Source organism: Hibiscus syriacus, unplaced genomic scaffold (assembly GCF_006381635.1).
Source record: "Hibiscus syriacus cultivar Baekdansim isolate YM2019G1 unplaced genomic scaffold, ASM638163v2 tig00112285_pilon, whole genome shotgun sequence".
Classification (NCBI taxonomy): Eukaryota; Viridiplantae; Streptophyta; class Magnoliopsida; order Malvales; family Malvaceae; genus Hibiscus; species Hibiscus syriacus.
In genome coordinates this window covers 1702083-1774171 of record NW_024063293.1, presented here as the reverse complement: position 1 = coordinate 1774171, position 72089 = coordinate 1702083, and the positions used below count along the sequence as shown (strand labels likewise).

General features: G+C 34.4%; 2 pseudogenes; one reads left to right on the top strand and one right to left on the bottom strand.

Moving 5' to 3' along the window:
* The first annotated feature begins 14096 nt into the window (after positions 1 to 14096).
* On the top strand, positions 14097 to 36424 carry LOC120177285 (annotated as a pseudogene).
* A 2758-nt stretch (positions 36425 to 39182) lies between these two features.
* Positions 39183 to 54800, bottom strand: LOC120177353 (annotated as a pseudogene).
* Between the last annotated feature and the right edge of the window lie 17289 nt (positions 54801 to 72089).

The following is a 72089-nucleotide window of genomic DNA, read 5'->3' as shown; positions in this document are numbered from 1 at the left end:
AAGGTTCTTTTGTCATTCTTAGTAGCTTCAACCGAGTAAGCTCGATATTTGACATACTGAAGAATGTCATAATACGGTGGGAAACCATCTTCTTCATCTTTCTAAATGTTACAATAATGAGCTAATACCTCTTTTATGCTCATTCAGATGGGCATTATTCTAGTTTGATTATTAACTTTGAACATTGAAGCTAATGTAGCCAATACATCTACCATTTGGTTTTCCTCACGTGGGAGATAAGTGAAAGTAATGTTTTCAAATTCTTTTATCTGATCTATGACCAAATTCTTGTATTCTATCAGCTTGGAATCTCTAGTCATACATTCTTTACGAAGTTGATAAATGACTAATGTTGAGTCCCTGAATACTTCTAAGATATTAATTTTACGCTCAATTACAACATAAATTTCCAAGATACATGCTTCATACTCAACCATGTTGTTTGTACATTCAAAAGAAAGTCGGTTAGTAAAAGGATAATGATCCCCTTAAGGTGAAACCAGCAATGCCCCAATTCCATGTCCCACGACATTTGAAGCACCGTCGAAGTTCATTCTCTATATTTTATCTTTTGGGGCTTCCTCTTCTTCTAAGGTGGATATACACATTAAATCTTTATTGGGGAATTTAAATTTCACTAGTTCGTAATCTTCCAGTGCTCTACTTACTAAGAAATCTGCAAGGACACTACCTTTCACTACCTTTTGGCTCACATAAGCTATATCGAATTCAGACAACAGAATTTGCCACCTAGCCATCCTTCCAGTTAAAGATGAAGATTCAATCATGTATTTCAACATATCCAACTTTGATATTAATCACGTAGTGTGGTACAATAAATATTGCGTTAGTCTTTTTATGGTTCATACCAAGGCACGACACAACTTCTCGATCAAGGAATATCGAGTCTCGCAGTCAGTGAACTTCTTACTGAGATAATAGATGGCTTGTTCTTTCTTACCAGTTTCATCATGTTGTGCTAATACACATCCCATCGAATTTTCAAAGATTGTTAAGTACATAATCAATGGTTTTTCTTTGGAATCGGGGTACTTGAACTAGTGCATTGGATAAGTAGTGTTTGAATTTATCAAAACCTTTTTGAAAATTATCATCCCAAATTCATGGGTTTTGTCTTCTCAACAAGCAGAAGATTGGGTCACACTTCTCTGTTAACTAAGAGATAAACCTAGTAATATAATGCAGTCTCCCTAGGAATCCTCATTTTTCTTTAGGAGTTTTTGGCAATGGCAATTCTTGGATTGGTTTAGCTTTGTGTGTATCTATCACTATCCCCTTTTCACTGACTACAAACCCTAGCAATTTCCCTAAAGTAGCTCCAAACGTGCACTTGGACTGGTTAAGCTTCAATTGGTACTTCTTTAACCTTCGAAATAATTTCCTCATAACTCCAACATATTTTTCTTTGGTTTGTGATTTGGCAATCATATCATCTACTTATACCTCTATTTCTTTGTGCATCATATCATGGAACAAAGTAACCATGGTTCACTGATATGTTGCCCATGCATTCTTTAATCCGAATGGCATCACCTTACAGCAAAATGTGCCCCACATTGTCATAAATATTGTCTTCTCCATATCTTCAAGGTCCATCTTGATTTGATTGTACCCTGAAAAACCATCCATGAAAGAGAAAAGAGCATGTATAGTTGTATTGTCGATCAAGGTATCAATATGAGAAAGTGGGAAATTGTCTTTGGGACTTGTACGATTGAGATCTTAGTAATCGGCACACGTTCAAACTTTTTCATTTTTCTTTAGAACTGGTAAAATATTAGCTACCCACTTGGGTTACTTAGACACCTACAGAAAACCGACATCAAATTGTTTCTTTACTTCTTACTTTTTTTTCAATAACATGTTTGGCCTCATTCCTCAAAGTTTCTATTGTATTGTCTTACATTCTGGTTTTATTGGTAGTTTATGTAAAACAATGTTAGAATACAAACCCAATATATCCTGAGACTACCAAGCGAACACATCATTGAACTCTTGTAGCAGGTTTATGAGATTATGCCTTATTTCTGATGAGAGCGAGGTGCCAATCTTGACCTCTTTTTTATCTGCTTATGTCCCCAAGTTCATTGTCTCTACCATCTCCTAATGAGGTAAAATCTACTTTTTTCTTGTTCAATTAATCTGACAAGTTTAGGGTTTAATTTACATCATTCATCATCTTTATAACCCTCATATTCTTCTAGACACATATCATTTTAAAATCAACCTTTGGTTCAAAGATATTATTCGAGCAATTGATAATTAGAGACCAGTAAATGGAAAAGAATTCTATTTTATTTTTATCAAAATAATAACCATAATATGGTAATAAAGTAATAATAAATAAAATAAAATATTTTCCATGGACAAAATGAAGAAAATGCATCATTTCATTAAAGTAACAACGAATAACAATTTGTCTTTTCAAAAAGAACCCTACTATATTTGGGTCAAAAAGAGACAAGATTATTATTATGCATTACTCTGAAATGTGTTTTTAGAATATACGAGTTCTTCAACAGTGTAGTTTTTTAAGGAGTATCCAGGAGGACAGAACGAATTGCAGCCAACAAGCACTCTTCAGTCGAGTCGTTTATGATAGCGTTAATGCTCAAGCTTTCCATCATAACCTCAACTTTAACAACCTCTTTATCAACCCATGGGTCCTCTAACGTATCAACCACAAATCACCCAGATGATAAGGTCTTGCTGATGGGCGGTATAGCTATAGGCCCCCAGGTAATATCCTGACCACTTATCATCGCCTTTCTTCTTTCCTGGAGCTTTTGGGAACCCTTAACCTTGTCTTGATAAGTGGGCATGTACCCAATTCCAAAGCAGTTCTTTTAGGCTTCAAGGTCAAACCTTCAGTAACTCCTTGCAACCTCTTACCCAAGCCTTTCCCAACTTCAGCTCCTCGAGCTATGGTCTCCTCCAACTGTATTTTCATACTTTTCAAAATTTGGGGGTGGGTATTCTCTTCCCTTCGAGATGAATGTGGCATTGACGAACTTCAAATACTGGAATAATGATTCAAGTGTATTCTCATCCAGCTCCACATATAGTGCATAAGTGGTTATAGAAACTATGACTTCTTCTTCAGCTTTGACAGTCACCAAAGTTCCCTCAGAAATGAATCAGACTTTTTGTTGTAACAAAGAGGTAACTACCACAAATTCCACTTCAAACATGGTCCAACTAGGAGAGAAATTGTTATTTTACCCATAATGCTTTTCTCGGTGCCATCGAATGCAAAAACAATGTTGCCACATACTTTCATGTGTGAGGTCTCCACGGAAAGTCTATTCAATGTTGCCCATGGCATAACATTCAAAGTTGATTCATTGTCTATCAATAATCTTGACATAATAACCCCGTTGTAGTGGGTGGTTATGTGCAATGACTTGCCTCTACCTTTCCCTTCTTCAGGTATTTCATTATCGTAGAAGTAGATGAAGTTATGTGCATTGATTTGATTCATCAACTATCAACATTATCCACTGGTATATACTTTGGCATGAAGGTCTCATTAAGTACTTTCAGCAACATGTTTCAATGCACCTCAGAATACAGAAGAAGATATATCATCAAAATTCGTGCAGAGGTTTTTCGAAGCTGCTCCACAATGTTGTATTCACTGTGCGTTAAAATGTTTAGAAATTTCTAAGCCTCCTCGATGTGAACAGGTTCATTCATCCTATCCTCATATTCATTAATCACTGTAGCTCTAGCCTTTTCGGTTTTATTAGGATCATAACATTTGTCATTTCTAGTAAAGCTCCGAAATTCATTAAATTCCTCATTCTTTTCTTCAGGAGTGTTAATTTGACATGTATAATTCCATGGGACCTTCTTGTTGCTTGCATAAGAAAATGGTGTTGGTGCTTGTATTACCACCTTTGGCATTGTCTTTCCCTTGTTCACCTCATAGCTCAGCTTGGATATTACTAGAATCAGGTTTCTCAACCTACCACCAACTTGCTTTTGACGCATAGCCTCTTCAAGTTGGGAGATATGGCCTCCTTGCTCAAGGTTTGTAGCTCGAGTTTGACTCATCTCTTCCTCATGCCTCAAGGCCATCTCTCACATCTCTCTGTTAAGTTCCTCGACTCATTGATTCTTTGTTGAGTATCTTTGCATCCAGGATCAACCTTTAGCTTGTTTTCTATCAAGGATACATTTCTTGCACTACCTTTCAGCTTAGACTTCATCCTTCTTCGGCTCTCTTTTCTTTCAACTCTTGGATCCTTCATTCCCTGGCCTTGAAGTCCTCAAGTATAGTGCTTATTTCAACATATAGTCCTTGAACTCGATTATTATCTATTTACGATTCTCTCATACTATCTTCATTTTATTTCTTCCATTTCTCAGCTTCACGTCTCCTAACTTTTCTTTCATTGATCAATTCCCTTTTGTCAGCCTCCAGACCCTCTATATTTTTCCTTGCAGCCTCTAGTCATTCTAGCTGACATTTGTTTTCAATTTTTAGATATTTTACTCAACATTTTTCGTCTACCACTTCCTTAGCCCACTATTAGGATGTCTTGTTTGATCTCCTACCCTTCTTTTTCGTAGCAAATCTTGATAGTGTTTCTTCCAAGTTGCTAATTTAGATTTGACTTTTTCCTTCCTTTCCCACATCATCTGTAATTGCTTAGCATGGAATTCGACCTCAAAGGAAATCATAAAATTCTCCCTTCCCAATTCTTCTATTCTCTTGGCAACTTTGGTTTTTTCTTCTTCAAATTATTTTCTTTGAATTTCTAAATTCGAAGGGATTACCATGAAATACTCTTCCATAGAGGACGATCATATACCATTAGATAAAGGGATTTTATCATTTGCTCTTTTGCTTCTCTAGACTTTATAGTCTGGGGTTATAAAGACATCAGCTTCTTTCATTTTCATTCTAAACGTCGTTTCCCACGAATTTATTGCCTCATAGAGCCTCTTCTTGTAGTTGACTGACTTGTAATCAAGCTCAGCATCAGTAAGTCCGAATGTCGCTGGGATAAATTGTCGATACCCATATTGTCGCAAAACTAACAATGGAGCGTACCCTACTCCTCTCCATGATACAAAGAGTATGATCCAATCAGAATCGCCACACTTAAATAGACTTTGGGTATTCAATAGCCATGGGGTTCACCACACGATTTCCTGGTCTCGAATGTTTCTAAGGTAGCTAATCCACTGGTTATTGTGTGAGGTTACGGGCCACTCTCTTCTTCTTCCAGAAGTGACTTCGAATCCATACGGTAAGCAGATGACTACAGCCATGAAGCGACCACTTTCAATCCTTCTGCAATCGTTCAAAGACCTAAACGTCTCAACCAAGATTGCAGGTACGTGGTTTAATTCTCCTTCCAACTTTTCAAATAAATCAATAATAGTCAGCTCGACAACTAATGCATTTATGGAAAATCACTAAGTTGTAGATCCCTAAAGCAAGTAAGGGTGTTCATATTTCGGTTAAAACCAAATTAACCAATCAAACCAAAATTTCAATTGGTTAATTTTGGGTTCAATCGATTAATAGTTAATGTTTTTTTCAAACTTCGGTTTCGATTAATTTGATAGAAATTGGTTAATTAACCGAAATATTTAAATATTTAATATATTATATATATTATTTAGCTTTATGGGCGTTTAAACTTCTGTTTTAACCGAATTAACCAAATAAACAAAAAATATTAAATATTTAATATATAGTATATATTATTTATAAATTTTGGTTAATTCAACTAACCAACAAATTAACCAAATTTATTTCAATTCGGTTAATTTTTTTTGAAAAAAAAAAATTGGTTTGGTTAACGGTTAAAAGAAAAAACCGATTAATGAAATTTAGGTAATTCAATTCAGTTGGTTAATCAAATTACCCGTTTAAACACCCCTAACAGTAAGAACATATCTCCTTATTATTTAATCTATTTTCTTCTCGGCTATCTTTTACAGATAAGACCATGGTACTTCTTCACTCTCCCCTTCTTTTTTAGGCGATCAATCACCCACTTTTCACTTGTACCAGAAATCTTCGCAAGCTTAGCTTTGAGGGACGATCCTTTTTTTTGAGTTATAATAAAACTTGTTCACTTTAACTCTTTGTAAATTCAATAAGAAGTGGTACTCTTCTAAGGTCGGGGTCATGTCCTCACAATTGAAAGTGAAGCAGCTATACGCAGAGTTCCAGAATTTTATCATGCTTCGAATTAGGATCTTATCCACTTAGATGCACAACAAGTGAGGTATGTTACCAAAGTCTTGATGAAATGCTTGCTTCTCACTATGGCTCCAACTCTCCCAAATATTTTTCAAACCTCGGATATCATTCATCTTGATAATGGCGGGTACACAATTAGACAGCTTTGACACATACTGCGCTGGTAGATTATCTCATTGACTCTTTTCTTTTCCTCAAACCAGTCACGCACTCTACAGGATTCACTTTTTTGTTTATGAAACTTTTCTTCATCTTAAAAATTTTCAACAGGATGTACAATTGTGGATCAATCACCCTTTTTTTAATGCTATGAACATGCAACGTGAAACAAAACAAAACAAAACAAGCAAATCAGTTAGTTCATGATATTAATAAAAGGCATAAAAAATAAATAAATACATTAATTAATCCTACCCTCATGTGATCTACCCAAACATAATTTATTAAAATAGGTCCTAACGATACATGTTTTCTACCCCCATGCATTTATTTGGGTAAATAAAACCTAAACACATAGTATCTAGTTCACATGTTTTTATTAGAATAAACAAAAAAAATTAATTTATTCTACAAGTCTAAAGTAAAGAGAAAATGTTAGAGTATGTTCCTTCTTCGTGCGTAGTTATTTCGATACCTACTGACGGACAGAGGTTCGACATGGCTCTACCTAGGGTGATCATTCTATGGTTCACTATATGCATGGTTTCGACTCTAAGTGAAAGGGTACTCGAATTGTCATTGATGTTGGTGCCCCTTGGGCTGTCAAACCCTTGATCCTCACCCATTACAGGCTCCAAACAGACCGAGTTCAATTTGAGGGGATCGACTTCCCTATATCCATATGAGGAAATAAATTCCCACGAGGTATAAGACGTGTATCCCACAGATGAATCACTATAACTCATACAGGGAATAAATTCACCATGAAAACATAGTGTTCATCCCTACTTAATTGGGACGGAGTTCAAGTATAGAGCTTATGTCATGAAATACATGTGGTGTGTGAGGAGAAGCATACAAACCTTTGACCCGACGAAATGATAAACACACATATTTTGAATAATATTCGATGGATCTGGAAATAAAGAAATAAAACATTAGTAAAATAATTGATAAATAATCCAAAATAAATTAATCAATATTGAACAAAAAAAGACCATAAGCTAATTAAGGGTTCGAACTTATAATTTTCACAACCACGATAATGTATAAGTGATTAACGACCCGACTCTCTAAAATAAGTCCCCAGCGGAGTTGCCAAATTGTCATAACTATATTTTTTAAATAATTAATTTAAAAATAATTATGATTTTATTTTGGAAATTTTGGATTTTTATTTAATTTGAAATTTGGAGTTGCTATCAACCTTTGGGTTAGGTAGGCCGAGCACCTAAAAATGTCTTTTAAAACAAATTTTTTTAACAAAAAATCATTTTAATGACAAAAATTGGTTTGCGTTTACCAAAGATTCAATTTAAAGAGTTCGGGATTCGATTATGCGTGGGGAAGGGTAAGCGCCCACATAGCTTCCAAAATTTGTACTTAGTCGCTTATACTTTTTCATGGAAGTGTACTGAGAAATAAGTAAGAAAAGAATACTGAAAAAATTCTTTATTTACTAGAGAATATATTGCTTTACAATGCAGAAAACATGCTATATATAACACTGTAATCACCATGCAACTCAAGCAGTTTCTTAACAGTCTAACAACCTAACAACTTCACACTAGCCTAACCACCTAGAGCAATCAGCTTTTGACACGTGTACAAGTGTAACTGTCACTCAATGCTGCTATATTCAACATTCCCTCTATTTTTTCTCTTTGTTTTCAACAAGTTGAAAATTCACCCAAATTCGCGAAAAACCTTAAAAACACCTCGGGCCAAGGGTTTGGTAAAACCATCTATGATTTGATGAAATGTCGTCACATATCGTACTGTAGTTGTTTAGCAGCAACTTTCTCGCGAACGAAATATACATCTAGATCAACGTGCTTGGACTGAGCATGATAGACTGGATTGACACTCATTGCAATAACACCAGAATTGACACACCAGATGGTAGGAGGTGTGGCCTGAGCTTCACCCAAATTTGCAAGCAAGGCACTGATCCATGTTACTTTTGTAGCAACATCGACAAGACTTTTATACTCAGCCTCCATGGTTGAGCGTGAAACAGACTTTTGTTTCCTAGATGAATAGGACACTAAACAATTTTCGATTAAAAAAAATGACCAGACATCAACAATCTATCACCTATATTACCACCCCAATCCGAATTAGTGAACGTAGCAATTTGAAGGTCGGAACCAACAGAAGTAAAGGTCAAACCATAATTCAACGTGCATGCCAAGTATATAAGAATTCTCTTAACTACCAGAAGATGAGACTCACGAGGGGCTTGCATGTATTAAGCACCTTGCTTACACTGAGAGCTACATCAGGTCGAGTATGACACATATATAGCAGTGAGTCGACAATGCTACGAAACTCATGTACATCGACTAAGGGATTGCTTGCATCCTTAGATAGCTTAGTAGACACAACCATAAGAGAAGTAGTTGGTGTCACCTGTTCCAGTATCATTTTTTCTGGCAAATCCAATACAAACTTCTTATGACTCAACACAAGAGAGTCAGTACATCGCTTAGCCTCGATGCTAAAAAAATATGACAGGTCACCAAGATTCTTAAGAGAGAACTGTTTGTTTAGTTCACAAATAATATACTCAATATGACTCGAAGACTCTCCTGTCAAGATGATATCATCAACATACGCGACAATAAATGTGTGAACTTCACCCTGGGTAGTAACAAAAAGATAACAATCTACTTTGGATTCTCAAAACCTTAATGCTAGCAAACTATCGTGAAACCTAGTATGCCAATTGTGTGGTGCTTGTCTCAAGCCATAAAGAGCTTTCTGAAGTTTACAAACTAGCGGAGTACCATCAGGGGCAGCTTCTTCAAACCCAGGTGGCTACTGCATAAAGACATCTTCACACAACCCTTCATTGAGAAAGGTGTTATTCACATCAACTTGGTGAAGTACCCACTTCTTTGAGACAACCAAGGACAACACAACATTGACTGTGGAAAACCGAACCACATGACTATAATTTTCTTGGAAATATTGACCAGGCACCTAAGAATAGCCCTTAGTAACCAGGCGTGTTTTATACCTTTACACAGTGCCATCTACATCTTCTTAAGTTTGAAAAGCCACTTACATCTTACAACATTCTTCTCTTCTGGAAGTTTAACTAAGGTCCAGGTGTGATTCTTCTGGAGAGCATCAAGCTCATCACAGATAGATGTTGTCCATTTATAAGACCGAAAAGCCTCAAATAGTGTCAGGTACCAACTCATCCATACTACTAAGAAATACTTTAGGCTTGAAAATGCCAGTCTTACTGCGAGTACACATAGGTTGAATATTTGCCACAACAGATGACTGTGAAGTGGAGTGAGGACCAGTCAGCTGTTCAAGCACACGAAGCTCATCTCATGACCTCATATCAGACGCAGACGTAGAAATAGTACCTACAGGTACATATGTCTGGGAAGAAACAAAAGATGTGTCCTTAACAGATGGAAAAACTGAACCAGAAGGAATAACATGAGGACTAGCATTAGCAAGAGATGATGCATACGTGAGGAAGCCCTAGGTACACATAAACTCTGTAGATGCATGACCATATCTAATGCAGAAGACTTCTGACCAAATGTAGAACCTAAGAACTGTGAGGATGAAGTTGCAAAAGGAAAAAAATGTTTCATCAAACTTCACATGACGAGAGATATAGACACGACCATCAAGAGCAAGGCACTAGAACCCTTTGTGCTAAGGAATGTAGCCTAAGAATGTACACTATTGATATTGAAACATAAGCTTCGTCTTGTGAAACATCCTCAAATGAGGAAAACACCGAAAACCAAACACTTTCATGGAAGTATAATCAGACTACTTATTGAATAATTTTTCAAATGGGGAGATACCCTGTAGTACCCCTGTAGGAAGTCTATTGATAAGATACACAACAATGATCACTTAATAAGACCATAACTTCAAGGGAAGTGAAGCCTGCACCAACAGAACGAGAGTTAATTCATTCAAGTGACGATGTTTACATTTCACAACCCCATTTTGTTTAGACATATACGGACACGTTACACGATAAAACCCTAATCACTTTGAATGGCTTTAAAGGGTAAGGCAAATTGAGTGGAAACCATGCTCTTAAACATCTGAAAAGCAGTCACAACTTGAGACTTGTCCTGTAGTAAATACAACCAAGTATGGCGAGTGCAAGCATAAACAAAGGAAATATAATACCTAAACCCATTAAAAGAAGTAGGTGCGGGACCTCACAAATCAGAGAAAACAAGTTGGAAAGGTCCAGTGTACAAAGTTTGAGAGGAATCAAATGGCAATTTATCACTTTTCTCAACACAGCAAGCAACACAAGTTTTATGAGAATCACTTGAAACATGTACGCTCAAAAGATTACAAAAAGTCTTTAAGGTATTAAACGAATGATGACCCAAGCGCCTATGCCACAACTTAAATGAATCAGAAGCATCAACTAGACTAACACTAGTAGGATCACAGAAGTTCGAGTTATCAGCCGGTGCATAGAAATAAAGGCCACCACGTTGCTTTCCTCGAAGAAGAACGCGACCAGTGACTTCATCACGAACACAGTAGTCAGCAGCTTAAAACTCAAAAAAGAAATGGTTTTCCCTAACAAGCTTCGACACCGAGAGGAGATTCTTAGTTATCTTAGGCACATGCAAAATATCATTCAACAACAATATTTGTGAGTGAGAAGGCAAGAGAGCATTACCAACATTGTGTGCATCAAGAGGAATACCATTACCAATTAAAAGGTTACCTGGTCCCCTATAATCATAAGGATGAGCAATCTTGTTAACATCAGGAACACATGATGTGTGACGCCATAATCAACCATCCAATGCTCACAGGAGGTAGACACCATGTCAGCTTGAGGAAAAACAGTGGACCTTCCTTCACTAGCATTTGCACAACAGTCATACTGAACAGTTTCAACCAAATTAGCATTTCCAGGACCAATTTTATAATGTGGAGTGTCACTACCATCACCAAGAAAATCACTATCAAACTGATACCAACACTGTTGAACAAGATGACCAATCTTGCCACAGAGCTGACATTGCCCTCGTGGACGACCTCTACAACGACCACCAAATTGACCACATGAGGAACCATGATACAACTTGCTAGTAAGATCCTGAGCAAATCTGGAACCAGAGGTATGACGATTCGTTTCCTGTGCAACATGAGCACTCATTGGAAGATTATCTGCTGAAGTATCAAAGCCATCCAATTGAGTTTTAGCATCAATAAGCATGTTACTAACATTATCAAGAGTAAGAATTTTACGTATGGTGGTTATAACGACCATAAACGGCTGGTATTATCTAAGTAAACCTTTTAATACACTCATAATCTTTTCAACAAGAGCAACCGGACTGCCACAAGAATCAAGCGCATCACACACCTCCTTAAAGCGAGTGAGATAGATACACATGGTATCATTTCCCTTTTTAAGAGATTAAAGATTGTACAACAGATTTATCACTGCCATGGTTGAACGATTGTCAAAGAATTAAACCACTTTACTCCAAACCACAGCCGCCGTTTCAGCACCAACAAATTGAGGCAACAACTGAGGATTGATGGTAGACAACAACTGAGGACTACTGGTAGACAACAACTATGAAGATAGCGCACTATCTTGTGCCACAAAATCCTCAAAAGCCTTATTAAAAACAACCTCACCATTTTGATCAACGATGGTTTCCGGGGGCGCTGGCATCGAACCATTCAACAACTGCTCCAGGCGATGACTGCGAACAGTGAGCAGCACCTACTGCTTCCAAAGCAATAAATTCATCTCATCCAAAACAACATTCACCTTCTTGTTAAGGTATCAATATTGTTTGTTAGGTATCGATACCCAAGGGTAGGGTGTCGATACCATCATAAGTTACAAATTCCAATAGTCAGTTTTAATATCGATACTCAGGGGGTATCGATATTATACAAAGCAGAAGAATTGATACCCTAAATAAGAGTATCAATACTGAATTTAAATTCTCAAACATTGAACCTAATTTTGGTATCGATATTCATGATAGTATCGGTACCCTAGTAGAGAAGTATCGATGCTCCATATAGGAGTATACTACAAGGCTTCATCAGATTCTAGTAAGAAGATTTGATATCGATACTAAGGGTGGGTACCGATATTGAAAAGTCAATATCAATATTAAAGGGCTTAGTATCGGTACCATGCACAATATTAGGCAAGAAGTCCAACCTTGAGAAGAGAATCCGGGAAGGGGTCTAGCACCATCAATACTTCTCTAATAAACTTACAAGTGAGAACAACCATTAAACTCAACAAAAACATGCTTATGTAGTAAGATGCATAAAACTAGCCTTGTATAATGCTTGGTAAATAATAAGGACACTTGAGCTACTTTAGCAGTTACGATGATCATCTTGTTTGATTTGAATATTCAAATATATCTCAACATGTTCCAAGACACTTTAGTGTTGGCTGGGTGCAGATGCCCCAAGTACGCTCGATGAGTAAGCTAGCCATGTGTACATTTTTGATGTATTTTTTGATTTCACCCCAAATACCCAAGGGTATCTTAGGTAGGCTAGAAGGGTGTGTCCCGAGATACAAAACCCTCCAACCACACCATGATTATGTATGTTAGTGTTCTTCTATGTTTATGCCTTTACCTGCTAGTCTGCTCATGTAGTTAATGCACATAATATAGTACAATTATTGGGATGACTCTGAGCTTGTGAGCTCAGTATTCAAAATAAATTTGTGCATGTTCTTATAAGAACTCTTAAGGATTTTTATCGTCGGTTCAAGATTCAAGATTTGTCGATACACCAGAGTATGTCTTGAGTGTTTTTAGAGGGCATAGACTATTCATAGACCTTCATGTATTCGAGTCGTTACTCTATTTTTTGAAATACTTGATATATATGATTTTGGGATGTATTGGGAGCTCTCCACTCTTACAAACTTAAATGTTTATGTTTCCATGTATGCTATTTTCATTGATGATTTCAATTTCATTTTAAAAGAAAAATTTTGGGTTAAACATTTCGATGATCCCATGTAATACTCTATTCCTTCGATTTTGGGGCGAATCAAATTAGGGTGTTACTGTTATCTTTAAATTTAGAACTCTAATATTAGACCAGTCATTGATATTTCATATTTTTAATACATACTTTATTCAAATTTTATCATTTTAAATATATCTTTATATACTACTAATTCATCATATTTTTAATAATTTATATTAATATTCATTTAATTAATATATAAATATAATTTAAAATAATTATATTTTAAATCATAAATCCAAAACTCTAAAAATCTTGAATTCTAAAATTTTAAATTCTAAAATCGTCATCGGTGTACCATTTTAAAAAAAATCAAAAATATATTGATGAGACATATTTTTTATTTACTAAAAAATAATATTTTAATATTAGCAATTTATATCCCGTAAGATAAAAAAAACGAAAAATCAATATTTATAGAATATGATTATTTAGATGATGAATCTTTAAAATATATTACTGTTAAATATTTAATAAAAAAGAGTTGATGATAATAATTTTTACGTGGACGATTAAAAGATTAAAAAAAATTTAAAAATACAATTATTTTTTCTCAACTCCATCTTCTTCGTAAAAAAAGTAACAACTTAATAACAATCGAGTTGCCGGAAAACCTAAAATTTATTTCTATTAACCCCCTCCATTCGTCGGTATGCCACCGCCGTTGTCTTTTTCTACGCGTTTGCTCCTTGTGGAGGTGGTGGTTGAGGCAGGAAGGTCTAGTAGATTTCGAATTTTCAGAAAAAGAAAATAATGTCGGCATTATTTTATTAATTTTTCCCCTTATGAAGACCATAGTAGAAGATCCACACATTCCATAGACCAACGGAATTCCTACGTACCTATTCCTTTATTTCCTTAGCTTTACTCCTTTCTCTGTTATTATCTTTCTATTTTCATCTGATTTTATTAGTTTCGCGTAAAAATTTGGATTACATTCTGATTGTCTGCTTGGTTTTCGGATTGTTTAAAGCTTTGGGTTTTCATTAGTTTGTCAATTAAGTTTGTTTTCATTATCTTATTCTCTGATTCTGTCAAAGGGCTTGGGTGAGTGTCATTTCTGTATTGAGCTAGAGAATGGAAGGGAAATGGGTGGAAATGACCTGGCTTTGGAGAAGGAGTCAAAAACTATAGCCATTGAAGACGCTGTTAAAGTTCTGTTGCAGTGTTTGGGTAAAGATATCAATCGAGAAGGTATTAAGAAAACTCCTCTTTGTGTTGCCAAAGCACTTCGAGAAGGGACAATAGGTGCGTTTCACGTGCTTTGTTTTCCGCCATTATATAGTTTTACACTATACTAATTGCCCATGATTAGTTTATATCATGCAGGTTGTATGAAGTTTTTGAGGTTGATATATAAGTTTCTTTTGCCAGTGATACATTTGTACGAGAATGTGTACACATGCATGCGTATTTATAAATGTTTTGTGTTAGATCAAGGATTTTCCATTAAATTTTCCAGGTTACAGACAAAAAGTGAAGGATATCGTTGGGGGAGCTTTATTCCCCGAAGTTGGTTTGCATGATGGAGTTGGTCATGCAGGGGGAGCAGGTGGGCTCGTGATTGTTCGAGACCTCGATTTCTTCTCGTACTGTGAGTCGTGCTTGCTCCCGTTTCAAGTCAAGTGTCATGTAGGTTACGTGCCATCGGGCGAGCGTGTCGTCGGATTAAGCAAACTGTCGAGAGTAGACGATATATTTGCAAAACGACTGCAAGATCCACAGCGTCTAGCAGATGAAATATGTTCAGCTCTGCACCTTGGAATCAATCCAGCTGGGGTTGCTGTTATACTCCAGTGTTTGCACATTCATTTCCCAAATCTGGACTCAATCTCCCATAACTCAAACCATCAAGGATGGATAAAACATAGTGTAGACATCCGTTTTTGTCTATGTCTTTTTTTTATTTTAATTATTATTATTATAATTATTATTACTATTATTTATTATTATTAATAATATACAAGTTATATTTTTTACAGGCCTAAACTTAAAGCCCAATCAAATTAAATCAACCTAGAACTCAGATTGCTACCCAACCCACTAGCAGACCTGTGAACTCGAACCAACCCGACTTGAAGGGGGATCCGACCCGAGCCCATGTGATAACCCTAAGGGGATGTTTGGTTCAAGGAATGTGAGATTCTCATGGGAATAGAATCCACATTCCCATGTTTAGTTGGTCGGGAATCTCATTCCGATAATATTTTATTACCAATAGTAGATTTTTTGGGGTATATTACTAGGAATGTCATTACCTCCCTTTCCTTAGGTATTGTTGGATTACCAGCGTTTTAGACTAAAATGCCTTTAATTTGTTTTTTCAATAATATCATTCTTCTGTCATTGAATAATAAAAATTCTACGAAGGTTAAATTACAAATTTATCCATAAACTATTTTAAATTTAATAAAAAAGTTTACAATTAAAATTTTATATGAAGTTCAGGGGTTAAATAAAATTTTACCCTTTCATTAAATCTTTTTATATTTTCAATTTTGTAAAAAAAATATAAATTTTTTGAATTTAAATTTTTTAAAGAAAATATATAAATATTTTTCAACTTGTTAAAAAACAAATATATAATAAGGACAATTTGATCAAATATACATTCTAATAATCTTTTATTCCTTTACACATGGTAATCTTATATTCCTACTAAACCAACCAAACACAAAATACAACATTATCAGTAATCATATTCCCTGGTAATCTTACATTCCCACTGGTAATCTTACAATCCGTGAACCAAACGCACCCTAAATCCATTAGGGTTTCCTCTCACCAGAAACAGCAGCCGTCGCCGCCAATAACATTTCCAGCCTCCAGTCGCGCGTGCACTGCACCACCACACTCTTCAACTTCTGAGCCGCTCAAGCTGAACCTTTCCTCGCCACCGATCAGACCCACCTGCATAAACAGTGACAACAAGACTATCAAGCTCAGAAAAGTTAGAAAATCCAAAATAAATCTTATCTTAATTCTAGGATATTATGACCCTATATGAAAATCAATCTAATCTATCATCCATCAACTATCACAAGCAGAGGCAAGATAAAAGAAAAGGATTGGAGAAGATATCAAAGCAACCAATCAGTGAGAAGAAAGGGAACTCAGGAGAGAACCAAAAATCAAAAGAAAAAACTGAAAGAATGGAAAAAAATAAAAACATAGAGGAAAACCAAAACCATTCGAACCACTTCAAAACAAAAGAGAAAGTGAGAAGAGATGAGAAGAGCATACCTCAGTCCACGATCGTCGGAGGTAAAAAGGTAGTCGTTTTATTTTTTATTTTTTTCGAAGGGTATTCGGTTAGATCTAGTGGGTTAGGGTGAGTTTTAGGCTATGGGGAGGTCGGATCGAGGTAGAGGAGGTTGAGAAGCTTTCTGGTTCTTTTCTTTCTCTGGCCACCGTGGGCTCTGCCGCGAGCCGCTGTGGCCACCGTCGGTGTAGGGCGGCTGTTCCTTCCCCGACGAGGGAAGGTTGAGAGAGTTCTCAACTCTTTCTCTTTCTCCTTTTTTCTGGGTTAAAACCAAATGGGGGGAATGAGATTTTTACTTTGAGTTGCATTTAATTACCCACATGGAACGACACCGTTTTGGCCTCTCCCCTCTCCGTGTTTTTCATGTTTGGGGATAATAGCGTTTTAGGTCACCTGCATCTTGTTATTTCATATTTCTGCTAGTTAATGAAGTTTTATTTTATTTTATCACTAATGTTGCAATAATTGTATTTTAGTCATGTTTTTACTTATTTTGCTATTTCTATTAATGTTTGACTTTGGTCACAATGTTCATAATTATTTCATTTTAGTCATTTATTTAGTGAGTTGTGGATGTTTGAATTTGGGCACAAAATTTTTAAATATTTTATCTTAGTCATTGTTTAACAGTTGGTTTAATTATTGTTTGATCCTTTATGTTTCTGGTTTATTTTATTTTAGTCATATATATTATTTATGGGTTATTTACATTCCTGGTGCTTATATTATTTAACATTTGCGATTTGGGCTCTGGTTTATTTTATAATTAATATTTAGCCCCTTTAGTTTCTGTTAATACCATTTTAGTCCCTTAAGTTTTTGTTCTTGTTATTTTAGTCCTTTAAATGTCTGCTTTTGTTATTTTAGTCCTTTAAATGTCTGTATTTGCTATTTAGACCCTTAAGTTTCTATTTTTACTATTTTAGCCCTTTAAGTTTCTATTTTTGCCATTTTATTCCTCTAAATTTATGTTTGTGCCATTTTAGTCCTTTAAGTTTTGGTTTTTTCTATTTTAGTCCTTTAAGTTTTCATTTTTACTATTTTGGTCCTCAAGTTTCTGTTAATCTATTTTAGTCCTTTAAATATTTTTATTGTTATGTTTTAATCCCTTATGAATGTATATATTTAACGTATTGTATATTTTTAGGTATAACATTAAATAAATATTATTATTTTATGTTGTAAATATTTTTATTTTACATCGTATTTGTTTCTATTATATTTCCTTAAATATAAATATTATTCGAATAGTTTCGAGAACAATATTTGTAGAATGGGCTTGGAAAGCACCACTTGACCAAAGTGATGTAATTCAATATGACATTCAAACCAAATACGAACTTGAAATAAATTAATTGTATTTTGCTAATTATTAATTCATTTCATTTTAAGTTGAGCATTGCAATGAATGTCTCTAAATAATAATTTATTTTATTTCATGCAAATTGTCGATCTTCATTCTACATTTTATGTTCGATTCACATTTTTACTTAATCAATTTATTTTGTTGTATGTAAACATCGATTTTTTTATATATTCGATTCACATGTTTATCGAAGAGGGAATATTCTTTGCGGATAATAAATAGTCGAGATAATTTTCCCGATGGAGGACTGCTAATCTAGAGATTTCTTTTGAAGTTAAAGAATTTTCTCTAATTAATTAATTCAAAGCAAATTAATTAATGTTCTATAAATGGATCATAGGTTAACTTTATATTCGATTCATCATTTCCACCATTTACGACGATGTGTAAGCGACACAGTACCAATTTTAGGCGTTGTGGGGGTACTTACCCTTCCCCACGCGTAACCGGCTCCCGAACCCGTTTTAATATAATCTTTGTAAACGCAGACCAGTTGTTTTTTTGTCTAAAACATGATTTTTCTTAAAATTATTTTTAAAAGACGTTTTTAGGTATTCGACCTACCTAACCCAAAGGTCGATGTCGACTCTATTCAATTTAATTCTAATCAATTTAAAATCACCCAATTTTCTAAAATAAAAGTCATAATCATTTTTAAAATAATATTTAATTGTTTTACAAAAAAATGGTTATGACAGGTTGGTGACTCTGCTGGGGACTTTTTTTAGAGAGTCAGGCTGTAAGTCGCTTACATATTGTCATTTGGTATAGATTATGAGTTTGAGTCTTTAGTTAACTTATGATATGTTTATTGAAGTTTTTAGTTTCTTGATTTTTAATTGTCATACTAACTTTTTTAATTTTGCTTTCAGCTATGTACGAGTTTTTGTCGAGTTTTTTTCTTTTCTGTTTTTTAGTCAAAGTTAGGTACGTTCCTCCTCACACGCATCACTTGCATTGGAATAACACAAGCTTTAGACACGAGCTTCGATCCAAATTACTCGGGGTGATTGTTTTACTCTCGTAAGAATTTATTCTTCATATGATACATACCTTATACCTTCGTAGGGATTTGTTCCTCGTGTGGGTATAAGGCAGTGAATCCCCTCGAATTGAACTCCTTCCGTTCGAAACCTGTAATGGGTGAGAATCGAGGGTCTGGCAGCCCAAGGGTCACCGACTTCGAGGATAATTCGGGTACCCTTTTCCTATTAGAGCTGAAACCATGCATATAGTGAACTGTATAACGGTCACCCTAGGTATAGTCGTATCGAACCTCTGTCTATTAGTAGGTACCCAAAAATAACTATACACAAAGAATGAGCGTTTCTGAATCTTTTCTTTTTTCTTTAAATTTTGTCGAATAAAAGCATGCGAACTTGATACCATGTGATTAGGATCATTGTCTTGAAATTAACCATTGTGGGTATAAAGCATGTCCGGGTAGGATTTTCTATTTAATAAAAGCATGTGGGAGTAGATATCATGATTGGATAGGTGTTATGTTTATCTATAGATAACATTTTTTACTCTATTGATTATCTTTCTTGTACTAATTCGTTTTTCCCTTTTTTTTTGTGTTACTAACTCATTTTTCTCTTTTGTTTGTGTTATTTTTCATCATTCTTTGCATTGTCATGACATAATGCGAAAATGTTGATCCGAAAGGGGATATTCAAGAGAAAAGTTTTACAAGAAGAGGTAAAAGTTTTCAATCAAGCAGTCTCATATATAAACATGCACCGAAAGCTAAAAAAAGTTCAGAGTACAAGAATGAGACTTGCTCAAAGTTCGTGTAGCATTTGAGACTAAAATGATGATCCGATGAGTAATCAAGCACTAGAGTCTTATCTATGAGCATTCCATCGCTAACCGAAAAAGAGTGAAGTACTGACTTCAGCACCGTCGAGGCATTAACGGAGCCAGATTATAGAGTGCATGGGGGGGCATCGTTTTCGAGGACAAAGATCCGAGACAAAGCAGTGATCTATTTCAGACTCAACATCTAAGCAAAAGCATGTCTGTAAAGTGGATTGTCTTGTAATGTGAATAATTTTATCTCTGGTAAAAAATTGTTCTATGATATTCATCTTTGGGATCAATATTTTTGCATCTACATTTGTATCTTTGCATTTTGCATATGCAATTTATTTTTAAGCATTTTCACATGCATCATTCATAAAAACATGGGATCAATTTGTAGAGAAGTCAATGGAAGTGATTCTGATCACGTGACCACAATGAGAATAGAAGCAAGAAGTTGAAATCAACACGATGGAAGCTTGTTCGGCTGGTTGTAGGGTTGAGCCTTCCAGGATAATCTGAGAAAAAAGTCCCCGATCCATGAGGTTTTTGATTTTGAAGCAGTGTGCAGTTACCACATAGGAAGCTCCAGACATGCCACTGAGAACTGTAAGACACTGAGCGCAAGATCCAGAACCTGATGGATTCAGGGACATGGATAATCGAAGAAGGATGGGGTCACTACATCTACCATTTGATCCGAGAGCATTGTTTTGTTTGAATTCGTTTTTGTTATGTCTTAAATATTTGATTAAATATGTTTAATCTTTTGATGACTGAATTTATGCTACCTTCTAAGGTTGAATAATTGAATAATTTTTAATCTTTAGTTCTTTGAATATCGAATGAATTACAGATTCTTTTAGTTCTTCAAGAATTATAGATTTTTAACATATGACAAGATTAGACATTTCTTATCCTGTCTAAAACCCAAAATAAAATCTCTCGATTCTTTACCTGAAATAATTCATGGTCATTATCAAAGAACCAAATTTTGACATTCCCTCTCTTTAAGACCTTGAAACATTCTTTTTGACCTTGAAACATTGCATTTATCTTTTTGATACGCAAAAAGTCATACACATACCTTTCTTTGAGCCAATAAAATCACCATCGTCTTCTTAAACACAAAACCAATATTTTTTTACCAATAAAACCTGACAGCATTGAGTACAAGATGCTCACTTGAATATGAACCTCCTACAATAAGACACGACTTGGGGCATATCACATCAATTTTCTGAAAATGAGTTTGAACATAGAGACATGCTGAGAGTAAGAAGCAGAAAAAGGAAATTAATTAAAAATAATTCTATCATGCATTAATTACATTGTTTTCAAGTGAATAAAATTAATCCTGAAAAATCTATCCCCCTGGGGATATCTCTTCTGTAAAGTCTTCATAGTATGAAATGATGAATGACATTCTTTCATTATCCCTTCACAACAGGAGAAAATATATCTCTTGTGTCCCCAATTGAGCCTAAATTATGTTTTCTTCTGATTAAACTCTAACCAAGGATCACCCTCCACACTGGGGGCAAGGTGAAGGAAATCTACTCGCATGAGTGAAGACCATCAATTCAGATGAGATACCGAAAGGTGAATCAAATACCAAGTGTGAAGATTAAATCAAAACAAAGAGAAAATAAGCAAAGGAAAAAATAAAGAGCAAAGAGAAACAAAGCAAAGAAAAAAATAAAGAACAAATAAGAAAAAATCAAAGAAAAAGAACAAAAGAAAGAAAAAAAAGATAAGAATCACATACAAGGATTCCCTAAACCATGAGATTGATCAAGCACAATCATTCCAGAATCACTTTAATCTAAGATCATAGAACATCAAGAGAAAGACACATACGAGCATATTCAAATCGAGCAAGACAAGATTGAAGGCATCAGAATGAATTGATCCTTGGTTTAATTACCCGTAAACACTTGTATGTGCCTATTTATCTCTTTCTTTCTTAATCGTGAACCATGGCCTACATTACGTGCCTTAAAAGTCCCTTCTAATCAGACATGGATTTCTAAACAGAAGAGGCTATCTTCATATTTCATCCCGCCCATTAGGATTAATCTTTTATTTACAAAAAGGTTTTCTAAAATCTTTAATGCATGATAGAGAAAAAAATAACAAAGGGGGTGACAACTGTCGTTTCGGTGTCAAAATAAATTCCTTTTTCTCAATTAATAAATAAGGAAATACGTAGTATAGAGAAATAAGGATCGAATCCTCAGGGACTTAGAAAATCATAAATTTATGTTTGAATTGTTTTTAACCAGGCGAAAAATAGTAAAATGGGGTATGAGATTTAAATAGTAAAAACGAGTAAATAAATTAAAGCAATTAAAGTAAAATTAGGATGATGAAGATTGTGAATAAATATGGTAAAAATCACCTCAAGCTTCGCTTTGATTCAATTTCCTTATGATCATCGAATAAGATTTTCTCTTCGGGATTCATGTCGGTTACTTTGTCTACAAGGACTATCCCCGTGACTCTATCTTGTATACCGAACACCCAAGGCAATCTTTGATTCTGGCTTCGATAATTGATTCTAACGACATCAATTTTCGTAGATCAATTACCGTTTAAGTTCGTAGCATCCGACTCGGATTGTTGCTTCTATAACCGTCAATTCCGATCTCAATTCCCTCTTGGCGAAATTATCTCGCCAAGTGTGTTTCCAAGAAGTCGAATTACTTTCTATAAGTCGAATCTTCCTCCCACACATTTAATCGCAACAACCACTTGACCAAAGTCAATCTTTGATTTTGAAAACTGTTTTGATTTTGAAAAATAAGCGCAGAGATTGAGAGAGATATTCTGAAGATATTTAGGGACTGTTTCAATTCTCCCGTTGGAATTGAATCATCGCGACAACTCTCGGCGTTTGAAAAGTTTAGCTAAGCATGACAAAAGTTATACTTAGCATTTTGAAAACAAAGCTTGAAAAATAAAAGAAAAAAAAGAAAAACTTGAAAAGTAAAAAGAGAAAACTTTTATAAAACTAGAGAGAAAAGAAGAATGTAATTTGAGTGATGAGTTTAGGCTTACCCCAAGTGGGTATTTATAACCTCTCAAAGCCTAAAGGATAAGCAAAGAAAATAATAAAATAATACAAAAGATAATTATTTTTAAATTTAAATTCAAACTTAAACTAGTCTCCTAATGCAACTCTACTCTTCAATCTTCCAGAAGGCGTACGGATGAAGTCTTCTAGAAACCGCTGCTAACTAGACCTTCTAGAAACTGCCACGTCAGACCGCGTCGTGCCCAGATTCGTGCCCATGTCTCCAGCCGTGACCAAATAATAAAAAAAATGCAGAATTCGCCCGTTTTGTCATAAATTCTGGAAAGTAAGGACCTGCACGAAAATAGTCATAACACAACCAAATCAAAAGCAATAACTCCACAAAACTGAAGAAATAACGAGCACAGATTAACTATTCTGAACACTCATCAAATTCCCCCTTACTTATCTCATGATTGTCCTCAAGTATGATTAACCAAATCAGTCAAAAACTTCATTAAACGTTCTTTTGTCAAGTTTCACATTCAAGGAAGCAAGGTAGAGACCACAATAGCTATTTAAGTCAAGAAATCAATCAATTGAACATCACCAATTGGAGTAAGTCAATTGCAATTATAATATCCATTCATTCATTAATCTCAATGCTCATAACTCAACACCTTACCGGGATTCACTCAAATCACTCAATGTGTTTGGGGTAAAGAAACTCTCAATGTCAGAATTGACACGGTATTACCATAAGCTTGCAAGTAAATCAGATCTCCACTACTAATAAGAACAAAATGCATAAATCAAAGGGTCTTTTATTGGTTGTAATGGGGCTTAGGCAAAGGTGGGGAAAAGGCTAAAAATATGGCTAAAAATTCAAGGCAAGGAACTAACAAATAATAATCTCAACTCCATCAAAACAGTAAGCACAACAAGATAAAAAGACGACATATCAAACAACAAATTTCTTGTCGAAATATATTTTTTCCTTTTTCACACTTTTGTTGTTTTGTTTTCCATTTTTTTCTTTCATGTCTTTTTTTCTCTCTCTTTTCTTTCGAACAACCCTTTTTTTTGAACTGCTATTTTTTTTCTCTTTCTAACATTTTTTTCCGATGGAGAATACAATGGTAAAATTATTCACTTGCCCTAAAAAAGGTAGAAAATAGGGATAAAATAAAAAAGACTCGGGTTTATGAATATGGTGAAAACAAAGAAATGAGAATAGACTCAAAAGTGGTTAGCTCAAGGGAAAATACATAGGTAGGCTTTTTAGTGGGGAAACGGAATGGTTAATCCTAAGGTGCCCAAATCATCGTTAAGCATTATGGTCATGTGTAATCTCGACAGTATTTAACATGCAGGTTCTAAAATACCATTGCCAAATTCGACACACTCAATCAAACAAAATGAGAGAGAAAATGATATGCTCGTTAAGGCTTAAATCTCACCAAATTGTTTCATGCATTGAGCTAATCACATTTCAACAAACGAAGTCATGGAATATCACAAAAACACCAATTTATCACAATTCATGCTATTCGCTATCAAGAACATCCTAACTTAAATAATCATGTGTTCCCAAACAAGCATAACATTCCAAAAATTTTCAACAAGACAAAGACAATCAATGAAATTTTTGACAAATCCAACCAACATATACTAGTATCGAAACATAAAGATAATCAAAGGGAAATTCAATCCTACATTCTACTCCCCCTCACTTAAAGCGTTTTGCCTCAAAACGAATATTAAAGTGCAAGAGAAAAAAATTAGAGTACTCCCCGGATTTCATGTCGGTTTTACGTGTGCACCGTCGTGGAGTAGAGAGAAGCGGGTGGCGTGGAAACTCGTTAGCAAAGGCGTAGGGGTTCAGTGATGCCGTCGACGGTAAGGAGAAGAAGGGGCGACGATTTTGCGTTTGTTTGGGGATGGCTATCGAGTTGATGGGTTTAAGTTTGGTTCTGTCATGGGGTGTCTGAAATGGAAGTAAATGGGGTTTTTATTTTTTATGTGGATAAAGGGGAGTTTTAAAATTAAAAGGTGATAGAGATAGGGATAGTGAGGTATATGGTAAAAGGAAATTGAAAGAAAAGAGAGAATTGGGAAATGGTGGGCGGCAGAAAGATAACAAAAAGGGGAAAGGATTTTTCATATGGGTTTTGCTAACATGCGTTGACCTTCAAAAGGTTATGCTAATGTGCGTCGTTTAATGAAACGGTGCACACGGGTCTTTCCTTGTTTCACTGTTCTGCGTTTTTTTACCACTGCTCCTGGGGTTCCGAAATTAACACTATTCGACTGAAATTTCTGCAATTCTTCGTCATTTAAGTTTGAATAAAATTATTCGGTTCCTGCAAAAATAAAAATAAAAATAAATTAAACATGTTTGAATGAATAAAAATAAAATGAAACAAAAAGTAAAGATAAAAATAAAAATATAACGGAATTGAAAACAATGGGTTGCCTCCCATTAAGCGCTTTTGTTTAACGTCGTTAGCTCGACGACCTGATTCAGACTACAGGTTTCGTGACAGACACTTCCACTTCATTCGCTTTTTCCAACTAAGAAATTCTTTATGAGAAATTCAAAAATTCTCATAAACATTTCTTCGGATTTTTTCCAAATTAAAATTCTTGTCGAAAAGAATGTCCGTCAAAACATCTTTTTTACCAAAAATTGATTTCTTCAAACGATTCCTCAATGGTTTCGACATAATTTTTGGTGTCTGCAAAAGGGAAAGTGAATCTTTAGTGTTTAAAGGAGTTAAGATCAAATTTGAATCAACAAATGAAATATTTTTCATCTCCCTTATGTCGTCTTTTGTATCATCCGATTCCTTGCATAAATAATCAACAAAGTTAGATTCATCATCAACAGGTTTAATTATGACAACAAAATTAATATTATGCACGTTATCCGGATATCTCATTGCTTTATAAACATCAAACTTTATGATCTCATCGTCGAATTCTATAGTAAGAATACCACTTCGAACGTTAATTTTTTCATTTACCGTGCTTAGAGAGGGACGACCGAGGAGGATTTCAGAACCAATGTTGCTACGATCATTTTCCATATCAATCACATAAAAATCAGCAAGAAAAATTAAGTTTTCTACCTCTACTAGAACATTTTCTATGAGTCCTTCAGGATAAATAATTGATTTGTCGGCTAGCTGAAGTGTAACTCTCGTCTCCTTCAAAGACTTAGTGGAAATTAAATTATAGACAGAGAAAGGCATTACATTGATAGAGGCACCTAGATCGCACATAGCTCGCTTGATTTTATTCTCACCAATTTTACAAGGCATTGAAAACATACCTTGGTCTTTATACTTCGGTGGAAGCGGTCGTTGGAAAACTACTGAGACGTTCGCACCTAAATCCACTTTCTCGACTCTGGTAAGTTTCCTTTTAGTCGTACAGAGATCCTTCAAAAACCGGCAATACCTTGGAACTTTTCGGATAACCTCAAGGAGAGATATGTTAACTTCCACCTTCCAAAGTACGTCTAATATTTCATTTTCCTCGACTTTTTTTATCCTTTTTGACTAACCTCGATGGAAAATGTGGTGGGATGTCATAGGGAGATGGCGTCGGATCGTCCATTTATTCTTCATCATTGTCTTTCTGGGATCCTGTGTCAGCACTCTTCTTCTCTTTTTAAACTGCTTGGTTTGATGGAATAGGTGGCGCCACTACTGTACCACTCCGAAGAGTGATGGCACTGACGTTCTCCCTCGGGTTTACTTCAGTTTGAGACGGAAGCTTACCTTGTGATTCCATGCGATTTACGGTTTGAGCCAGTTGGCTCATTGCTTGTCTAACTCTTGTAAGTGGGTTTCGGTGCGATTCTGAAACTTTTCCTGCGAAAGCGCTAACCTCTCGATAATTGATTCTAGTGATGTCTTCTATGGCTGTTGCTGTGGTGGAGGTGGTCTCGATTGATAACTTTGATTTGGTCTTGGGTTCTGAGCATAGCTGAAATTCGGATGATCCCTCCATCCTGGGTTATATGTATTGCCGTAGGGATTATAAGCTCTTTGGGGAGGTACTGGGAAATTCCCGACTGCATTGACTTGAGCTGTTGCGTCATCTTGAATAAGTGGACAACCGTCTGTCGGATGATCAGGCAATGCACATATTCCACATACTCAGTTTTGCCCTATCTTTCCTGAAACAGGAGAGTTTACGACTTCAGTTAGCTTATCGATTTTATTTTCTAAGGAAGATGAACTTATCTCATGAACCCTTTGAGAAGGTTCATTATTTGTGCGAAATTGTTGGGAATTTGCAGCCATTGTCGATATTAAGTCCCTAGCCTCAATAGGAGTCATATTCACCAAGGCTCCACCGCTGGCTGCATCGATCATCTTCATTTCCAGTGGAGATAATTCTTCATAAAAGTATTAAAGGAGTGTTTGTTCAACTAACCCATGTTCTGGGCAACTAGAACATAACTTCTTAAACCGCTCCCAGTAGTCGTAGAGTGACTCTCCATTAAATTGCTTGATTCCAAGTATTCTCCTTCGTAATTCACTTACTTTTGCCGTAGGGAAAAACCTGTCAAGAAAAAGACGAGTCATTTGAGCCCATGTAGTAACAAAATTAGGAGGAAGATAAAATAACCAATCCTTAGCCAAATCGGCTAAGGAAAAAGGAAAAACTCTAAGTTTTATTTGGTCCTCGGTTACTCCTTGTGGCATCATGCTGGAGCAGACCATGTGGAATTCCTTGAGATGTTTGTGTGGATCCTCGTTTGGCAATCCGCGGAATGTAGGGAGGAGATGAATAAGGCCAGTTTTCAACTGGTATGGAGTTTCGCCTTGGGGAAAATCAATGCTCAAAGGCACTTGTTCAGTAGGTGTCACGGCTAACTCCCGAATAGTAAGTTCGGCCATCGGATTTATTTTACCTGAATTTGATTCTTCTTCTAGATTTGATTGTTGTCTCCTTCTTTCCCAAAATGTCTGTGTGTGGAGTCTCCTAGCTTTAGCTTCGATCTCCGGGTCTTACTCCACTAATGCTCCCGGATTAGACCTGGTCATAAATAAAAAACAAACAAAAATTAGTAACTTTGGCGAAGTCCCCGGTAACAGCGCCAATTTGACAACTGTCGTTTCGGTGTCAAAATAAATTTCTTTTTCTCAATTAATAAATAAGGAAATACGTAGTATAGAGAAATAAGGATCGAATCCTCAGGGACTTAGAAAATCACAAATTTATATTTGAATGGTTTTTAACCAGGCGAAAAATAGTAAAATGAGGGGGGTTTGCAATATGATATTTAAATAGTAAAAACGAGTAAATAAATTAAAGCAATTAAAGTAAAAATAGGATGATGAAGATTGTGAATAAATATGGTAAAAATCGCCTCAAGCTTCGCTTTGATTCAATTTTCTTATGATCATCGAATAAGATTTTCTCTTCGGGATTCATGTCGGTTACTTTGTCTACAAGGATTATCCCCGTGACTCTATCTTGTATACCGAACACCCAATGCAATCTTTGATTCCGGCTTCGATAATTGATTCTAACGACATCAATTTTTGTAGATCAATTACCATTTAAGTTCGTAGCGTCCGACTCAGATTGTTGCTTCTATAACCGTTAATTCCGATCTCAATTTCCTCTTGGCGAAACTATCTCGCCAAGTGTGTTCCCATGAAGTCGAATTGCTTTCTATAAGCTGAATCTTCCTCCCACACATTTAATTGCAACAACCTTTTGACCAAAGTCAATCTTTGATTTTGAAAACTGTTTTGATTTTGAAAAATAAGCGCAAAGATTGAGAGAGATATTCCGAAGATATTAAGGGACCGTTTCAATTCTCCCGTTGGATTTGAATCATCGCGATAACTCTCAGCTTTTGAAAAGTTTAGCTAAGCATGACAAAAGTCATACTTAGCATTTTGAAAACAAAGCTTGAAAAAAAAAACTTGAAAAGTAAAAAGAGAAAACTTTTATAAAATTAGAGAGAAAAGAAGAATGTAATTTGAGTGATGAGTTTAGGCTTACCCCAAGTGGGTATTTATAGCCTCTCAAAGCCTAAATGATAAGCAAAGAAAATAATAAAATAATACGAAAGATAATTGTTTTTAAATTTAAATTCAAACTTAAACTAGTCTCCTAATGCAACTCTACTCGTCAATCTTCCAGAAGGCGTGCAGATAAAGTCTTCTAGAAACCGCCGCTGACTGAACCTTCTAGAAACTGCCACGTCAGACCGCGTCGTGCCCATGTCTCCAGCCGTGACCAAATAATAAAAAAATGCAGAATTCGCCCGTTTTGTCACAAATTTTGGAAAGTAAGGACCTATGCGAAAATAGGCATAACACAACCAAATCAACAGCAATAACTCCACAAAATCGAAGAAATAACGAGCAAATATTAACTATTCTGAACACTCATCAAGGGGTTCAAGACGTAAATTCTGAATAACATCTTGAAACAAAAGGATGATTCGAGTTGAAAACCTGAAAAGGCGGCTCGAATATGAAGACGGTGCAACTATTGCATAGGAGGCGATCGCACAAATCTCTTGATAAGGCATCACACAACCATAATAAGATCATGAGAGTTTGGAGTCGGAGAACACTTCCAATAAATTAGTACAGAAGCCACTTCATCAGATCAGTGAACATCAAATAAATGAGAATATCAAACCTTTGACCAAAGACAAAAACCTGAGACTTTTTTATCATTCCCTTACTTAACCATTCCTTAAAGATAGCATTGATCTTGACACTTGTCAAATAGCTATAATTTATTGAAAGATTAACAATGTAATTAATTCTTTGATATCCAATGAACTCTTATTTTATGAGTTGTCAATTGTGAAACCTCGAAAGGGGTAATATTTTCAAACTTTTTATTAAACATTTTTCAAAACTCTTTTAATTGATATTTTCATACTTTTGAAAATACAAGAAGAAGAAAAATGTTTGCAAACAAGACAATCTCTTTGGAGTGGATCTTGGTAGTTGACATGTGGCTCTCAGACACGAAGTTCATGCTTAGAAACAGTGCTGAAGCAATCAACATAGAATATTGGGGCATCTTTGAACCAATCAACGTCGAATGTTGGGGCATATTTAGGGATTCAACATCCTGATGTGAATGATTAGATCTTATAAGGAATTTCCTCCACCAATAGGAACAAACCGACTATCAGTATCCTTTGAGTTGTTTCTCTTGAAACAAATTGTCTCTCGAGACAGTTTCTTTTAAAAAATCTTTGAGTTTGTTTCTATGAAAACAAAGTTTTGTCTCTCTTGAAAAAGTTTTTAACCAACCTTTTAGATCATTTCCATTGAAACAAATTTTGTCTCCCTTGAGGCAGTTTCTCTAGAAACACAAAATCTTTGAGTCTGTTTCCCTTGAAACAAAACCTTCTTTGAGTCGTTTCCTTGAAACGAATTTTATCTCCCTTGAGACAGTTTCTTTTGAAACATCATCTATGAGTTGGTTTCTCTTGAAACTATTATCCCTAAAGATGGTCTGTCGTCCTCATCGCGTAGAAATCGTGTCATCCCCCAACCAGACCTCCTCATCACGTAGGAGCCCTGTCACCCCTGATAACCAACTGTCCTCATCACGTAGGAACTGTGTTATAATCTCTAAAGATGGTCAGTCGTCCTCATAACGTAAGAATCATGTCATCCCCCGACTAGACCTCCTCACCACGTAGGAGCCGTGTCACCCCTGATAACTAGTCGTCCTCATCACGTAGGAACCGTGTTATCATCCCTAAAGATGGTCAACCGCATAACATAGTAACCGTGTCATCCCCTGACCAGACCTCCTCATTATGTAGGAGCCGTGTCACCCTTAGATAACCAGTCGTCCTCATCGCGTAGGAATTGTGTTATCACCTTCCTAAATATGTCAAGAACTCTTCATCACGTATGAACCATGTCATCCACCAACCATATCTCCTCATCACGTAAGAGTCGTGTCATCCTTATACGACCAAACCTCTTCATCACGTATGAGTCGTGTCGTCCCCAACACTAAATACTATCAAGTTTCCAATTTCAAACCAAAAAAAAGAGAACCAGACAAAAACTAGTTATCTTTTTCGTCTTTGCCCTATTCATGTTTACACAAGAATGTGCAAAGAGGGGCAGCTGTAGGCACCCGTTTTTGTCCGGGTCTTTTTTATTATTTATTTTAATTATTATTATTATATTATTATTATTATTATTATTATTATTATTATTATTATTATTATTATTATTATTATACAAGTTATAGTTTTTGCAAGCCTAAACTTAAAGCCCAATCAGATTACATCAAGCCAAAACCCATATTGCAACCCAACCCACTAGCAGACTCGTGGATTCGAACCAACTCGACCCGAAAGGGGATCTGACCCGAGCCCATGTGATAACCCTAAATCCATTAAGGTTTCCTCTCACCAACAATAACAGCCGCCACCACCAGCAACATTTCTAGCCTCCAGCCGTGTGTGCACTGCACCGCCACACTCTTCAACTTCCGAACCGCTCAAGCCGAGCCTTTCCTCGTCGACGATTAGACCCACCTGCACCAACAGTGACAACAAGCCTATCAAGCTCAGAAAAGTCAGAAAATGCAAAAGAAATCTTATCATAATTCTAGGATATTATGACCCTATATGAAAATCAATCTGATCTATCATCCATCAACTATCACAAGCAGAGGCAATATAAAAGAAAATGATGGTAGAATATATCAAAGCAACCAATCGGTGAGAAGAGATGGAACTCAGGAGAGAACCAAAATTCAAAAGAAAAAAACCGAAAGAATGAAAAAAAGAAAAACATAGAAGAAAACCAAAACCATTCGAACCACTTCAAAACAACAGAGAAATAGAGAAGAGAGGAGAAGAGCATACATCAGTCCACGCTCGTCGAAGGTAAAAAGGTAGCCTTTTTTATTTTTTTCGAAGGGTATTCAGTTAGATCTAATGGACTAAGGTGAGTTTTAGGCTATGGGGAAGTCGGATCAAGGTAGAAGGGGTTGAGAGGAAGCTTTCTGGTTCTTTTCTTTCTCCGGCCACCGTGAGCTCCGCGGAAAGCCGCTGTGGCCACCGCCGGTGTATGGCGGTTGTTCTATCCCCGATAAGGGAAGGTTGAGAGAGTTCTCAACTCTCTCTCTCTCTCTCCTTTTTTCTGGGCTGAAACCAAATAGGGGAAAATGAGATTTTTGCTTTGGGTTCGGTTTAAATACCCACATGGAACGACACCGTTTTGGCCTCCCCCTCTCCGTGCTTTTCAGGCTTGGGGATAATATCGTTTTAGGTCCCCCACATCTTGTAGTTTCATATTTCTGCCTGTTAATGAAGTTTTATTTTATTTTATTTGGAGCACTAATATTGTAATACTTGTATTTTAGTCCTGTTTTTACTTATTTTTTATTTCTATTAATGTTTGACTTTGGTCACAATGTTCATAATTATTTTATTTTAGTCATTTATTTAGTGAGTTGTGGATATTTGTGGATGTTTGAATTTGGGCATGAAATTTTTAAATATTTTATCTTAGTCACTGTTTGGCAGTTGGTTTAATTATTGTTTGATCTTTTATGTTTCTAGTTTATTTTATTTTAGTCTTGTATATTATTTATGGGTTATTTACATTCCTGGTGCTTGTATTATTTAACATTTGCGATTTTGGCTCTGGTTTATTTTATAATTAATGTTTACCCCTTTAGTTTATGTTAATACCATTTTAGTCCCTTAAGTTTTTGTTCTTGTTATTTTAGTCCTTCAAATGTCTGTTTTTGTTATTTTAGTCCTTTAAATGTCTGTATTTTCTATTTAGACCCTTAAGTTTCTATTTTTATTATTTTAGCCCTTTAAGTTTATGTTTTTCCATTTTATTCCTCTAAATTTTTGTTTATGACATTTTAGTCCTTTAAGTTTCAATTTTTGCTATTTTAGTCATTTAATTTTTTGTTTTTACTATTTTGGTCTTCAAGTTTCTGTTAATCCTATTTTGGTCTTTTAAATTTTTTTATTGTTCTATTTTAATCCTTTATGAATGTATATATTTAACATGTTGTATATTTTTAGGTATAACATTAAATAAATGTAATTATTTTATGTTGTAAATATTTTATTTTACATCGTATTTGTTTCTATTATATTTCCTTAAATATTAATATTATTCGAATAGTTTCGACAACGATATTTGTAGAATGGATTTGGAAAGCACCACTTGATCGAAGTGATGTAATCCAATATGACATTCGAACCAAATACGAACTTGAAATAAATTAATTGTATTTTGCTAATTATTAATTCATTTCATTTTAAGTCGAGCATTGCAATGAATATCTCTAAATAATAATTTATTTCATTTCATGCAAATTGTGGATCTTCATTCTACATTTTATGTTATATTCATTTTTTAGTTAATCAATTTATTTTGTTGTATATAAACATCGATTTTTTATATATTCGATTCGCATGTTTATCGAAGAGGGAATATTCTTTACGGATAAGAAATAGTCGAGAAAGCTTTCCCGACGGAGGATTGCTAATCTCGAGATTTCTTTTCAAGTTAAAGAATTTTCTCTAATTAAGTAATTCAAAGCAAATTAATCAATATTCGATAAATGGATCATAGATTGACTTTATATTTGATTCATCATTTCCACCATTTATGACGATGTGTAAGCGACACAGTACTAATTTTGGGCGCTGTAGGGGTGCTTACCCTTCCCCACGCGTAACCGACTCCCAAACCTATTTTATTAGAATCTTTGTAAACATAGACCAGTTTTTTGTCTAAAAAATGATTTTTCTTAAAATTGTTTTTAAAAGACGTTTTTAGGTATTCGACCTACCTAACCCAAAGGTCGATAGCGACTCCATTCAATTTAATTCCAATCAATTCAAAATCACCAATTTTCCAAAATAAAAGTAATAATCATTTTTAAAATAATATTTAATTGTTTTATGAAAAAATGGTTATGACACATAGTATCAAATTGTGGTTGAGGTGCTGTGGTTGAATACATTATGTAACGTGTTGCGGCTGTCGCGAGCGTAATCTCTTTCTCAAAAATCACAATACGTCTAAAATATTAAATTTATACATTTTACAGTTATCGTTTAATATACTAATATTAATATAATCTTTTAATATTTTATTTTGAAAATAAAAATTAAATTTCATAGATAAAATTTTATTAAAAACAAATATAAACCATATAAGTGTTATAATACTGGATAATGGGTAATAAAAATTATATTGTTAATGAATAGCTTATAAACAATATCACTAAAATCATATCAAATTTTTTATATTGTAACATAAAAATGTTCATTTTACATAACTTAGAAAGAACGAAAGAAAAATACATAACTACAAATATAAAAATTTTATATCTTACTGTTCACCACCAAAATGAATGGTATGACGGATCTAAAGCATTTCTATCTTCGTCATTGTCTTAGTTTTGATTCATTCCTATTTCATGTGAAGAAGACATCTCATTATATGCATCATTGGTAGGAAACATGTTGTATGATAAATGATTACCAAAAAATCCATAACTTGGATTTTGTTCAAGGTAAGGTGGATAACATGAATTTGGTTGGTAAGAATGAGAATCATGGGATGATTCACTAATTTTATTATCATTTTTAGCTGAACTATATGATGATGAACTTGCAAATGAATCATAAAAGTGTTCTCCCATCCTCCTATGAGCTCTATCATCATCATCTCTTCTATTTTTTGATGCATTTGTTCTATACAAACCCGAATTATCATCATAAGGATATCTGGACGTACATTGATCTCCATGAAAAGCAGTAAATAAATGTGTCCATATTCTTGTTGGTCATACCTTCATTATCAACACCATGATCATCACAACCACCATCATCATCGTTGTCGTCATCATCATCGTCGTCGTCATCATTATCATCATCATCATCACACACACACTATACTTTTGTCTATCTCTTACACACACACTATCAAGAAATATATTATTTTTTAATTTTATTTATAATTTTATTTATTTATTTATTTGCATTGGTCTGATCCCAAATTATGTAACTATGTCTATTAATTATTTGCTTTTCTGCGCATCTGCCTCTACATGCATACACCATCACTTTTTTATTTTGTCAAGGAATATATTATTTTTTATTTTATTTATAGTATTATTTATTTATGCTTTATATTATAGATTAGATAAAATTTTATAGTTTCATAGTAAATAGTTAAAATACATATAATATTATAGTATTATAAAGTGAATTCCTCTTTTATACAAAATTTATATAATAACAAATAAACATATAATTATGATACTTAATGTTAATATAAAAATTTAAATTTAAAATTAATTACGTCAATTTTAGATATGAGAAAAAATCAATTTAAATTTAAATTGATTTAATTTTAAAATAACGTTAATAAATAATTTAATTAATTCAAATTTAAGTAACTAATTTTAAACATAATTATTACGATATTATTAATGATATATATTTATAATCCAGTTTTAAGAATTAAATTAAAACAATCCATTTATGTAATTTTATATTTCAGATAATCTAAAGTTTGTTGTGGCGTTGCGACACAATTTATAGCTTGTTGCGGTGTTACGTAACGGTTTTTGACTGCAACAATCGTGATGTGGTTCCCTTATCGCGTTGCGTCGATATTGTGTCGCGGTAACCTTTAAAAACGTTACGATGTGGGTGTTACGCTGTGTTGTGGCCGCAATTTAGTACTATGGGATAAAGGTTCATGTCTCTTAGGGTTCAGGTGTTTTCGAAAACTAAAACGCCCTTGCTTGTGGTGACTTTATGAGGCTCTTGAAATTTAGAGGTGTAAAAGTGGAGAAAATTCCAACAAGGGACTGTAGGACAAAAAGTTGGTCCCTTCCTATGGTTCTTCTGAGCTTGTAGCAGCCAACCCCGGAATGGTTGCAGCAGTAGCTTCAATACTCGGATCTTTAGGTGAAGATCAATCAAGGAAATAACTTGTACAAACTCCAGGCCATTTCGTGAACTGGTTGATGAACTTTCAGAACACAAAGTTTAATGGCTTCACTTGTGGCACAAAACCTCTTGTTAAATCTACTGGAGAGTGCTCCAACAATCATCAACAGATGCATTCAGAGTTGAACTTATCGTTTTGGTCTCAATGTGAGCATCATTTGCTTCCTTTTCATGGCGTGGTCCATATAGGATACATGTGTCCTGAAGGGTTCAATCCCATTGAAAAGTGCCTTTTGCAGTCGATAGTACATTATTATGGATTCAAGCTACAGGTGCAGGAAAGACTGAGTAGGCAAATAGCAGAGGCGGTTTCATCCATCACAGGTGGTGATACGATGGTGGTTGTGGAGGCTTACCACACTTGTATGATTTCTATAGGGATCCAGAAGTTTGGAAGTAACACGGCCACTGTTGCTGTCATGGGTCGATTTTCAACCGACTCAGCTGCTAGGGCTATGTTTCTCGACACGATTCCAAACATTGCCGCATCTGGACTAGTAGTTATGACCTGATGTTCTTTGCCCAGGGCTAAATTATCAATTTAATTGAGATTAGTATATTGTTTGATAGTTTGAAATTGTATGTATGACATCACTTACATTTTTTTCTGACGCATATTATAAAAAAAATCTTTCTGATATCTAGTTATCCACGACATGTAGTGGGAAATCTTTCTAAATTAGTCCTTAAACTGAATATTTCAATTTGATCCCTAAACTATAACCTCCATTCTAAATCGGTCCCCAAACTTTTTGAACATTAGAATTTCATCCAAAACTATACATATTAATCACATTCTTTGTTAATAAAATCGTTAGGTAAAGCTATGTTATTATATGTTTGAAAAAAAATAGGCTAAGTAATGATTGATACTAATTATACATTTGGATGAATTTGAGCATGAAATTGAACTATTAAAATGTTTAGGGACCAATTTAGAATGAGTGTCAAAGTTTAGGGATGAAATTAGAATGTTCAAAGGTTTAAGGACTAATTTACAACAACAGTCATAATTTAAGATAAATTTAAAATTTAAGGACCAATTTAAAATAAAAATTATACTTTAAGTACATATAATACAATTAACTCGAACATTAATCTAACTCTACAGTTGGATACAACTAACATAACATCGTGTCTGATATTTAATACTGCTACGAAAGCTGTACAAAGTCAAACACAGAATAAAACCAATTGTTATTCCAATAGACTGAAAATACCAAAACCATAAAAAAGATCAAACCATTTACATATACATTTTTTATAAAATGCATTGATGTTATTTATGAACAGTGTCAAACCAGACCAAAAAAAAAACTGACCTTACTTTTTGCTTGACCATATGTGCCGGATAGCATACTAATCCGTGCCAGGTTCTGGTTCTTGAGCATGCTTGCTGTGATCTTTAATTTTGTCCAAAAGATTTAAATCAGATTGAAGGCAATCGAATAATAGTTTAAAGTTATCCGTGAGTTAATATCGAATTATTTCAAGTGACATTAGTGGCATGAACCAAAATTAGATCGTGGAATTTTACTTTTGATTAACGAAGCTTTGAGAAATTTCAGCCATGAATGATGAGTTTCAAACATTTACTTAATTCAAAGGTATTTTATGTTTCAAACATTTTGTTTCTGGTTTTTCAAAAATATATATATAAAGAGAAGAGGGGGTTTAAGTTACTTATCGTTCGAAGATCTCATCAGAGTTGAGGTCATTAGAGTTTAGAAGTCTAAGAGTCTTCGGCAGAAGTTAAGGGGTCGAAGACATTTGTGATGTTTAAGGGGTAGTTTAGCATTTTGGGGTATGATTTTTGGGAGCTAGAACAAAAAGGTAGGAGCTTTTGTTTGTAAGTTTGGATTCGGTGTATCTGATTGTCATGGGTGGTGGTCGGAGAGAGGAACCACTCTCATTTATAGCGTGCGAGCTTCGTTTTAAGGAGTTTTGAAGAAAGAATAGGGGAGTTTAGGTCACATGGACCTTCGTTTGGACTTCTCGACCATCTTTAGTGGTGGTCGGAGTGTCGAATCCACAGAAGAACAATGATCGGAGAGATAGATGGTGGAGGTTTTAGGGGGTCTGGATCAAAAAATTATTGAGAGAAAATGATGACACAAAGATTGATTTTTTAGGGTTAGAAGGAAATTACCCAAAATGGCAAACTTTTGGGCTAAATATTGAGAGAAAATTTCTCTTTTTTTATATATTTTAAATTTGACCAGTGACTTTTTAATTATTGCTAAATAACAATTCGATCTTAAGTGATCCGTCTGGGAAGATGATCTGTATTATTTATGATCCTGGTAAAATTCGTAACTCTAACTACTAACATTTAACTTCTTACAAAATAATTCGACGACCTCATAATGATCCGTCTCGGAGTATCACACATGTTATTTACGATATGAGGAAGAGTTGTCCACCCGGGATGGGTCCTAAAACAGCTTACATTAGCACTTCAAAGTGTGGCTTCTTACGTTTGCCACTCTTGGTTCAGTTCCATTATTAAAGTTTGGTTCAACTATTGCCAATTTGGTTGATGTATACAAGGAACCAAAATTTCCATAAGAGAGAATCATATGACATGGAAGTAGCTTTTGCTGAATACTGAGATACAGAGCAAGTTTTATTTCTGATCTAGTTGAAGAAATGAAAGCAATGCTTTGATAGAAAAACGAAACCAATGCAGTAAACCAGTTAGGTTTAAGTTTTTATTGCATCAATAACAATATTTTAAATTAAATCTAATATCATTTTTTTTAATAAACTACGTCAAATGATCCAATATGTGAAGTCACTTCAATGCAAAGTCTCTAAAATCGTGTGAACGCACCACATGATTCATTATCATTTATAAACTTATTTTCGTAGACACACACTGAACTCACGTGAACGATATGGAAACGCGGCGTTTAAATAAACCCTAATTTAGTTTTGTCCAAGAAAATAAAATAGGACAAATCAAAAATAAAAATCCTAATCCTACAGAGGATAAAACAATAATCCCAGATGATAACATTACTTTAAAAATAGTCACAACCCAACAGCTTTATGAAATTATATCAATAAAATTACTCTGTTAAACATATTTTAAATACTACTGTACAAATATTATTAGGTTCAACTCGATAAAATCCATCAATGGTCGATGAAATTGAAATGAAATACACGCAGATGGAGATTACTCATTACAACTGGCTTTGTATTGGGTCGAGAACCAGACAATTTCTCTTACCTGCACATCATCGGCACACCACGCGCAGTGAAAGATTTGTATGGAAGATGTATTAACCAAGATGAATATTCCAGCCAACGTTTACAGTAAGGGTGAAATTTCCTATACTTGGAAGTGATGAAATCTGAAACTTTCCAGGTATTTTCTTGGGACAACGATTTCGTGGACAAATAATGGTAAAAGCTTATAGAATAGACAACAATAGAAAGCCATGGGGGTACTAAATGGATATTGACTTTACATAAACAAATTAAATAAATTACAAATTCCTCTACAGACCCTTATTAGGATATCCAACACACTCAGTCAGGGGATAACCTTGCCGGAAGGGGGAGGCCACACCCAATAGTTTTGACCAACAGGGAGGTTAGGCTGCAATGATGCAATTGCAAACCCAGCGGATTGTGGGACTCCAATCGGTGGATGCTGAATCGAACTGCCAAAAGTGGGGAATATTGGATGTTATGATAGGATGAGTGGTGAACATAATGCACAGAGGTCACAAACACATAAAAGTACCGTAAAGAGGCTACAAACAAATCTATACATTATTGCAGAAGTAGTTTATGTATAAACTGCTAGAACTACTGAAGGGGTTTCACTATTACTGACGATTAGTGGGGAAGACCTACTTCATACAAAAAGGAAAATTTTATAACATGAAAAATCCAGGGACCATCACAGATGTCCAGTTAAAGTATCAATACACCCAGCCACTACCGCTAAAGTCACTGCATACACCAAACCCACGATGAGGCAAAAAGAAAGAACTTACCTGAATGAGAGAGACAAGGAGGATTCAACTGGCGTGTGAATTCTATTTTGATCAGGACTAAGCAATGACCAGAAAACTGAGAATGAAAAGAACCCAGACAATTAGTGGTTTAACACTAAATTCTAAGAAAGATAAATGTAATAAACGGTGAACACTGTTTGTGGAAAGTCCAACAAAAAGGTAGAATAAACTCAAATGAAGCATGGTATTCAGATTAACGTTCGAAACAAAAACCCATTTCTCAAACAAAACTGTTTTTATGACTCACTATTGTACCTGATTGCTCTGGATGATCATTCATACTAGGACAAAACAGTATCTCCTGCATTACGAAGCTCAGTATTTAGCCCTATTTCTTGAATGTTAATCGATGGGATCCACATCAAAGATATATAATAGCCAAGAGCAACGTTTTTGAGTCTAATACTGCAAAACTCACCTCTTCCACGCGTTGAGAGACATTATGGACCGCCTCTGCAGAAATAAATGAGTCAGATACTTTTGAAAAAGTAAAGACTTTGACATAGACCCAGAAGAAGGATACAAAGAAAGATGTTACATGAGAAATGTTGCAATAAACGGAAATTTATCCGTAAGTCATGTAAATGGACCTTCCTAAACAATGGTGTTTTTATTGGATCTTAAAATCAGATACCATTAATGCTGTGACATAGTTTAAACCATAACAATGAAAAACATATTCAGTCAATCGAGAACTACACAGCTTACAGAATATTGCTTCCCAAGTGGAAAACAGTAGACATTATTTCTAGGATTATCTACTTCCATATCTCCATGAATGTCTAAAACCCTCAGCATCCCCAACTACTTGAGGTAGGAAAGAGATTCTAACTTAGAAGACACCATCCACTATTCCTCTAAAATCAACCGGAAGATAAGAAAGGATGCCTGTTCATGCCACATGCATATTTATGCAGTTGCTGACTAAACTTCGACAAGAAACAGTAGCTAACAAGAGCAAATAGTCTACATAAGTCTGAACCATAAATGTTGGACATGTGATAATACTACCTAGTTTTGAAACACTAGGTTTTACAGCTAGTGTCAGGCCCAAAAAACAATCATCAGGTTGGGTGTCAAAATCCCATAGATTCAACTCAAGATTTAGCTTTGACCCTGCAGAATAGTACAAGAAAGCATTAATTGGTCAAACCAGAAAAAAGGAGAATAGAAAATGTTATCTAATAGTCTTTGCAAAGGTACTATAGTGATCTTCAAGACTCACCCATGTTTAAACTCAGCTCAAGTGGATCATGCAGCGGTGGACAAGGAACACGAGCATCCACCTGTCCAGGGTTGTTTAGGACAATTGAAGTAACAAAAATACAAATCAGAAAAATAACTTGAGAACATATGTATTACATTAAAAAAGGGATGCTGCAATGCCTGATCTGCTGTTGGCCTCCTTAACGGGTCCCATGAACAAAGTTGCTAGACATTCAAAGCAAGGGGTGTTAGATATTTTAGTAGGGCAACTGTCACTTTGCTAAATTCTAGTCGACCACAATACATACCATAATTAAATCAATAGCCTCAGGGCTAGCACCGGGAATGATATCCGATAGCTTGGTAGGTAAAATCTGCCCAAAAGTAACAATGATAGATAATAGAATAAAAGTAAACATCAAAACATAGCCGATAAAATGTAACTAATAAATAAATAAAACTACCTCTGAATAACTAATATTGATCAAACGAGAGATGTTTGTTGCTTCAGGAAAAGAAGTCCAATCCGGTGCACCCAAAACACAGCATACCTTGTACAGTTGATCTATTTCACTGCCAAGTGGTGAGAATTTTACAGTAAGAAGGAAAAACCATGATAACCTCTGGCATATATGTCTTTTACTTAAGTGGCAAATGCTAGATAACAGAACTAGATATACAACACCTACAAATATTCTTATACTTAGGCAGCAAGTAAAGAACCGTTCTTAAAATAACAGAACTGCCAAGATTGTAACACATTATACATATTTATATTTACGCACCCCTCCCACAGATGCATGCACCCACATTCATGTACATAGACATAACAGTATCCTCAAATATCTTAGGGTCGTAGAACTGCCAATACTATCATATAGAAGGATAACAAATATTCCTTCCTCATTATCTATAGTTATGAATCCCCTAGCCATGAACACATGCGCACACATTCATGTACAAACACAGAATAGTATGTATAAAGCGGCAAAAGAGGCATAGACTGAAGATGATTTGAGAAAATTTGCATAGAATATTTTGCGCATTAGCAAAAAAGGTCCTACATATGCATGTAAATCAATTTGGTTCGGGCGAAAACTTAATGTGCCTAAAGCACAAACAAATACAAAGTAGAACAGAGCAACATTAGAAGAAACAAAGAACCACCATGACGAGTTCATTTTTCTAGGAATACAATGTTAAATTACCAGTTACATGCAGTTAATAAACTAGCAACTTAAAAATGTTGAAAGTATTGACACTAGCAATCATAATTAAAGATCCAACAGAATCACCAGAGTTGAGCGTCACAAGACATTTCAACTATATGTTACAGGAAACTTTATCAAAGACCAAACTTGAATGCAATTGAGAGGAACATATTGAAGTTAGCATATACTATGCGTATAATGCATGTTGGGATAACATGGTCAAGGAATACAAGTTGGACACCAAAGTATTTTCATTGTTGTATGCATTTATATTCTGAAAAAATAAATAGTTGTCAAACAAAAGTATTGCCTTAATTTACGTCATCGTCCACCAAATTAAAAGAAAAACTCAAAATAATAAATCACCTTTCCCCGGGAAAAATAGGTGATGAAGTAAAAAGCTCTGCTAATATAGCACCAACAGCCCACATATCTGTAAATGTTATTAGTATCAGGCAGCATTCAAGCCAAAAAAACAATTGATATAGATAAACCTCAAAGTAACATTTAACTGAAAGAAACAATGTCTAAATCAAATTGACATGGAAAATACATTATCAGATGCAAATAAAGTTTTAGATTCGTACAACAGTAACATTAAGCTACTAGAAGAAGATGCAGATATGTACAGACACACACAATGACACTAAGATAATTAGATCAAGTAATATCCACGTACCAATAGCAGGAGTGTAGGTGGAAGACTGCAACAAAACTTCTGGAGCACGGTACCTGACAAAATTATCCCATGAATCATTAGAAGGAGAATAATACTATATGAACAGGATATAATTACGAAGAAATCAGCGAGACTGCACCAACATTGAGTTAATGTAAAGAAACGCGATTGCTAAGTAAATGAGATGATATCCATCACACAATTACTCACCATCGAGTAGAAACATATTCCGTAAAAGGAGGCATTGATGATACTTCTCTTGCCAGTCCAAAATCAGCAATTTTCAGAACATCCTTTGTCACCAACAAGTTTTCTGGAAAAAGGAGACAGTCCACTATTAGGTAAATACACAATAACGACATGCACATAGATGAAAGGAAGATTTACCAGGTTTCAGATCTCGATGAAAATATCCATTTCTATGCATGTGAGCAAGTCCTTGCAGCATCTGAGACATGAAGCTACGTATTTCCCACTCAGAAAAAGGGCTTTGTCGCTCCCTCATGATTTGGTAAAGATTATGTTCCTAGAAAGAAATGGTCAACCTCTTATAATCAAACTGAAAAGGGTTTCATTCAACTTAATGCTTGGTTACAATAAATAATTTATCACACAATGAATCCTACAGAAGTACACAATCGTTGTATCATTATTATCAGAAAGTAACTTCCTAAATTTGGAAGATTCTGTGAAATTGATTAGGAGATACTGTAAATATCTTAGTATTTGTAATCCCTAACTTTAAGAGATTAGTTTTCCTTAGAATTAGTTAGTCTCCTAGTTTAGAAGTTTCCTAAGTTAAGTCTACTACTCGTAAATATATCAGTGTAACGTCTCTATGAAAACACAATTGAATTCAGCACATTTCAACATGGTATCAGAGCCTTTTTAGCTCATTTCAAGGATCTTTTTATTCTTTTTTTAGCCTCTTATTGTTCTCTATTCCCTTCCTCAAATGTGTAGTGTTAATTCGAGAAGAATATGACTGAAGTCATTGAAACCAACAACTCTCGAGGCTACTGTAAAAATTTCAGTGAATGAAGAGAATCACTCAAACCCAGCAAGTGACTTACAAAATATACAAGCAACCTACAAATTAAATGGAAAGAATAACCTAAAGTGGTCTCAACTGGTTCGTACCATCTTAAAGGGGAGAGGAAAGTTGAGTCACCTACTTGGGACTAGACCTAAAGTGGGGATTCTAAGTTTGATGCTTGGGATGAACAATACTCAATGGTAATGTCTTGGTTATGAAATTCCATGATGTCAGAAATTAGTGATACATGCATGTTTCTCAACACAGCTCAAGAAATATGGGAGGCTGTGAAACAAACTTATTCAAAGGTACGAGATGCTCAGATCTATGAAATCAAGACTAAGATTTCATCTACCAAGCAAGGAACAGATCAATCACAGAATATTTCAATCTGCTGTAGAGTCTTTGGCAAGAGATGGATATTCTCTCACTAAATGAAACGATTGCAATTATTCATGCTGAGAAAGGAAGAGGAGTTATGATTGAAAATAATCAAGTGGAGAATTCAGTCTTAGTCACGAGAGCTGTAACTGAGAGATCTGCTTTGGAACAACTAATTAATGAAGATAGTAGGCAGACAGAACTTACAAGGCCAATCAACAAGGACTCATTATGGTGCACCTACAGCAAAAAAATCGTCACACAAAAAAGAAGTGTTGGAAACTTTATAGAAAGCCACATACAACAATAAAAGTTTTTCAGAAAAAAAGGTGGACAACCAAGGGGCAAGGACGAGCGTATTAAAAAAAAAGATGGCTGGAGAAGACCCTCAAGAACCACCTGTTGAATTCAACAAAGAAGAAATCGAAAAACTAAAGAATATGTTGGGGTCAATGGAGAAGCCTTCTTCAACAGGTACTTGTACTCTGGCATTCTCAGGTATATCCTCTTCTTAAAACTCTAGAGCCTCGGATATACTAACCTAAAGTTCCTGGTAATCGACTCAGGGGCTACAGACCACATGACAAATTCCTCTCACAGATATATCACCTATACACCCTGCCCTAGTAATAAAAAAATAACAATAGCAGATGGCACTGTTATTACAATGGCTAGTCACGAGGATATTGTTAAAGTGAAACCCTCACACTAAAAAATGTCTTTCATGCACCAAAATTATTTACTAATCTTCTTTCAATCCATAAAATACCAAAGACACTAACTGTAATGTACTCTTCTATCATACTCGATGTAATTTTCAGGAACAAGGTACGAGGAGGAGGATTGGACATGCTAAAGAAATGAATAGCCTATATTATCTTGAAGACCCCGACGGACAAGTTAGTGCCCTATACTCCTCACCATTATCCCTTCTCTCAGAATATTAACCAATAAAGACCAAATATGGCTCCATCACCTCCACCTTGGTCATCCATCTTTTAGAATTCTAAAAATTATGTTCCCTCCTCTGTTCAAAGGACTGAATGTTGAAAAGTTTCATCTGGTGAGCAATAAAAGAAGCTCTAATCGTTTTACTCTTATTCATAGCGATGTTTGGGGGTCTTCCACTATTCCAAACATTTTCGGGGCCCGATGATTTGTCTCCTTTATTGATAATTGTACCCAGTGTCCTGGATATTTCTTCTAAAACAAAAATCTAATGTGAGCTCTACCTTCAAAACCTTTAACATGATTAAAACCCAATTTGGGGCTGAAATAAAAAGATTTTGATATAAAATGCCAAAGATTACTTCAATCAAATCCTCACCTTATTTCCGAGAAAAATGCATCATACATGTGTATTCCTAAGTCAATACACCCCAACAGAATAGTGTAGCCGAGAGAAAAAATGGTCATATTCTTTCCATCACAAGGACCCTCTTGTTCCAGAAAAATGTTCCTAAACAACATTGGAGGGAAGTTGTCTTAACTGCTACAATTAGAAAAGAATGAAGAAATAATGTCTTATTTCTTGAATGAGTACAAGGCTCCTTTTATACAGAGGGAAATTACAACAAAAAAAGAAACTAATTAGAGCCAATATTTGATAGCTTCTACTTTCCTACTTTTTCTTGATTTACATCTTTTACTTTCTATATTTACATAGAAAACAGATCCTAGAACATCTCACAGATTATGACTAAATCAAGGCTTTCAATGATCAAATTTCCAACACTCCACATCAAGCTGGTTTAAAGATATCTTCCATAGCCAGCTTGCTAATCAGCTTACCAAATTGCTTCTTGTGTAGTCCCTTCGTTAGTACATCAGCTAATTGTTCATCAGTTGGAAGATATGTCATGCATATTATTCCCGCATCGACTTTCTCCTTGATGAAATGTTTATCCACTTCTATATGTTTTGTGCGATCATGAAGAACTGGATTATGAGCGATAGCAATAGCAACTTTGTTGTCACATTAGACCTTCATTAGAGTCGAGTAAGAGAAGTTTTCTTCAAGAATCCTTTCTATCCACATCGCCTCGCAGATTCCATGGGCAACGGCTCTGAATTCTGCTTCAACACTACTTCTAGCTACCACATTTTGTTTTTTACTCCGCCATGTAACTAGGTTTCCTCCAACAAAGGAACAATATCCAGACGTTGATCTTCTGTCTGTAACACTTCCTGCCCAATCTGCGTCTGTGTAGACTTCAACTTGAAGATGTTCATGTTTCTTGAACAATAAGCCTCTTCCTGGAGTTCCTTACAAATATCTTAAGATCCTATAGACGGCCTCGAAATGCTTCGCCCCTAGTGAGTGCATGAATTGACATACCATGCTAACTGCAAAAGCAATATCAGGTCGTGTGTAAGACAAGTAAATCAACTTCCCTACAAGTCTCTGATATTGTTCCCTGTCCTTTACTTCTTCAACCTGAGCAGCTTGTAACTTCAAGTTTGGCTCAACCGGAGTTTCAACCATCTTACAACCAAGTAGACATGTTTCTCCAAGGAGAACAAGAACATATTTTCTCTGATTGACAAATATGCCTTCCTTAGATCTTGCAAATTCTATTCCAAGGAAATACTTAAGAGCTCCCAGGTCCTTAATTTGGAACTCCTTTGTTATTCTTTTCTTCATAATAGCTAATTTTGTTACATCATCACCAGTGAGAATAATATCATCAACATAAACAATCAAAATTGCAACTTTACCATCGTTTGAATGTTTATAAAATACTATGTGATCAGCTTGACTCTGCAAGAAGCCATAACTGATAACTGTCTTTCCAAAGCGGTCAAACCAAGCTCTTGGTGACTGTTTGAGTCCATATAGTGACTTAAGTAATTTGCATACTTTGTTACTGCCAAGTTTCTTCTCAAATCCTGGCGGTAGGCTCATATACACCTCCTCTTCCAGATCACCTCCTCTTCCAGATCACCATTGAGAAATGCATTTTTAACGTCAAAATGTAGAGGCCAATCGAAGTTCACTGCACGAGATAACAACACTCTAATAGAATTTATTTTAGCAACAGGAGAAAAAGTCTCTTGGTAGTCAATCCCATATGTCTGAGTAAAGCCTTTAGCCACCATTCTCGCCTTGTATCTCTCAACGCTTCCATCAGCTTTACTTTTTATTGTAAACACCCATTTACACCCAACTATTTTCTTTCCTTTGGGTAGATCGACAATCTCCCATGTACCACTTCTCCTTAGAGCATTCATCTCCTCCATGACTGTTAATTTCCAATTCGGATCATCCAATGCTTCCTGTATATTCCTTGGAACAAACAAATGTGAAATCCTAGATGTGAAAGCTTTATGGTTTTTTGATAGTCTGTGATAGGAAAGATATTTTGCAATGGGATGTTGATTGCAATTTCGGACACCTTTCCTAAGTGCAATAGGGACATCAAGATCAGGAATACTAGGTTAATTGTTAGACAAAGTGGAGGAAATCAAAGGTGTAGTAGGGATAGGATTACCTCAAGTTTCGACACTAGAACTCAGATCTTCAGATTGGTTTCGTGCAGGGCTGATATTTGAGTCTTTATTTCTCAAATGAAATCTCTTCCTAGTATAAAACTGAAGCTCAGAATTCAAATCACGTTGATTAGTTTGTAGTACTTCTCCCCCTGAACGAGAATCTCCTTCATTAGGCACCAACAAACCTGGTTCTCCTAGGCAATCATTATTAGAAACACTTGAATTTGGATTTTCAAAGTGACCACTTTCAGAAATGCGTGGTTTTTGTGTAGGATAAATGACATTGGGTAGTGGGATAGAAATGTCCCAAAAATTGTCTTCTACATCACTTGTCTCCCCCTGAAGAGAATTTTTTGTGAAATAAGGTTTTGTTTCCATCAAACAACACATCCATACTCACATGAATTTTTTTTGTTTGAGGATCAAAATACTTATACCCCTTTTTATTTGAAGAGTACCCCAAAAAAACGCATTTAATAGCACGTGGGTCAAGTTTTGAACGAAATTGGCATGAAACATGAACATAGACAGTACATCCAAAAACTGACAGGTAACTCAGAAAACAACCTTGTTCCAGGAAAAGATGATTTTAGGCAATCGAGTGGTGTTTTGTATGTTAACACCTTAGTAGGCATCCTATTTATCAAGTAAACGGCTGTTAAAATTGCTTCACCCCATAAGTATTTGGGAACATGCATGTAAAACATTATGGCACGTGCTACTTCAAGTAAATGTTTATTTTTTCGTTCTGCAATGCCATTTTGTTGAGGGGTATCCCGACATGTAGAGTGATGAAAAATCTCTTTCAAAAAAATCACCTAAGTGCTCATTAAAATATTATGTTCCATTGTCAGAATGTAAAATATTAATCTTGGTTTGAAATTGGTTTTCAATCAGAGTGTAAAAATTTTTGAATAAATCTTTCAGGTCAGACTTTTTATTCATTAGATAAATCTAACATAACTGTGTGTGGTCATCAATAAAAGTAACAAACCACCTTTTACCAGAAATAGTAGTAACTTTAGAAGGGCCCCAAACATCACTATGAATCAAATAAAAAGGTTTGGAGGCCTGATAATCTTTTGGTAAATAAGTAGAACGACGGTTTTTTTAAAAAAAATGCAATTTTCACAATGAAAAGAAGAACAATCAATCCCTTTAAATAATTCTGGAAATAAGTGTTTCAAATAAAGAAAACTAGGATGTCCTAGTCTATAGTGCCACAACATTATTTTTTCTCGAACAGAAATTGAACTAGTACCACTAAAGCTCTGAACTTTTTTATTACGATAGATACTTCATCAAAGTAATAAAGACCTTCAATCATCCTAGCACGTCCAATCATCATATCCGAGTTCCGGTCCTGAAATTCACAATGTGATTCAACGGTAATGCAACAATTAGAATCTCTAGATAGTTTACTGACAGACAAAAGATTGCAAGCTAATTTAGGGACATGAAGAACATTATTGAGATTAATTCTCTGTAAGTTTAATGAGTCCTTTTCCTACAATAGGTGAAAAACTACCATCGGCAATTCTAATTTTTTCATTTCCAGGGCAAGGTGAATAGGTATTAAATAAATGAGAAAAACTAGTCATGTGATCCGAGGCTCCGGAATCTATTATCCACGGAGAGGAATTTGGACAAGAAAGTGCTTTAGGATTACTACCTGTTTGTGCCAAAGAAACACTAGGAATACCAGATGAGAAATTGGATTTTATCAGTTTCAAGAGTTGATCAATCTGCTCTTTGTTGAAGGGACCTGAGTCAGCTTCACTTGCAGTAGGAATTCCACGATTCTTCTCTCCTTGCTTGTTGTTTTTCCAGTTAGCATGTTTGCCATGAATTTTCCAACATGTCTCACGTGTATGGCGGGGTTTGTTGCAAAAATTGCACCAGACCTGTGGTTTATCATCAGACTTGCTCTGGTAGTTTGCTGCCTTGTAGGCTGCAACATCACTCAATAAGGCAGAATTTTCAATTAACTCACCAGTACTCCTCTTTTTGAGCATGACATTCCTACGGCTTTCTTCTCTTCTAACTTCGGCAAATACTTCGCCAATGGATGGAAGAGGAGGTCTGCCAATAATCCTTCCTCGTACTTCATCAAACTCAACATTGAGGCCGGCAAGAAACTTGTAAATACGACTATCTTCTACAGTTTTCTTATGGTGATTACAGTCGTCAGTACTTTTCCATTCGTATGTGTTGAAGAGATCAAGATCCTGCCATAGCCTTTTCAACGAATGGAAATATGTGGTGACAGAATTATCTCCTTGACGAATCTCCTCCAATTTTAAAGTCAACTCAAAAACCTGAGATTGGTTGCCCAGGTCAAAATACATCTGACTAACATTATCCCACAATTCTTTTGCAGTAGGATAGCACATGTAATTAGAGCTTATGTCCTCCTCCATGGAATTGACCAGCCATGTCATAACCATGGAGTTTTCAGCATCCCAAGTAGCGTACAGCGGATCATCAACAGCAAGAGCCTTCTTGTCACCAGTGATGTAACCGATTTTCCCTTGCCCACGAATATACATCCGGACTGAATGTGACCATCGGAGGAAGTTGACACCATTTAAGCGGATGGTGGTGATTTGGACAGAATGAGAATTGGAGTGGTGTTGCGGAGTGGTCGTAGTAGGGGTTGAGGTGATTTCCGACGCGACTTCGGACATGGCTACGGTGATTTTGGAACTGCTGTGTTTTAGGGTTAAGACACGATTATGGCTCTGACACACCAAATTAGAAAAGAATGAAGAAATAATGTGTCTTATTTCTTGAATGAGTACAAGGCTCCTTTTATACAGAGGGAAATTACAACAACAAAAAAGAAACTAATTAGAGCCAATATTTGACAGCTTCTACTTTCCTACTTTTTCTTGATTTACATCTTTTACTTTCTATATTTACATAGAAAACATATCCTAGAATATCTCACAGATTATGACTAAATCAAGGCTTTCAATGACCAAAATTCCAACAGCTACTTACATGATAAACAGACTGCCTACAAAGATCCTTGAGTCTCAAAGTCCTATACAGATCCTAATAAATTTTTTCCCTAATTTCAATACCTCAAATAATCTTAATCCCAAAATATTTTGTGTTGCCTTTGTTTCAAAATAGGGAAAATCTTATTCCAAAGGCAGTAAAGTGCATCTTTGTTGGTTGTTCTTCCACTCAAAAAGGGTACAAATGCTATCATCCTCCCACAAGAAAACACTTTGTTTCTACTGATGTCACTTTTGCAAAAGAAGAAAACTAACTTACCCATCCTTATCTTAAAGGGGAGATTTCATTTAGAGAAGATAAGGACAAAGACTTTTTCCTCCTCGATTTGTACTCCTTATGTATCCACTAGAGATCAACTAGCAGATATACTTACCAAGGGATTACTTGGGAAGTATTTTCATAAACTAACAAGCAAGCTGAGAATGAATGATATCCACTCAGCTTAAGGGGGGTGTCAGAAAGTAGTTTCCTAAATTAAGAAGATTGTGTAAAATTAACTAGGAGATACTATAAATATCTTAGTATATGTTATCCCTAACTTTAAGGGATTAGTTTTCCCTAGAATTAATTAGTTTCCTAGTTTAAAAGTTTCCTAAGTTAAGTTTGATGCTTGAATATATATTAGTGTAATATTTCTATGAAAACACAATTCAACCCATTTCAACAATTATATTTAAAGAAAATAAGTAATTTCAATAGTGAGAAGATAAGAAAGCAATCACAGTCACTTGAAACCTTTATTACTAAAAGAAACTATGAGATTCTGTTGAAAGAGATGCAATATTGAAGAATTTTTGTTGTCTTTGGTAAACAGGGGAGTAGGTAGCCAGCGTCAGCACAACTCTTTGACTAAAATTAATTATGAATTCTTCAAAATTAAACCATGCATATATTTGGTTAATATAGCCCCTTTGAAATTTTACAAGTTCAAACATTGTAATTAATTAAGCACATCCCTAGTACCCAAGCACTAGCATAGAAAATGATTACAAACTGGTATTAACCAAGGCACTGGCAATTACCCTCCATGATCCTAGCTCCAGCATAATCATAGTCATGTTCCCAAGCTTTGTGTTGACCAAAAATAATGAAAACGAAGAAACTTAAATTATAATTATAGGGAGAAAAAATGCAATAGTTTAGTGGAAGATAAAATCATAAAGTGCCATACTTTTGTTGAATAATGAGAAGTTGGAAAAGCACCCTTACCATGTACTCAAAAATGAAGAATAGTTCATTGTTTTCTCTGACAACCTCCTTTAGCTTTACAATATTAGGGTGATTTAGTTTACGAAGGGCCTGTAGATAATAAATGGAACAAGATCTTATGATTAAGGGTCATGTAAAAAGCAAAGGGCTCTTAACATTCAAGGAAATATTACAACTTACCTTAACTTCTCTTAGATTCATGCACTCTTCCCAAAAGTAGAACTTCCGTTTCATTTTCTTCACAGCAACCTAGATTGAGAACGTTTACAAAAAGCATGAGCAACAACTCAAGGAAATTGCACATTAATAAATTCGTTATTTTCTTGTTTAACTAAAGAGAGAGTATAAATGGGGGGCATTTCATGCAGCTACCCGTTATAGACTGAGGTAAGTTTTCTAGTCCAAGTTCTTCTTAATCACCATTGTCACATCCTCATTGAGGAGAGACACACTAGAATCATTTTCCAAAGCGAACCTTTCAACTCCCAAGTCATTCTAATCTTGTTTGCATATATATGTATACACACACATAATATATACATGCTCCAAATTTATAATTGGAAGGGCTGCTAATATCTATATAAGCTCTAATATCTCATGTCATGCATATATTATACAACTACCCAGTTTTCTAGTTCTATAAAGTCAAAGTTTTAAGCACAGAGTTTCATCTTAGACATTGCATGTTCATTAGGATTTAGAAATTTGAAACTTTTCTAGTAATAGACACGTCAAAATGCTTGTTAACCCTCCTGGTAAAAGGGGTAGCGATGGGGATGTAGTATGCATAGTTAGGTGCATAAAGAGAGAGACACTATCAACAGACAGACAGACTAAACTGTGGTTCGGACACTCGAAATAACATACCAAAATTAGCATATCATAAGTAAAGGATTGACTCAAGCTCAAAAAGTGGCTTCAAAATTGATCCCATATTCATCATTTGCCATCTCCAAGACATTGAGGTCATTTCAATCATCACATAACATAAGACCAATGTACAAATATCCTGCTTGTGACAATCACAACTAGCAGCAACTAACATTGACTTCCCAACATGTTTTTAAGTGCAGCAAAGTGTATAACATATATCATTCAATTAACATCAACCGCGAGATACAAGAGGTGCTCGCCTCTGGGCTTTAGGCACCGGGCGCAGCACCTTTACGCCTTTCGAATTTTTTTAAAAATATATTAATAGGAAGTAGAACAGATTAAAGAAGAAAGAATAAGATAAAAAAAGAATTGCAGTAGTAAGAAAGGAAGAAGACAGCTGAATAAGACTAGAAAACTCTTTCTTTTATCACATTTTCTCATTTCTTAACCCTGATATTTGACCTATTAACAAGCCCAACCATATATCCCAAATTTATAGTCTAATTCTAATGTTTATTTATTTATAACAAACCATTATAACTTCTTCCACCCTTTGTTTGCTTTTAACCCAAAGTATATGTTTTTTTCAAAAATTTTGTTATTTAATAATACATAATTAATTTTAATTTTTAAAATAATAAATATTAAATTAATTATTAATTATTTAATAAATTTTATTAAATAAAAAAATTAATTTTTTTATAATAATTACAAATTTTAAATTGATAATAAAATAAATTGGTATCATTTAAAAAAATGAAATAATAGTTTTAAATATTAAAAACATTAAGTATAAATCAATAACATTCTAGATTTTGGTGAAAGGGATTAAAATATGTTTACAAAAATAAATAAAATAATAATTTTAAATATTAAAAACTTTAAGTATAAATCAATACATTGTAGACAAGTAAAGTATTTTAGGAGCTAATCGGTGGGTAATGAGTATAAATATACTCGTACAATTAATTGATAAACTTTTTAGCATAGATATGTTTATAATATTGTTTTAAGTATAAAATATGTTCCATAACTAATTTATAGGTCTTTTAGTATAAAAGTGCGCCTCGCCTACGAAAGGCGCGCGCCTGCGAGGCGCACATTACGCCTTTTAAAACCAAGGTCATGTAAACTGAAAGGTAAAAAAGTAATTACAAGAGCAAGTTACTTACAATCTCAAATGTTTCTATATTGAAGGCTTTGAACACACTACCACAGGTACCGTCTCCAAGCTCCTCACAAATTTTATACCTAAGTGATAAAAAGGAAAGTAGCAAGCTATAGTACCAAATAGTTACAAGCTTCAAATGAAAACTTGCAAATTTTACTGATATCAAATGCAATGGCAAGAAGCAAACCTTTCCATTCTTGCAGTTGTAGCAGATGACAATCAACAATTTATCAATGTAGTTCTAGCAACCTCCAAATAGAGGTATTTACAGTATTGTCATAGGCTTGATCACTAGCTTGCGTAAATGGTTTACTGCTAAACTGTAGCATGAAATGTAAGATACTGACAGGAAAAGACTTTTCATTATAAGATGGATAGAATATCAGCCAGAAATTTATCAACATCCTCAACTGCAGCTTCTACAAGCTGCGGCCGGCACTTATCATCTAAACTCAATGAATCTACGAGACCTCAAAAGGAACTCCAGAACAAGTGTAAAACTTCATCCGTTGATCCATTTTCTTTACACTCAGCTTAACTGATGCCCCATATATCAAAACCAGGGTTGGACTGTAAACAATCACAAAAAATCAGCATAACTTTGCAAGACTAAATTGCTTGACATAAATTATGATCTAAAGAAAGAAACTGACCAACATATTAGACAGACATCAATATTAGACTTAGTCCTGTAGGGCTTGTATAACAAAAATACAAAACAAAATTCTGTCCAAGGAGATTGTAGCACGGTGGTCTAGAAATAGAAAGAAACGATAACCGGGGTTCATGTATCAAATTTTATGGTGGTTTTGGGGGAGGGGGGAGAAACAAACAAAGCAGTATCAGTCTTTCCCTCCTTACCCGCTTTTAGTAAATAATCAAAGTGTTCTGTAACAAATGAAATCTCTGGATTTCAATCAAGGGAATTTTTGCAAGAAATACTTCAGCAAATTCAATCAGATCTCTTAGATGTTAAGCCACTGATACAATTAATTATCCACATATTATCCATAAAAATAAAAATAAAACCTAACACAAACAACACACAAATAAAAGAAATTAAAAAAGGTGGGCTTGCTGGAAGTCATCGATTTTCTAAAGCTCAAGAAGAAAAACCAATCAATTTGAATTGAAAATAATAAAATAAATCATCAAAAGAGTAGGAGGAAAAACCTTTCCCTTAATAAAAGAAAAATCTCCGGAATCGAAAATTGAAACAAGAATTACAAGGGCGCTAACAGCGACTAAAATCAAATAACCATCACGTTTAACAAAAAAAAAAAGAGGTGGAGAAAACCATGTACGTTCTATTTTTTCACCGAGAAAAATGAACGTAGTTCGTTATAAAATAAAATGAAATGTATAAATCTGAAACTATGAATTTATTATCCAACGAACAGTGGAACTCAGTTATGCTCAATTCAATCGCATAAGCGATGGTCAAATTTAAATTAGCCTACTCTTTTCTACAACTTTAATTATTTAAAAAAAAGGGGGGAAATCAATGAAAATAATCGAGAGCTTTCGGAAACTTTTACCTCTTCTTTTTTTTCTCGGAAAACAAACAGGAAGTAAAACGAAAACTCCAACTGCATTCCAATGTGAAAAAAAAAACAGAGCTCAGAAAAATATATATATATATATATATATATATATATATTCGGAAGGACGATTATAAATTCAAAAAAAAATCACAATTTCCTTTTATGAAGGCAAAGCATAATAAGAAGACATATAAGGAGAAATAAATTGATTAAACTCACCTTCGAGACACAAGGGGAGAAAATATCTAAGGAAGAAATAAAAAGAAACAGATCGCCAATGTATAATGGATGTTGTTTAAAACAATGAAAAGTAAATAATCTCAGAGAGAGAGAGAGATATCGATTACTGTAGAAGCTATATGAGAGAGAATTCCGCAGAAGAAGCGAAGGAGAAGAAACCAAGGAAAAATATAATAGTAATTAAAATATTATTTTTTAAAATATATTATAGGTTTTCCTTTAAAAAATTTAAAGTTGAAACGAAGAACAATGCTAGGTTGTGGTGGGGAAGGGATGTGGTCCTGCGGTAATATAATATTATTTATTTGTTGAATTACTGGATTGTCCCTACAGATCTTGATATATTACGGAATTGCATTTATTTTACGATTGCCCTGAATTGATAGATAATGTGTGACGTGGACGGCAACTTAAACGTGCGAGTCGAGTGCGGGACTTAAGCGTCATTAAAGGAAAAGTATATGGGTGTTCTTGTCCGAAGGAAAATTTTGAAATGCAGGTTTAGCGTGTGATTGATACGGTTCGGATTCGGCTTTTTTCTATGCGTGTTTGGGGTCTAAATTAAGGATCGGTTGTAACCCACATAACGACACAGGTATCTCGATTCGATCTAGGGTATCATATTAGAGTCATCGGAGCGATTCACTGTAAAAATCTCGGTAAAATTAAAATTTTTGTTAAAATATGTAAAATCATAAAATAATTTATAAACACAAAAGTAAAATTTAGCAATATTCATAAATGAAACAGATATCAGACTCGGATATAAAAATTAAATACAAGTTACATGCCCCCTAATCACATGCACCGTACTTTGCAAGCAACGCTGGTGAAACTCCTTTACTGAAGTCGATATTTGCACTGGTTCAATCCTTTTAACCTGAAAATGTGAGTAACAGAGTGAGCTTTGGAAAGCTCAGTAATACAATACTACCAGTTGATGCTGAGGAACAAGCAGATAACATATAAGTAAAATTTTCCTTAATTATTCAGATATCTACATATTTTAAGCTGAGCTGAGGTCCCACAGATATCTCAGATAGTACAAGACAGTAAGCTTTCAATTCAGAGGAAATGTTTCGGATAACTGGGTTCAGGAGATCAGAATAGGGTGTCTAATGTGTTCCCACAAAATCAGTGAAAATGTACAGATCTTTTTAAAACAGTAGCAGTTTAAAACGTATTTTTCAAAAACCACAATAATCCCTCCAACCGAACGCCATATGCAGCTCCCCAAAACTGCATAACCTAAAAGAGCACCTTGGGGCTTGAGAGCCTACCCAAAAGAGATTCTCGGGGCCTCAGAGTCTACCCAGGGTCGCCTTAGGTCCATAAGGAATTACCAGTTGGTGTTGAACTTATACAAGGAATTATCAGCAGCGATTGAACATGCCGAAGTCTTCATACCATATCCTATAGTACCCCAAATAAAAACATTTTCAGTCAGTAATAGAGATATCAAAAATCAGAGCAGATATCATAACAGAAATCAGAGAAAATATCCATGTGACTAGGGAACACACTAAAAGTTATAGATATTATTCAGAGGTACTAGATAATCTTATCGGGCAAGGAAATACGGATCTTCAATATACCAATAGAATGTCGTAAATTAGTATCACTATCGAAAGAGTTCATTAGCTGGTGGAATCATCAATTATTCAGAATTTGATTATCATGATCATATAGTATTCGAAAAATTTTCGGAGGCACTATGTAATCAGAAAGGGTATTCAGAATACTTTGCATCTAAGTTACTTGAGTTTTCAGATATGATCGGAGTGATTCCACTATTTAGGAAAATTAGAGGCATTTTGGGCATTAGGTTCTTGGAGAATTCATAGTGATTTGAGCTGATAAGGGAGAAACGAAGATTCATGGCATTTACGATTTGTGTCGATCTATCAGAATATCAAGTTAACTCAAGTTGAACAACTCCCATAACTAATGCATGTTGACCGGTCAATTCGTTGCCCTTCTAGGGTATTCACTCTTTAATACCAACAATTCTTGTCCATAGCTCATCTTCAGAATCATCGCTGAATAGATCTTAAGGATACGAACATATATCTCAATGATCTTTATTTCATTTCCACATTGCAACAATATCAGGAAATGTCAACGTATTTGATTCATGGTTCATAACCCATAGGGACAGTACATCATGTAAGTTCATCAGCGTTTTCAGATTTATCCAAATCACTTACTTAATCCTCAGTCATTGAGGTTACTTAGTTCATTTTGTAGTCAGGTCTATCCCGGTCACTTCGGAGTTTTCCAAAGTAATTCGAACGTTTCTGAAATGTGGATACATATGGTACTTCCGTTCAGCTCAATTTGGTCATATAATAAAGTCATTTTGGTATTCTAGGTTGATTTAATCACTTCATAGCTTGAGGGTATTAAGTTATTCAATGGCTTGGAGATATTTTAGGTTATTTTACACTTCAGGGGCATTTTGGTCATTTTATACTTCAGGGGTAATTCTATAATTCCAATATAGATCTGGAATTTAATTCAATGATTCCAAAGTTCAAGTGGATCAAAACATAAGTTCTTAGGTCGTCTCCCTTATCATAGTCATCCATTGTGTATTTTACACTTTAAGCGTATCATTATCATTCCACTCAATTCTGCCAGTGGCATACTTTCGATAAATTAGGTTTGAATGAATTCTAGTTCCTTTAGCATTCATGGTATTTTGTTCCTTTGATCATTGGAGGTTATTATAGTTATTACGAAGCTCGAGGACATTTCAGTAATTCCTTTAAATTCAATCATATGTAGTTTCTCTGTTAATTAATCAAGTATGTCCTTTCAGAGTTATTTTCACCATCCAGGGAATTCTTGATCCTTTTCCATTACCAGAGCATTTTCGTAATTTTATCTCATGGTGCTCTATTCGGTAATTTCATATCCAAATAATCTCGGCATTTAACCTTTAAGAAAATTTATCAAAATTTACGGATCTTAAAATCAAATCATTTATTATTGAATCACATAACTTATTATTATTATTTCCGATTGATCTTTCACTTTCTTAAGCGAGTCATATTCGGTTACTGACTTTTTATAATATTCGAATTGAGTTTAAGAAGTGATCAGTATATACATGTGACCAATTAAACTCATCCATGCATAAATCAATACCAATATGTTCCATATAGCATGAAACAGGTAGTAATGTATTACCTCAATTTCTGTGCCATATTGATCGACCATTTAAACTCCATTCGATCGCCCTCAAACTTAAATTCAACGTCCAATAATTCCTCAGATACATAACAACCAAATTTACATCAGAAACTGAACTTAATTGAGAAACCATATTGAATCCGAAGATAAAACATTGAAAAATGGCTTACCGGGTGACATTTTGGCAAAACGGACTTCGGATTCGGACTCAGGACGTCAAAAAACATAAAGTAGGGCATTTTGAGAAATTTGACTTTTTCGATCAAAGTCAACGGGTCTAACCGATCAAAGTCAACAGTCAGACCGATAAACGGTCAACGAAGTTGACTCGGTCAACGATTTGGTCAATGGCTCACCCAGAAGGCTCGGCTCGATGGCTCATCTCGGTTCAGACCAGTTTAGACCAGTTCAGTTCACTCCCCAGGCTGGTAGACGATACCCACGCACAGGGGCGGCGCGTGCGACGGTTCTGGTCATCGTTTCGGCACGAAATTTTCCATATTGCGAGATCGGGACCTCAGGATTCTCGTGCAAGTGTTACTTTTTAACGAAACATAACAGATTGCATAATTTTAAAACCTACAAACTTCTCCCACGACAGCTTGCGAGTGACGATGACGGAGCAACAACGGTACGACGATTTCGGTCGGGTTTTGAGCGCATAGTGACGTGAGTCCAATGGTACAGGCGGTATGCTAAACGGTCGGGCTGAATGACCGGTATCGACGAAAAACAAACGGCGGTTGGGTTAAAAACGACGAAGCTTCTTGTCGATTTTACGGCGAACTACACCGATTCATGACGGGCTAGGGGTCGGTTTTGATCATCGTTCGATGGTGAGTCCATTGGTAGCGGTGGCTCGAGTTAGAGTGGCCGGATGACGGCGTATTGAAGCGGTAAAAGTGGCCGACGTAAAAGAAAATTGGGGATTTAGGGATTCGGGGTTAATTTTTTGGGAAAATCATATTGCTTGGGAGGGGTTAAATTTTTCACTGAATAAAAAAATGGGTAAATTTGAGTTTTAGACCCTAAACTCTCTACAAGTTTTAAAACAAAGCTACAACTCGTAGAAAATTACAATTTGGTCTCCAAGTTTTTCCCTTATTACTACCTTAATTCGATTATTAAGATTATTAATTTTTTTACCTAAATTGGGGTGTTACATCGGTTCCCCTTTGGGGGAGGAATTTGGAATTACATCCACTTAGCAGCACATGCTCTTTGTGCTGTTGTGGTTAACAGTCGACACGTAGATGCCATAAAAACTTGTAGAAGCAACTAAAAAATTTTCAATTTATTTTTTTTATCAAAAATTGGAATTGTATTCAAAAAGATATGTACCAAATTCAAATTTGTTGTTTAATTTTTTAACCAAGCATTGTACATTTCCTGAATTATACCTCTTTTTTAGTTTTGTTAATGAATCAAATTTGAATATATACAAATTATCATTATTTAAATTTCTTACCCAAGAGAATACAACTATGTCAAGGATGGTGAAATAATAGGTGATTCATCCAAAGGGGTAACAACTCGATTTTGTCTTAGAAATATATGTAATTATGTTGCATTTATCTCATGCATAGAGCCTAAGAATATTAAAGAAACATTAAATGATGATCATTGGATTATGTCTATGCAAGAAAAGTTAAATCAATTTGAGAGAAGTAAAGTATGGACATTAGTTGAAAGGCCTAATAATAAATCTATTGTAGGTACTAGATGGGTATTTATGAATAAGCTTGATGAAAGTGGTAATATAGTGAGAAACAAAGCTAGACTTGTTGTTCAAGGCTATACTCAAGAAGAAGGCATAGATTATGATGAAACATACGCTCATGTAGCTAGGATGGAAGCAATAAGAATATTATTAGCATTTACATGTTTCAATGAATTTAAATTATATCAAATGGATGTTAAAAGTGCATTTTTAAATGGTTTTATAAAAGAAGAAGTGTATGTTGAACAATCTCCAGGTTTTGAAGATTCAAAATTTTTGGATCATGTTTTTAAATTGACAAAAGAACTTTATGGTTTAAAGCAAGCTCCTAGAGCTTGGTATGAAAGATTGTCAAATTTTTTAATTGAAAAAAGTTTTTCAAAAGGGAAGGTTGACACTACATTGTTTTTAAAGCATAAAGGTAAAGATTTATTAGTAGTTCAAATTTATGTTGATGATATAATATTTGGTTCTACTAATGATGCTTTTTGCCAAGAATTTTCTAAGCTAATGCAGAGTGAATTTGAGATGAGCATGATGGGGGAGCTCTCATTTTTCTTGGGACTCCAAATTAAGCAAAGAAAAGATGGTGTCTTCATCAATCAAGCAAAGTACATCAAGGATATGCTCAAGAAGTTTGGACTGGAAAATGGAAAACCCCATGTCACTCCAATGAGCTCATCAACAAAGCTTGACAAAGATGAAGGAGGTAAATGTGTGGATGTTAAATTATATAGGTCAATGATGGACTCTTTGCTTTATCTAACCGTAAGTAGAACAAACATTATGTTTAGTGTTTGCTTATGTGTTAGATTTCAATCATATCCTAAGGAATCACATCTACTAGCCGTTAAGAGAATCTTTAGATACCTTAAGGACACTCCTAGTTTAGGACTTTGGTATCATAGAGACTCTAGCTTTAGCTTGCATGCCTTCTCTGATGCGGATTATGGAAGATACAAAATAGATAGAAAAAACACCTCCGGTACTTGTCAATTCCTAGGAAATATGTTGAATTCATGGTTTTCAAAGAAACAAAATTATGTTGCATTATCTACCACTGAAGCGAAATATATTTTAGCCGGTAGTTGTCGTGCACAAGTTTTATGGATAAAACAACAACTTTTAGATTATGGAATTGAAGTTAGTACCATACATATCAAGTGTGACAATACTAGTGCTATTTGTCTCACTAAAAATCCAAACCAACACTCTAGAACTAAGCACATTGAAATTAGACATCATTTCATTAGAGATAATGTCACTAAAGGAGATGTAGTTCTAGAATATGTTGATACTTTGCATCAATTAGCAGATATTTTTACAAAACCTTTAGATAAAGAAAGATTTTGAACACTTAGAAGAGAATTAGGTTTAACAAACCTAACTTGACTTAGTGTTTAAAATAATTTTAACACTTTTAATTAGTTTTGAAAAATACTTATAAAATATATTTTTGATTGCATTCTTTGCTAATAGTTAGGGTGAGTTTATGATTCTTAGTGAAAACTAATTATATGTTCAAATAAAATTTAAGGATAGATTTTATTTGATTGAACATTGTTAATTTTCGATCTTTGAGTTGCCAATGCCACTAGAGCTAATAATTTAGCATTTTAAGTGTTTAAAACGGATTTTAACATTTTTGTGCATTATGCATCAATACACTATGAAAGTGTACCGATGCTTCCCTTGAATATGCATCGATACACTATGAAGGTTTAGATAAAGAGAAAGAGATGGTGACTACGCCTTATAAAGCCAAAGATAGTGCTAGTACCTTAAGAACTCATCACAAGCAATTCTTTCACTTGATGATCTCTTGGTGGTTTAGACCATTCGGAGGTAGGTACTTCTCTATTAGAGTCTTAAATTTATGGTGGATACATTGTATCCAACATAACAAGAAAATAAATTTGCCACTGATCATTTTTCGGTGAATTAGTAGATACCGTAAACGTTGTTCCATCCAAAAATGTCGAAACTTTAGTTTACGGTTGTCTCCTTAGTAATCTGTTTATCAAACTCGGGCTTAAGGTTTCGCTTGATATTCTCATCCCTCTCCAGAGCCAAATAAATTTCACATCTTTAAAGAAATCGGGATGGAAGAATGAAAAGAACTAATGGGTTTGATCCATCGAGAAAACACCGGGAGCTAGCTTTATACGAGTTCCTCCGGCACCGGCAGCGGACGATGATCCAGAACTTCAAGAGTTATTTCAAGATATCGACGATCACGTACCCGAGGACGAGATGGCACGGCAAGATGATCAAATGCCTCCATACTTTAGCTCATTCATGGAGACATTGGATAGAGTCCCATTTGACTGCTATGGGGACTCAACAATTGGAGAATCAACGAGAGATTCGAGCTAACCGTGAAGCAATGAATAATCGATTCAATGTTGTGGATCATAGACTCGATGTGCTTACACGTGATGTGGCTAATATATGGGCACATCTATCTCCTCTCGATCCTCCTACGGATGCTTGAACTTCATTTGCTAGTTTTCTCAGGATGAATCATAATGGATCCTAACATTGTGTTTAAACATTTTGAATATTTGGCTTTGTTTATTTGGATTGTTTGTTTTGAATATATTTTGGATGTTTGGTTTGTTTGAATGATTATTAGTCTTTTGAACTTAAATTGAAATTTTATGTTAGATTTTACATCATTAGATCATTTATGACCAATTACCATTACACATTATCTATGAATATTGATTTATGGAACTAATGGCTAATATTTCTCTTGATTGTGATCTTAGCAACTTAAGCTTTATCTAAATATCAATTGGCTATTTTTTCAAAAAAACCTTGTTTAAAAACGTTTTAGAGTCTTTTTGATTTAACAATAAGGGGGAGAATAAAGTAAGGGGAGTAATTTTTCCAAATTGATTTCAAAAATGATTTTCAAAGAAAATCTTAAAATTACTTAAATGTTTTGTTATATCAAAAATGGAGAGATTGTTAAAAACATTTTGATTTTCGATATAACAAATTAAGTGTTATTGAATTTTAAGATTTTATAATCATTTTTAAAGTATATTCGATTAAGTCATTCGAATATCAAAATATTACTCCAAGTTTTTCAAAGGTCAATTTCAATCCTTACTAAAGTGTAAAGTTGTGTTTTAAACTTAAAATATTTTTTACAAAGTATTTTGAACTAAAATCGAGCCAAAAATCAATTTTTATAGGGATGTATCGATGTACTATTTGATGTATCGATGCACACCCTAATTCGAATGCATTTTGTGTACCGATGCACAAACCAGGCATCGATGCACTCATGATTTTATTGAAACATCGAATGCATTTTATGTACCGATGCACAGGCCATGCATCGATGCACTCCTGGCTCTTTTGAAACATCGAATGTAATTAGTGTACCGATTCACCCCAAGTGTATCCATGCACTAAGTCAACTAACAGTCGAAATATTTGAATTTTACACATAGTGTACCGATGCACCCTTATGTGTGTACCGATGCACCTACGCTCCCAACTAGATTTTTAATGATAATTACACAATAACAACTCTATTGACTTCACCAATGATCCCCAACGTTCAGAAGTGATTCAATGTGTATTTAAACAAGCTGAGGAGCCATTGATCAACAAGAATTGAGAGAGAAACAAAGAGAAAGCCTTAAACATCAAGTTTGAGCAATTCAAGCCAATTTTCATTCAATATTCATTTTTGCTTTCAAGAACACTACTTGTACTCAATTGTATTCATTCTTGAGTGTTCTTTCTTTGTTCTAGAATTGTGCAAACATCTTGCCTTGTGAGGTTTTTCTATAAGTTTCGAAATTTATAATCTTCTCTTTGGGAGAGAGTGTTATTAAGAATTTGGGGTATAATTCTTGAGGGAGTTGTAAGGTTACTCTTTGTCCTCAAAAGAAAGAACAAATTAGTGGATTTGTTGGAAAATCCTTAGTGTGGCTGGCTAAGGTAGTGGACGTAGACTTTGGTTGAGAAAGTCGAACTACTCTAAATCGTTGTGCAAATATTTTTTGCAAAAGCTTCCACCAAAATTTTAATTACCAATTTACCCCCCTCTTGGCTGATTCGTTGATCGATTAACTCAACAAATCTTTATTTCCACATATTTTCTTAAGTTATGAATTATATATATATACTATGAGTAGAGCATTCTCTTTTAGGTCATAGATTATAGATCCACTTTAATCGTTTTTTTTTTTCACTAGATTTTTCCTTCCTCTTCCCCTTTAGATAGGGTTAGAATTAAATTGAGGTTAACTAAAATGTTAGAGTTTTTAGTTTAATGAAAATAAGAATTCTCCATCAAAACCCTCCATTAGTACTATTTTTTAAGTGTATAACCTGTTTCTATTGAAGATGTTTTAGAGAAAAATATATGAAAAAGAATATCCTTGGACGTTGGAACCAATATAGACTGGGTCTGCTCCGCCCAGGTCAAGGAGTAACGCTTGAACAAATCTACTAATTAAATAATAATAATTCTTCCTTCTATATATACAAATTTTTATTAGAGAATCATATAATAGAGTACTTCATCTAATTTAAGTTAAAAATAATCTAAAACAAAAAGTAAACTTAAAGCTCACAACTTTACCCAAATAAAATATTTAAATTTATTAAAAATAAAGATAAATGTTCTTATTTAAGATATCATATTCTCATTCTATCACTGGAAAAAATTATAAGATATATATATATATATATATATATATATATATATATATATTTAAGCATTATTTTTTTACATGAATCACGTGACTTTATTGGTTAAGAGACTCGTTGTTATCTCTTGATGTTTTGGTTTTAAACACTGTAAATGTCAAGGATATGAAAGTTTATTGTTAGATAGCTGAGAGTATTTGAACAAATATTGTATTGTATTTGCCTCATGGGTATAAAAATGCATTAGTTTTTTTTTTTAATAGTTAGCTTTATATTTAAGATAAAATATCTAAAATTACAATGAAGACTTATAATCATAATCGTAATTTAATCATATAATTAGGATATTTTCTTATATTTATTTACACAAAATTAGTCATTTGAGATCATACAATGATTAAACAAAGAAATCGAACAAAATATAATACAAACAAATATGAATGTATCAATAAAATGAATTAGAACAGGGGATCAAACTACTGAAGACCACCGATAATTGCAAATCAGAGTCCAGCGTCGTGAAAAAACTAACTATGAACACAATAGTGTATCCAAATTCAATCAAATAATCCAAAGCAGGGAATATTAGTATGATAATAAATAAGTGTCATCTTGATCAGTCAAAGCGATATCAAATTTAATCATGAGAACATAAATAAAAAGAATAATAATAAAATTGATAGAAAATAAAAAAAAGTCAAAAGATATAAAATCATGTCATAAAAGTTTATGAGTGTGTGACATAAATAAAATCAAAATTATTAAAAATTGTAAATAATAAAATATCATATATGTAAAAAGAAATCAAGTATACTAACGATATATGACTAATATTAAAACAGGTGTTACCATTTATCAACCAGACAAATAAAATGAGATAAGGAGAAAAACCTAAAGAAGTGGGAAGTGAGGCTTGTTTTTTTTATTATTATTAATGTCGGATGAGTATAAAGTATTATCTATTTAAAAATAACTTTCAATTATTTAATATTAAACTTTCACATTCTTGACATTCATGATACTAAATTCAAAATCTCAAAAAAAAAAAACAACAAAAAGAGTTCTAAATTTCAAATCAAAAGTTATAGAAACATTAACATTTAAGTTAAATCCATAAATGTAAAACAATTCCCTTTGCCTTTTAAAATCGAAGGGAGAAATTTAATGCAACCTAACTTCTAATAAAAATTCAGACTTGACATGTCATCTTGTATTTGAAATAAATTCAAATTAATAATATTGTTTTGTTTATTAATTATTTAATTATATTAATTTTATTTTTAATTAATATTGTTGTAACGGATAATATTGTTGATATGGTGATCCATTATATTGACATGACAATCCATGATATCGACCAAAAAATTAATGTATGAATGATGATATTGAAAAGAGAAATTAAATTTTACAACTGACTTTGAAGGTATAATTAAATTTTTGATCGGGTTTAAAAATATAATTGATTTTAATTGAATGTTCAAATATTTATTTAACTTTTAAGTAAAAAATATTAAATAAATTATTACTATATTTGTAAAAAAATTTAAAAATAAAAAAAACTTAAAATAAAATTTAAGTGGAAAATATTAAAATTAAAATATCATAAATTTATAAATAGATAAATTTTAAAATATTAAAAACTTGAAAAACTATTATCGAAAAATTCATCACTTGTTCTCATCAATAAGAAAAGCCTGTTATTATTTTTTGAACATATTTTCAATGGAATCAATTATATATATATATATTTGAATACTAGTGTTGTACCCTAATTTATCCGGATAATTAATACCAATTCGAAGATGTTCATGCACGTGGGTCGAGTTAATTCAAGGGAAATTAGAGACGTGAATGATAGTTAACCCATAAAATTGTTCGTATTCGATCTGTGGAAGCTTTGGGAAATTTGGTCGTGAATGATGAATGTAAATCGTTGCTTAATTGGGATAATCATATTCGAGACCACATGATCTTTTTTTAATTATAATCGTTCAAATCCAAATACCAAAAAGTATATCTGAATCCGTAAATTTAGTGTCCATGTACAAATTCAAACCCAAATGTCCATTTACAAAACTCCCCAAATCCGATTACCCATCAGCTAAACTCAAGGCCTATTACAATTCACTTTCACCCTAAACAGCAACCCGTTTAATCCGTACACATTATACGTAAAATCCATTTCATTTAATACATACCCATTACCCAATTAACCCTTACATGTTGACCCAAATAATGTTAAACAACCCAACAGATTGACCCTTATTAGAAATCCTAAAGTGCATTTGGATGGAAATGAAATTTCCATTCTCCCGTTTGGTTAATCAAAAATCTCATTTTTTGTAATATAAAATTATTAATAGTGAATTTTTTAGATTATATTATCGAAAATATCATTACCTCTATTTCCTTAACATCTCCCTGCGTCCAGCTTCTAGAAGCATCTCGATGAGCTTCCCACGCCCCCACCATTTCCTTCATTCAAACGCTTCCAGAATATCCAGTCAGAGGCTAAAGTATCTTCGTCAGTACATGAGACAAAAGAGAGAAATATTATATTCATGATTTTTGCTTTTTTACTATGTAAGGTTCTGTAAAAAAGAGGGATATAAAACCCTAAACAAAACCATTGTAAAACCCTAATGAGAAGAAATTAAAGAAATCGAAACAATTTTTCAGAGGTATTTTTTGGATATGTTTTCTCATTTTCGTTTGATTATAGAATGTATGTTTTTGTAAAATAAAGGAAAATAGAAAGAAGAGAAGAATGTTTACCTTAGTTTATAGAGGTTTCACTGGAGCTCGAGTCTTCGAGGGATATAGAGACGCCGATTAACGGTGGTGGTGTACTCCTACGAGTCTTAATTGTGAGAGAAAGTCAAGGAAATTTAAAAGGAGAAGGAAGAGTAGGGGTTTCCATAGGTCTCAATTTGGTGTTCATAGGAAGAGAAGGGGTTTTTTGTTTGTTTTAAGTTATATTTTAGCTTCTCCGGTCGGATCTAGGGGGTAATCGAAGCAGAGGAGCGCCACTGTTGATGGTGGCCAATGGTTGAAAAGATGTTGATTGACGGCGGTAGTGAGTTTTTGAACGGTTTGGACGAGGGTTAATATAGGATTTTCAAAGGGGGTCTGAAGCTTTGGTTTGTTTAGTTCAGGTTAGGGGACATCGGAGGTTTCATCAAAGTTGAAATACGGCGGGAGAGCAATAGAGCAGAGAGCCTTTAGGGCTCTCGACCGAGAGAAAGAGAGAAAATGAGAGAACAAATGAGGCGGTTGAGAATGGGAATTAGGTTAGGATTATATTTATGTCAAATCATGATTATATATTTATATAATTTAATTAGGCTAATTAGTGTGTGGTCCTTAGACTTTATGTGTTTTTTTATAAAATGGTCCCTTATCATTAGGGATAGCAATCATGTATAATTTCGTGGATTCCGCACCGTATCCGCTTGAATTGGGGCGGGAATGGGTATAACTTTAGTGGGCAGTGGGTTGGTGTGGATTTAGAAAGTGGTACCTATCGCGAGTAGTGGGCGGATGATGGGTTTGAGACCTCACCCGCCCCCACATCCACTCCACATCCGCCCACCCACTAAATTCCTATTAAATTTTGGACCATTATAAATTTAAGTATAATTTTAGGGTTTTTCGTTTATGTGTGCCAAAGAACAAAAATATTACGTATTTTTCATTTATGTTTCTAGGCTTTAATTATGTCTTTTATTATGGTGTTTTATGTACTTTAAGATCTATATTAACACTTAACTCATATACTCCTTGGTTTATTTTATTATGTTTCTTAATGGACGTTTTATGTTTGTTGTTTATGTATAACTTAAGGTTGCTGTCAGGTAGGTCTAACTGGGTATGTCTCCAGTTGGGTAGTGGGTGTGGGGATGAATTTGAGAATGCACCCGCGTGGGCGGGTGTTGATTTGAAAAAATTTACCTGTCATGGGTGGTGGATTTGAAAATATTAGGTGGGTATGAGGATGAGGGAGGGGGTATTCACACCCGCCCCGCCCGTTTGTCATCCCTACTTATCACTTGATTTCGTGAATTCGGGTAATTGTTTAGGTACTACTCCTGCAATTCGACCCTTATATTTCTGGATTTGTTAATAATAATTAAGAAGGCGAAATTATGTTTAAGTCCCTTTATTTAGAATTTTTTTACACTTAGGGTGTGTTTGGTTCACGGAATGTAAGATTACCAATGGGAATAAAAGATTACCAGGGAATAGGATTACTGGGAATGTTACATTATTGTGTTTGGTTGGTTTGGCAGGAATGTAAGATTACAGTGTTTGGTTGAAGGAATAAAAGATAACTGGAATGTATATTTTACCAAATTGTCCTTGTTCTATATTTTTTAACAAGTGAAATTCTAAATATTTAAATAAAAATTATTTATATAAAAATTATATCTGTTGATAATATATTACTTGAGTATTTAAATATATCATGTATTATTTTAATTTTAATTAATATTAAATTTTACATGATTTATGTAAAAATATTTTAAAATTTTACATTAACATTTAACTAAATGTATACATTGTGGAAATTAGCTTCGGTTCATACGTGACGCATTCACTGGAAGGTTTCTTGTATTTTTCAATCGACAAGGTTTACATTCTTCTATATACAATAATTTATCATAGATATTCATAATAATAAAAAGTTGTAAATTATTTTTGTTATCTAAGATATAATATTTATTATATCTTCCATGTACAATAATTTATTTATTTATCTTTTATATTTATACTTAATTCTGCATACTTTATAATTATTATTTATCTCATGAATTTATATTATGATATTTCCTGCAAAATCAAATCCTTTGCAAGAAGATAAGGAGGCATTTCACCATCCATTACAAATCTCAAAGTTGGTGGAAAAAACAAGTTGCCCCTTGCTTCAAAGTTGGTGGAAAAATCAAGTTATCCCTTGCTTCAAAATTGGTTTGCACTCTGCTAACTATGCTTTCTAATCACAGCTGACTTTATCTTATGTGATTTAATCATCCCAATAAAGGATTCTTACAAATATTTTTATTGAATATGTCTCATATGATATAAACCAAATAGATCGGCTGAACATTGAAGCATAAAACATATAATGGAAATCAATGTTTGGAATTTGTTCTATTTGTAACAATTATTCGGGAAGAGAATTCCATAAAATATTATACTGAAGAATAGCTCCAAAGCCTGGCGTATGAATTGAAGTTTTGCATTTCAGTAGTTATGGTAGTTTGGCATACTCCTTTATAATCAACAATGTCACCATACAAATAAACAAATCAAATAAATTCCCTGATAATTTTTTTTTTGATTTGGGACAAAATCTAGTCCACATTAGTGAGTAATAACGAATAACATCATTTCAAAGCCTCCAAGTTCCATCTATGTATTGTTAGTTGCAAGGACAAACAGAAGATGACTATGTGTAAACAACAGACGATCAACATGGGAAATATCTTTACATGGATGTGTGTATGGATATATATATATATACATGTAAAAACTGATACTAAGTAGGTTCCGAGAAATTCAGTGCATGGAGAGGTGAGGAGTGCGTGGCCGAACTGGGGTCTTGGATGGACTTGCCCTTATTTAAACCCTCATTCACTAATATTCCCCAAACTAGGATTCCACCTCTGAACCCCAAGCAAGTCAACCAACTTCCACTGCACAATCTATCAAAGACTTCCAATATTCACTACTGATAAGTTGCGACACACATGAAAGTGATAATTCTTAACTATCAAAGACAAGGTTTTTACTACATAACAAAAACTATCAAAAGTAATTAACATATTCGAAAACTAGCACATTACTTGCAACTCATATACTACATAACAAAAAGAAGTATAACATTAACCATCAAAAGATTGTACAATGTTCAGACTTACAAAATATAATAGCCATGACATTCTAAACGTAATCATATATGTTCAGTCTTCTTATCATCAGTGTTCCCATGACCTAATTGACTGTTTGCTCCCTTACCCCATGTATAAACTTCAGTTCTGGAAGTCAAAGCAGCAACACGATAAGCACCACAAGAAATCTCCTCGACAAAACTCTTGGAAAGCTTTCCTTCAACACGGGAAGGAACCTTCCCATAGGCTTGTGGGTTTCCCAGCTGGCCATAAACAGGACTCCCCATAGTGTAGACATGCCCTGATGTTGTAAGGGAAATTGTCAGACTGTGTCCACAGGAAACTTGGCAAAAGTTTGGTTCGACAAGAGCAACAACACAAGTAGGAACAAGTTTTGTTTCCTTATCTTACGCAATTTTTATAAAAAATCCAATGAAGAAAATATTACTAATACATAACAAGTCAATGACACGTGATACGAGTTATGAGGCAAGTGAATTGTTCTCCCATCAAAACTATTTGAGCAATAAGTTTGGAAGGCATAGAGGCAATAGAACATATTCGAAGACAAATATAATTTGTATTTCCTGAGTCAGC